General features: G+C 34.4%; 7 protein-coding genes across 12 annotated transcripts in view; 2 read left to right on the top strand and 5 right to left on the bottom strand.

Moving 5' to 3' along the window:
* LOC116020912 (ABC transporter B family member 19-like) overlaps positions 1 to 2,095 on the top strand; it is an 8,713-nt gene extending 6,618 nt beyond the window's left edge. The window contains exon 10 of the mRNA XM_031261478.1: positions 530 to 2,095. Within this exon, the coding sequence (XP_031117338.1) occupies positions 530 to 1,738 (1,209 nt within the window). The 3' untranslated portion in view covers positions 1,739 to 2,095. The remainder of the gene's footprint in view (positions 1 to 529) is intronic.
* Positions 2,096 to 3,469: 1,374 nt separating this feature from the next.
* Positions 3,470 to 6,123, bottom strand: LOC116019102 (RING-H2 finger protein ATL48-like). Its single transcript, XM_031259195.1, has 2 exons — positions 5,924 to 6,123; positions 3,470 to 4,051 (listed from the first exon to the last, which is right to left on the bottom strand). Exons 1-2 carry the CDS (start codon positions 5,997 to 5,999, stop codon positions 3,882 to 3,884), a joined length of 246 nt encoding a protein of 81 aa, XP_031115055.1. The 5' UTR covers positions 6,000 to 6,123; the 3' UTR covers positions 3,470 to 3,881.
* A 1,774-nt stretch (positions 6,124 to 7,897) lies between these two features.
* Positions 7,898 to 10,999, bottom strand: LOC116018951 (alpha-dioxygenase 1-like). The gene is made up of 8 exons (XM_031259005.1): positions 10,838 to 10,999; positions 10,437 to 10,700; positions 10,042 to 10,325; positions 9,748 to 9,961; positions 9,228 to 9,601; positions 8,907 to 9,109; positions 8,564 to 8,807; positions 7,898 to 8,249 (listed from the first exon to the last, which is right to left on the bottom strand). Exons 1-8 carry the CDS (start codon positions 10,955 to 10,957, stop codon positions 8,024 to 8,026), a joined length of 1,929 nt encoding a protein of 642 aa, XP_031114865.1. The 5' UTR covers positions 10,958 to 10,999; the 3' UTR covers positions 7,898 to 8,023.
* A 21,220-nt stretch (positions 11,000 to 32,219) lies between these two features.
* Positions 32,220 to 36,189, top strand: LOC116020026 (alpha-dioxygenase 1-like). The gene is made up of 8 exons (XM_031260468.1): positions 32,220 to 32,339; positions 33,362 to 33,625; positions 33,731 to 34,014; positions 34,114 to 34,327; positions 34,551 to 34,924; positions 35,045 to 35,247; positions 35,327 to 35,570; positions 35,835 to 36,189. Exons 1-8 carry the CDS (start codon positions 32,220 to 32,222, stop codon positions 36,058 to 36,060), a joined length of 1,929 nt encoding a protein of 642 aa, XP_031116328.1. The 3' UTR covers positions 36,061 to 36,189.
* Positions 36,190 to 37,735: 1,546 nt separating this feature from the next.
* On the bottom strand, positions 37,736 to 42,333 carry LOC116021180 (gamma carbonic anhydrase 1, mitochondrial-like). Its single transcript, XM_031261791.1, has 5 exons — positions 42,025 to 42,333; positions 41,097 to 41,240; positions 38,923 to 39,048; positions 38,685 to 38,836; positions 37,736 to 38,373 (listed from the first exon to the last, which is right to left on the bottom strand). The coding sequence occupies exons 1-5, from the start codon at positions 42,137 to 42,139 to the stop codon at positions 38,119 to 38,121; spliced, it is 792 nt and encodes a 263-aa protein (XP_031117651.1). The 5' UTR covers positions 42,140 to 42,333; the 3' UTR covers positions 37,736 to 38,118.
* Positions 42,334 to 43,712: 1,379 nt separating this feature from the next.
* Positions 43,713 to 47,141, bottom strand: LOC116018989 (soluble inorganic pyrophosphatase-like). Of its 2 annotated transcripts, none has more exons than XM_031259045.1 (9): positions 47,052 to 47,141; positions 46,374 to 46,509; positions 46,133 to 46,161; positions 45,698 to 45,763; positions 44,973 to 45,080; positions 44,755 to 44,820; positions 44,345 to 44,465; positions 44,052 to 44,133; positions 43,713 to 43,977 (listed from the first exon to the last, which is right to left on the bottom strand). In XM_031259045.1, the coding sequence occupies exons 2-9, from the start codon at positions 46,501 to 46,503 to the stop codon at positions 43,935 to 43,937; spliced, it is 645 nt and encodes a 214-aa protein (XP_031114905.1). In that variant the 5' UTR covers positions 46,504 to 46,509; positions 47,052 to 47,141; the 3' UTR covers positions 43,713 to 43,934. The 2 variants fall into 2 exon arrangements, with proteins under 2 accessions (XP_031114905.1, XP_031114904.1); XM_031259044.1 differs by lacking the exon at positions 47,052 to 47,141 and adding an exon at positions 46,962 to 46,991.
* A 1,184-nt stretch (positions 47,142 to 48,325) lies between these two features.
* On the bottom strand, positions 48,326 to 51,907 carry LOC116018884 (pheophytinase, chloroplastic). 5 transcript variants are annotated; one of them, XM_031258906.1, is made up of 7 exons: positions 51,605 to 51,904; positions 51,415 to 51,516; positions 51,139 to 51,280; positions 50,183 to 50,353; positions 49,804 to 50,044; positions 49,632 to 49,723; positions 48,326 to 48,806 (listed from the first exon to the last, which is right to left on the bottom strand). In XM_031258906.1, the coding sequence occupies exons 1-7, from the start codon at positions 51,699 to 51,701 to the stop codon at positions 48,521 to 48,523; spliced, it is 1,131 nt and encodes a 376-aa protein (XP_031114766.1). In that variant the 5' UTR covers positions 51,702 to 51,904; the 3' UTR covers positions 48,326 to 48,520. The 5 variants fall into 5 exon arrangements, with proteins under 5 accessions (XP_031114766.1, XP_031114767.1, XP_031114768.1 ...); XM_031258907.1 differs by having other exon boundaries at positions 51,139 to 51,277; positions 51,605 to 51,902; XM_031258908.1 differs by having other exon boundaries at positions 51,415 to 51,513; positions 51,605 to 51,902.
* Between the last annotated feature and the right edge of the window lie 520 nt (positions 51,908 to 52,427).

Genomic DNA, 52,427 nt, shown 5'->3' with positions numbered 1-52,427 from the left:
TTCCAAGTAAATCCCCCCCCCCCCCCCCCAAAACGTGGGGATATGGGTTAGTTTGGTTGCTTGCATGATTCACCATCTTCTCTGGATACCTATGCCAGAAATGGCAGAGATTCTTCACCCGTGATCATTTTGTATATGATGAACTGGAGGTGTCATCTTTTTACTGTTTTTTTTTTTTTTTTTCGAGTGACGGGGAAAACCGCAGTCACTATCTGAGTGTGTATCGGTAAACCCCACCTTGTGACTCTAGTCGTCAAAGGATCACACAGAGATAAACCAGCCTAAATTGTCCATAGTTTATCAGTTTAAACCAAGAAGACCAATAAACTGCTCCCGCTGGGGTTGAACTTGTAACATTGGCAAATCCAAACACTTGTTTGAATTCCTATTGACACCAAGAAGTAAAACTGTTTCAACTAAACATGATGAACAAGTTTCCCCAGAAATATAACTGTACTTCTGCAAGGTAATATAGCTGAAAACCAACAGAGTGCCCTGACAGTTTATTCTGTTATTTTGCATGGCACAGCAACTCTCCATGAAAGGGTTTGCAGGAGACACGGCGAAAGCGCATGCGAAGTCGAGCATGATTGCAGGGGAAGGAGTAAGCAACATTAGAACCGTGGCGGCCTTCAACGCCCAAGAGAAGATCCTTTCTTTGTTCGGGGTAGAGCTTAGAGTTCCGCTGAGGCAAAGCTGTCGCCGCTGCAATCTGTCTGGTTTCCTGTTTGGTCTCTCCCAGCTCGCCCTCTACTCTTCTGAAGCGCTAATCCTATGGTACGGTGTGCACCTCGTCAGCAAGGACCTGTCAACATTCTCGAAAGTTATTAAGGTTTTCGTGGTCCTGGTAGTAACGGCCAACTCAGTAGCGGAAACTGTCAGCTTGGCTCCGGAGATCATCAGGGGCGGTGAAGCAGTAGTCTCGGTTTTCTCCATCCTCGACCGCCCAACGAGGATCGACCCTGATGATCCTGATGCTGATCCTGTGGATTCAGTTCGCGGGGACATTGAGCTGCACCATGTCGATTTTGCATACCCATCGCGCCCGGACGTGGCTGTGTTCAAGGATCTTAGCCTCAGGATCCGGGCGGGTAAGAGCCAGGCTCTTGTTGGTGCCAGTGGTTCAGGAAAGAGCTCTGTCATTGCGTTGATCGAACGGTTCTATGATCCAATCTCTGGAAAAGTTATGATTGATGGGAAAGACATAAGGAGGCTCAACTTGAAGTCTCTGAGGCTTAAAATCGGGCTAGTTCAGCAGGAGCCAGCGCTGTTCGCCGCCACCATTTTCGACAACATAGCTTATGGTAAAGAGGACGCAACAGAAGCAGAAGTCATGGAAGCAGCTCGGGCAGCGAACGTGCATGGCTTCGTCAGTGCATTGCCCGAAGGGTACAGAACGCCGGTCGGGGAGAGAGGAGTCCAGCTCTCGGGCGGCCAGAAGCAACGAATCGCCATCGCCAGGGCGGTTCTCAAGAACCCCGCGATACTTCTACTAGATGAGGCCACGAGTGCACTGGACGCCGAATCAGAGTGCGTGCTGCAAGAAGCGCTCGAAAGGCTGATGAGAGGCAGAACCACCGTTCTGGTGGCGCACCGGTTGTCAACCGTTCGGAACGTGGACAGTATCGGAGTGGTGCAAGACGGGCGCATTGTAGAGCACGGCAGCCATTCCGAGCTCATCAGCCGCCCAGAAGGAGCATATTCAAGACTCTTGCAATTACAGCACCATCGCATATGATGCAGAAGGCCAATCTATCATTTCTTTCTGTCCCCCCTTCCTTGTATTAAAAGAAAAAGGCCATCCAATCTTCTTGGTAATGAGTGTGAGGCAACTATATATATATGTTCAGATGCCATTAACAGTTCTTTGTTGATGATAATGATTGCTGTAGATATGAAGTGCAACTCCATTTCCCAATGGAGAACATAAAATATTCGATGATGATGATGATGATGAGCCATATCTATGAAGCATCATAAATCTTTTCCCTATCTGTAAAAAGGCTGGTTGGGTGAAATGATTAACATGAATGTATTTGCTGATATGTAATTTTCAACCTTGGATGATAATATCAAGTCATCTTTTTCCTTTTGAGATAAGGGCCAACACATCAAAAATTGGAGACAGATGAATATTCATATGGTCCTATATGGGTTGCATTATTGCAATCAAGCATATGGATCAGAGTTGTAAAGGAGGCTGTTTTTCCCTTTCCTATCCTCTCACTAATACGACAAATCTAATCCTAATTAATCATATGTTTCATTTCATTTAAAATTTTGGATAACTGGCATTGGGTTGTCCTTGGTTTGGCTTTGCTTTTCACTTTAACAGTTGATTAGATATTTTTCAGAGAAAGAGGAACACCAAAGCTGAGAAGGATGCAGTGGAGTGGGAGTACTTTGATGGTTGTATGGAGGAGGGGGTAAAAATCAGTGCAATTATAGAGTTAGTGTGAGGTGATGGGATTTGGGTACAGATTTCAGAATCAGAATGTCTTGTACGGTATAAATCTTGGGACAGTGCACTTGCAAAATGAGGGCAAGTGTCGCTAGACATGGCATGATGCGTTGTACTCACAATGCACCACTTACTGTCCTCAGTATTGTACCTACCAGCGTCTTTAAAGCCATTGATGAGCATACACTAACAATTAATTTTTATATTTATTCTGTTTATATCAATTCGACCAAATGTGATTTGTCTATTTTTATTTATTTATTTATGCTGATAGTAGCGTAATCTTCAATTCAGAATTTCTTACCACTTTTAGTTTCTTTTGATAAATTTTTTAGCCAAATATCACCTAAAATCAGTTAATTCAGATGATGTTTAATCGAAAAACTTGTCAGAAAGACTAAACATAGTATGAAATTCCAAGTCGAGACATTAATAATATGAAAAAAAAAAAAAAAAGACAGAGAGAGAGATTGTCAAGGACTAAAAGTAGAAATTGTGATTTAAGAAATGGATGTTAGAACTTAGAAGACTTGAAAATAAAAGAGTTAATTCCATTTTTGGTCCTAGATTTATAAGTGACATTCCACTTTTAGTCCTCTTTTATCAAAACATCCACATTTGGTCCTAGTATTATTGTGACATGACCATTTTTTGTCCTCCGTCAACAAAATTGTTGAAATGTCGTTAAATACAAAGACATTTCGGTCTTTAATTACAGATTTTTTCAAAAAAAAAAACATAAAAATATAGCGTGGTCAACTTATTTTGTATAAAAATGATTGAAGAACCATTATATTTAACGACATTTCAACAATTTTGTTGACGGAGGACCAAAAATGGTTATGCCACAATAATACTAGGACTAAATGTGGATGTTTTGATAAAAGAGGACTAAAAGTGGAATGCCACCTATAAATCTAGGACCAAAAATGGAATTAACTCAAAGTAAAAGATAACTATAATTGACAAGGGTATGGCAAAAGAAGATGAAAAAGATATGAGATAGTCTTTATGAAGAAGAAAAAACCCATCAAATGGAATTATTGATCATAGTGTTAGCCCTATGGCTCAACCCTTCAGAAGAAAGAACATTAGAATTCACAATAATGAGTTCATGTATATCTTGATGATGAACATCAAGCAACTCAAGAATCAATCAAACATGAGTTGTATACATCTTTGTTATACAAAATGGCTACTGCTTGGCTTATTGAATGAAGCATCTAAACAGTTCAGGAAACAAAAAAATGAGTTTCTGACTTACAGCATTCATGGTGGAACTTGGAAGAGCTGAATGAGGTAAAGGTGCCTTTGTAGCAAGGTGTGTGATCAACTGATCATTTCTTGGTAGTAAAAAGCATTAAGTATTTAGAATGAAAATTGAGGCCGCAGAGATTGCTACTTTTGCAGTCATGCAGTGTTAAGCATGTTTGAGGTTGTCCCCATAGTAGTAAGCAGTCCCAACCATCAATGCCACCGTAGCACCCTGTGCAACTACACGAGCCCTCATTAGCTTCTGACCTAAATTAGAATTTCCTTGCCGGAAACTAATCAATCCAGCTGTGAGCACTCCTGCAGTGATAAGTGCACCTGAAATTCCAAGGGCAAAATAAACCAATGTTCATGAGGTTCAATCACATATTTTATGTACATAAGAAAACCCACCCGCATTTTTACTTGCCAAGATGTTGGTGAATGGTGATTGTACAAATTTTGAATTTGATTATTTTATTACAAGGGTGAATTCAAAATACTAGGTTAAACTCTTTTTGAAACAGGATGTAGAAACATCCTTGGACTTTCCATGCCAATGCACTAGAAGCTCCATTACATGAAACTATTTGCCTTAGAAAGCCACTCTAATCCTGATGCCAATGTAATGAAAACACACAGGAAACTTCTCATTCTCAGAGATTGAAGCTTCTGATGTTATTTATGGACTCACAGACCCAAGCCAACCCAAGCCAGAAAGAACAGAGAAATTAGTAAGTTCTCTTTGAGCGGAATGTCCTAAGCCACTCCTCAGTCCTCACCAATACTATATTCACCATGAGTATGCATATACCACAACAGGTAGCATACTTTCATACAACTATTCAATATGATCACCAACTCACCACCTGGAACACTGCCAAAACATCTACTTCTGCCACCATCAACTGAGTCATTCACCAGCACAGTAATTGTAGTGAAGATCAAGTAAATGATGCCATTAGATGGCCACTGTCCAAGCAATCTACTAGAAGTGAATTGAACCATTAACTTATTATAGAGATGGAAGCCATTCAAGTTAACTAACCAATGCATTCATATAACTATATAGACACCCTATACCGGTAAGATACATCTTTGTTTACCATTGTCATCTAAAGGACAAACTTCATTTGCATGACTTATGATAACCTCACCTACATTGAAAATAAAGTTTACTAAAGGCCATAAAGTATACTATGTCCAACATAGAACAAGTTTTGGTCACAGGTCAGTGGATCACAGATGTCTATGAATTGAGTTTTCATACATACCTATACACAAAGCTATCAGCAAAACAAATTCAAATACTGTCAAAATTGCAGATGGAAGCCCAACTTTCACCTAAATTTAGGCAAATAAAAAGGAAATAATAGCCCTTAGTTTTATGTTTAGTGTCACATTCTATCATATAGAGATTCTTCTGTAATTGAGCAAAGGTTTGCTTTTAGAATTAGAATTTGTTTTGTGCATAGCTTTTTATCATTGCTTTTATCCTATACAATAATTGTTTTCCTTTATCATTGTTTTATCCTATACAATAATTGTTTTCCTTTATCATTGTATTTATCCTATACAATAATTGCTTTCCTTTATCATTGCAATGAAAATTATATGAGAATCAAAGGATCACTGCCAGTATACAAATTCTTCTGTCATTGAGCTAAGTTCTCTTCTATGATTGGCTTGGTTGGGAAGACAATCAACGTCAATTCTCAAAGTAAGACATTTATCCTAGATAGAAAATGTTCTCATATCCACATAAAGACATTTATCCTAGATAGAGAATGCTCTCATATCCACATAAGCAGCATTCATCAAGACTACTAAAATTAGATTTAGAAAGACAGGAACTCTACCATCCTGATAGAAGAGAAACTGGAAATCTATACTCAAGCAAGCCACCAAATTATTCGGATGAAAAAGGAATTAAAAAGTACATAATTACAATCAAATAATCACAGAGTAGTGTAACTTCAAAGACTGAAATTAAAACAGCCGACTCCATCTATCCAATACTCCCTTTTTAGTTATTTTTGCTTTTCATCTCAAGTCTAATCTGCAATTAACAGCTATCAAACAGTTACGGAAGCTACATGTATGAAAAAATCACACTCAATCACCTATGATCAGTAATATTCAAATTACATGTACACTGAAGGATAGAAATGTGCGGACAGATAGCTAGGGTTTCGAAAAAGAGAAATGTACCGATGGGAACGAAAGGGTTTCTCACACGCTTCTTGTCCGCGAACAGTGCTTCCAATTCAGGATTAGTAGTCCCCATCTTTTCCGGCCAACCGCCACCGCGCAGATTTCCGATAACTGATTTAAACACCGCTCTCCAATGTTACGCGCCTCCCGCCTGTTGCTTATATATTCACCTCCTTTTCGACACTTGGAGCGCAAAGGCGATGACGCGCTTGATTCATTTGCACCTTTAAAGTTTTCGATATATTACATACATTACCCTCAATTTTAAAGTATTGATAGTTAAAGCCAAATTATCTAGAAGACTAGAACAATTTTGCAATTTGACCCCAAAAGGACAAACCAATGTTACATAAGCTGGCATTCAAGCATACAAGGCAACTATTATGAATTTATGATAATGATAACGCTTGAAGGTAAGTGATGGTATAAGCCCAAACGGCCCAATGATGCTGGAGATGACAATATGATTTATTAATTAGTTTAGTCAAAATAATAATTAAAATAGTAGTTACACATTAAAGAAGACAATGAATAGTGATCATGTCTGTGTAGGTAAGTCAGTTGGTCACATAGGTGAAGTTTGAGAAGAAAGACCATGGATTGAGTCTCACCAGTACTTTCAAAGACTTTAAGGATCATTTTCATATACATCAAAATCGTCTTCATCAATTGCCATAAGGAGTGATTATTGTATACAGTTATACACTACCTCAACTTCCTTATAAATGGCCATAGTCCTCAATCTCCATAAGGAGACGTGATTATTGTATACACTACTTCCTTATAAATGGTCATGATCAAAGACTTTAAGGATCATTTTCATCTACGGAGACGTGATTATTGTATACACTACTTCCTTATATATGATCATGGTCAAGGACTTTAAGGATCATTTTCATTTACATTAAAATCATCTTCATCAATTGTCATAAGGAGTGATTATTGTATACACTACCTCAACTTCCTTATAAATGGTCATGATCAAAGACTTTAAAGATCATTTTCATATGCATCAAAATCATATTCATCTTTAAACCTCGTGACATTTTTCAAAAGACCATAGAAATATTATAGACCATAGAGCTCTCTAAAAATGTGCATATATATACCGAAAATTCCTTGACTAACCCCTATAAACCAATAGTAAGCATTTTCATACTTTTGAAAGGATCATGCTAGTGGCCTTAACAATTACTCCGTACCATTTGTATTAATTCAAGGTGAGCTCACCTAATTCACCAGTAATTTGTAAAAATAAATATTTTTTTAATCTAAGAGTGATTAATAATGAGTGATAATTATAATGGTTCAAAGTATTATATAATTTATAATTATTAGTCTTTAAAAATTTGAAAATACTTAAACAAAATTTTAAAAAATAAAAAGTAAAATAAAAAAATACACGAACACCTAAGCGTGATTAATCCCCGCCTAAGACGCTAGACGTTCCCCGAACCTCCGAGGAGGACCTAGTGATTTTTTCAACCATGCCTATAACCGCATCATAAGTCCCCACTTCTTATAGTTATTGAATAATGAACTCTGAGAAGTATAATACATAGGCCCTGCCAAACTCCCCAAACTCTCAATAACCCCCTCCTCCAATTCAGCACCACCCCACTCAACTAGCTAGGCTCCCCTTTTCCTCCGTCTCGCTTCAAGTATGATCGCTTGTTCCCCCTACACTACGAGATGTCAGGCAAGTGGACTATGACCCATTTGACTCTCTAGGTGCTCGCCGGTGTTTCACTAATACTAGATTTATGTCCCTTTGGCCTTATAGGCCCCACTACATGGCATACGCGAGATGGTACCCGCCCTCAAACACTTTTGGGATCACATCTCGTGGGAAGCACTATACATGTAGGTGCATAAATGTTTAGGCCTTTATCTCAAAAAAGAAATGTTTAGGCCTATATAATACCATCAGAGTGTTGCACCATGACAACAATCACAGAGGAATTTTGCTCATTCAAGAAACCACACTTCATTATTATTATATGCATGCATGAACTTAATTAAAATACATACAATCAAGAAAATTAAAACAATAAAAATAACAACGCAAATTAAAGCCGATCGAGCTGCAATATAAATTTATTGAGGAAGACGAAGGTAGAGCGGAACGGGGTTGTGAGGTTCCGGCGGTGAATCCCAGACGGAGAAAGCACTGGTGGAGTTCATCCACTTCTCACTCATCTCTGGATAATGCCGATCCAACACATCTTTCAGGCTCTCCGTCGTGTTAACCCATTCCAGCCCTTTCTTCGTGTATGTTTCTTCGTTGTAATTCGTGGTGAAGAACCTGTCAGCCTCCAGCCTCCTGCACCATTAACAATAATATTCAATATCATAGATTAATCAACTAATCTACTGTATCACCTTGTGGCCTTAGCCAACAGAAAACGGAGATAATTAAAACAGTTTAGGTTAAACTCATCAGTTCAAATTAAGAAGATTAATACATCATTCCTACTGGAAGTTAAGCTAATAGTCTGACTAACTTGATTGAAGTTGCCAGTAAAAAGTCCAGATAAAATAGTCTAGGTTGAGTTATATATATATAGACCGATCTCACTGAGAGTCAGAACTTAAAGTCTTGTGATTACCAGACTAATAGTCTAATTTTTGGTTCACCTTGATGCCATGAGAAGAAATATGATGAAGGCAGTTTCGCTGATAGCGAAGCCCTTGATCTTTTTCTCAGCCATGAGCCCAACCAGAAGGTCCAATCCCTCCACATCGTCGCCGTAGACTTCCCGGAGAGTTCTGATGGCTTCCTCATCGTCGGTCAGGTCTTCCCATTTGGAGATGGGGATCAGAAGGATGGCCCTACGGAAGTCGTTGTATCTTGCTACACTCCTCTCTCTGTCCCTATACACTGCATCAAATCAAGTTAAAACATTAACGTTTATTTCAAACCTTAAATATCATTTTACAATCTCCTATAAAAATCTCCTATAAAAAGAATTATTGATACCTTCAAGAGCAATTAAATCAATGGGATCTGGCCTATCAGTCCCGTCGGGATTTTGAGGGACAAGGTTCCTCATCCACGAGGGATAATTCCAGAGTTCAAGTGCACCGCAGGCTTGGTGCCCCATTGACACCATTTGCCTTGCAAACCCTATTTCCGACAATTTCTGTTCTCCTTTCTGGCCAATCAAATCCATCATGTCAACCCTACAATAATGCAACATTAATTACTTAGTTTTGTACATGATATTGTTGTCCTGACTTTCTTTGTCTGGTACAAACATATAGGTAAATCGCGACATGTGTCATATTATTTTAGACGTACTCTTTAGACAGTGGAGGTGATTTGTTGGGTCCAGGGGCGGCGTTAATATTCCTAAGTTGGAGCTTTTCTGGAAGGAGTTGATGCATCCTGTAAACGCTGGTGAATTCTTCTGTCAAGGAATATGGGACGCCATGGTTTTCAGGCTTCTTCATACCCACTAAACCACTTAAGAGATACCATCCCAAATGCCCAAATGTATCCTTGAACTTCTTCCCCAGCAAACCGTACCAATTGGCGCGCATTCCTGCAAGTAATGTATCAGTTTTGAGCAGCTCCACGGTCCAGTCAATGGTGTGGACCTTCGCAATCACTGCAGACGTCACTAGCCTTGCATGCCTGTAAAGTTCCTCGTCCTTTAATTCTGGGTATTCCTTCTGATCACACAAAAAAGTTAATCAATTCAATTCCAAACTGTTAGTTTAATAGCTAAAAACAACATAAACTGGGGGCCAGTTCAACTGAAAATATAAGCTGATAGTTGAATTGCACATTTATGTTTATATATTATATGGGTAATCACCTTTAGGGCATTGCACACTGCATTATGCTCCATAACAAAGAGAGCTTGCAACGACAAGAGACCAGCCCAGGTATTACGAACATCTCCGGATACAATGTTCCCATCTTTGTCCTGGAGGAGAAGACCATCTTTCCCTATCTTCAGCTTCCCATCTTTGAATGTTCTCACTTTTTGCAATGCTCCGGCGTTGCTTCCATATATAGCACTTCCATCCCTTCACCCAAAAATTGAACCAAAATTGAGTATTTACTACTATGATCAAAGAAGGATTATTATTATCTTATATATACGTACCACCATGGTGTTCTGCGGTTTCTGTAGCCAGACTTGATGTCATAGAAGCCGGTAGGCTCCTCCTTTGATTTGTAGAACTTGAAGGATTTGAGAGGGCACTGATTTGCTACTTCTTTGGGTGCAACAAGCTCGATCTGTTGGGTATCTTCTAAGTGGTCGATCCAATCGTGTATCATGAACTGTATCCATGAAGCCGCAATCATGTTGAATTGCTTCCCAGTATCTATCAAATTTCTACGTGCCAATAGCTTCGTCGCAACCACCATCGGCTCTGGCTTCTTCAACTGCATATATTATATTTAAAAAAAATAAAAAATCAGCTTTTCAGTTTTCAGTTACCTAGTAGGCTAGTACATATACATAGTAGTATCTAGTAACATGCTATGTTGTTATACCTTGTTTGACTGATCAACTGGAAGGATGTTCCTGCCGAAGAAAGAAGATTCTTCTCCGACACCTTCGTTGAAGGGATCATTGTACTCTCCGTCGGCCGTCCGGTAAGGGTAATCCGCCGGATTATATCGGACGCCGGTGGGCGTTTCGCCGACGTTGAACAAGTTGTATTCCTGGTGAAGGTGCCGGCGAATGCTCAGATACACCAAACCTAAGAACACCGGCAACTTGTGCCACAATCCCAGCTTATCCACAAAATGAATACCCTACAAAAAAACAGTGCAAACCAAATATTGTACGTGTGCATTAAAACTTTGAACAAAACACCATGCCAAACAGTAAATATTATACTTGTTAATTATAAAATATCTATGGACACAAAATATTACTTAAGAAAACTTACTAGGAAGAGAAGCTTATCAAGTAGGGTCATTCGATCAACCACTTCATGGAAATCTTTGTGAATGAAATTGTAAAAAGGAGCGAGCAAGACAGACTTAAGAGATGCCATAACAATAGACATTTTTTATGGAACAGGAAAAGAAAGCGAAGATTCAATGTGTTGAAGTTATGAATCTAAATGAATCCTCACATCGTATATATAGAAGCCGTAGGGAGGGCACTCGAAAAAAGAACGTGGAATAGTACGTATTCTACAACTATGAGGCGGCTTTGACAACTATATTCTATTTCCTGGAATTTGTAATCATCGGTCTTAAACAAAATCAAATCCATACATACATTTCTTTATATTTATTGACTATTATAAATGGATGAGAATTACATCAAATAGTACAAATTGTTTTAAAAATAATAAAAATGAATGGATAGGCCGGAAATATATTTGAATTTTTTGCCCGACTATATTTCCTATTTACGAAAGAGTAACAACTTATTGTGTATACGAGTTCGATCTTGATGATACTCGGAGATCAGCATAGGTATAAATAAATAAATAAATAAATAAATAAATAAATAAATAAATATATATATATATATATATATATATATGTGTGTGTGTGTGTGTGTGTGTGTGTGTGTGTGTGTATATATATATCATATTATACTTAGGTACGTAAATACTTGTATATGTGTTGTACGTTCGGATGTGTATTCTGTGCGTACGCATGTAATTATAATATGGGTCACACTTGTGTAAGACCGTCTCACGGNCCGTTCACGGTGAGACGGTCTTACACAAGTTTTTGCCTTATAATATTGGTTATATGTTATAATAATATGTATTGGTATATTGTGTTTTGAAAGTAGATTATTGTGGTATGGTATGTTTGTGTAGATTCAGGTACATTAGTTTAGAATATAAAATTTAGAGTATCGTATAAGGAATGCTTGTTTGTATAAAATAATATTTGAGTACAAAGGCATGAAATTCATATGTGATATGCTGTGAATTTATGTTCTTGAGAAATATTGATTACATGATCGAAATCATCTCCTATACTTTGCAGAATATGAATGCATAGTTTAAGTGTAGCACTATATGATTATGGTTGTCAAGTTCGAATTAAATATTGTGGATTTAGTATTATATGGTTTGGCCATGGTGCCAATTTTATATTGAAAAAAAAAATGATTTTTGGAAAATTATTTTGGAAAGTATCGAGAGCCCGCAAAACTCTCAATTTGGTGGATTTTGGAAAATGTGTGTCCATGTATATGATTATTCGAGTTTAAAATATTTATTTTGGTATAAGGATATAATTGTATATTTATTTTGTTCTTGGAGGATGATACTTGATTGGATGCTTTTATTATTTTGAGGAGTGAGTAGTTGAAATAATTACTGACTTACTAGGAAGTTGGAAAATTCTGTGTTTATTTGGAACAGTAAACAATTGAAATAATTACTGACTCATTAGGGAGTTAGAAAATTATTTGTTTATTTTTGAAGAGTGGGTAGTAGAAACATATCCTGACTCACTAGGGCAATAAGTCTTGTTGATTTGAGTAGTAATTCGAGAAACTTACCATTTGGGTGATTATCCTTTTTAAGTACTACGTAGTAGTTAGTGGAAACATATGACTACTTGGGCTTGTTACTACCCATTGGCCGCGGGCTAATCCACCTAGCTTGTAACCGGAAAAGTGGTTGGTCTTGCGGGGTAAGTTATGCCAGTGACTACTGATGAGTAAAATGTGATAGTAAAAATGAGGGTGTAAATGTCGTTCCGCTCAAGATTAGGACTATGACATGTATTTGTATGAATTGTAAAATTCTAGGCACTAAAGTATTGGAATTCACTAGAATCCAAGTAAATTATGATTTAGAAATTAAAATAACAGATGCAAATTAAATGAGGAATAAACTATATGATAAAAGAATGTGTCAGATTAGGAGTATTGCAATCTTGATGCTCTAACAATCTCAAAATTAGGGGAAAACAATTAGCCAAGGGATTATTGGCAATGCACTAAAGAATTAAGGTTCAAGCTACTTTTGTAATCAATAAACAAGAATTAGGATAAGATTGCCCCACTTTCGTGATGCATCAATCATACCCTTAAAACACAAAAGCATAATAAGTTCCCAAAATACTCCTTATTCTCATAGTATGAAAATTGGGTTTGATATTGGTTAGACTTGACTCTTTCACCCAACTTTCGTTGTGATGAAATCATCTCCAAAACAAGCAAACAATTGTTGGTCATCAATCAATAACAAGAAGAATTCAATAGCCAAATCAAACATAAACCCTAAATTATTCCCCTTTATGCAATAATCACAAACCTAGCATCGAGAATAGCAATAGGACCCTAATCCAAACCCAAAAGCTAACTACTCACACATAATATAACTAAACAAAGCAAAGCAATAATAAATCATCATAAATATTGCAAGAAATCTGAAAAGAAAGTAAATAAATGGAAGAAGATAACTTTACTAATAATGAAGAACAAATCGAACTCCAATATGAAGTTCCAAGCTTGAAATAAATAATCTAATGTAAAACTAATCTAAACTATGCTAGGGAAATCTAAAGAGAAAAGGAAAAATAGACTAAAACCAAGTAAAATAGCAGAAAATCGCAGCATAAATATGAGACAGATGGCCCTCACGGCCCACCTCACGACCGTGAGGCAGCTTCCAATTATGATTCTTGTTTCCTTTCCTTCCTTAGGTAATTTCCTTTGCTTCCAAAATTGATCCAAAACATTCCAAAATCCTTCCTTTGCTACTCTAGGCAGTTGCACATGTGGACACCAAATATATAAAAGAGTATCAATTTCCTATTAAGAATTAGGCAATTATTATAAGAAAAAAAAAAACAACTAAAATAGAGAGTGAATAATAGTTCAGAATCAAAGACATCAACTACTCAATATTGTGACCATTATAGTCACAAGGCGAGTGCCTACTACTCTGGCTTGGGGAACAAATAGTCACAAAGGTCTGCCTTCTGACCGAAAGTTTAGTTCTTGTAACCTTTCGGGTACCTTTTATAGGTATTGTTCTATTTGGATTACTATTCCTGGTCTATCTATCCAGAAGGTCTTTGGCTTTGTCTATATGAGAATGTCTAAGATGTGGTTAGATTAAATCATTATTCTAATTGATTTTTTAGTATTTCAATCAAGTTTCACAAGCAACATATTTTGCATAAAAAGTAAAATAAACAAAAGAATAGACATATTACATAAGTGTTATTTTATTCTTTTAGCTATTCTGTGAACCAAATTTTCCTAATTGATTTTGTATATTATGTTAATCGGTTTCACACTATATATTTGTATTAAATAATGGGCTTATAATTTGTTGTGAATTGACTTGAGTTAATACTTTGTCTCATATTACATGTCTTATTTAATATTTATTGGTTAATTAATTCTTTTTATTAAATTTTAAATATTTTTTTATTATTTTTAATTTTTTATATTTAATAATATTTTTAATATGATTTATAAATATATAAATTGATTTAAAAAATAAATATAAATTAATTAAATCAGATTAATAAAATATGATGGAGTAATACACATCAAAGATTGCACTTTCAACGTGGCAAATGGTCAACATACGCACACTTTCGCCGTGGCAAATTGTCATAATACGTACAAGGAGGTTGCAAGTAAAATTCAAATAGAACTACTACTAGATTGTACTGAGTAAATAAATTAAAAAGGAAAGGGGTTTTCCATGAAAATAAAAAATAAAAAATTTCCACTATCGTATATTGGGACCACACGCAATTACATGAATGAGTTCCATGTGGGCTGCTTAAAGATGATTCTGCCTCGGCTACGTCTTATTCATAGAAATACTTAATTGGGGTTTTTCCCTTCCGTTTGAATAGAAAATTTTGCTCAATTTTTTGAGGAAGAAAAAATTATGCTTACATAAATGAGAAGGCTGATTTTTAGATTTTTTTTTGCTGCAAATTTAGATTTTTTGTGGGGCCAAGTGAAAAGGGAAAAGGAGAAAAAGAAGCTGAGATATGTGCGTGTGACGCAATTCGCGTCCAGTAGGCCCGTAACTAGACAATTCTTATATCGTGGACCGTGGTCCCAAAACGACGTCATTTCAATAAGTGGGAGATGGAGCCCGTAATTGACATTACAGTTCATTTCAAAAGATACTGCCTTACATTTGTTTTGATATTATCGAATGAAACTGTAGTTATATTGAAATGTAATTGTAGTTGTGTTGAAATGTAACTGCAGTGTATATGAACTGATACTGAATAACAGTTTCATATTTGTGTTTTATATTATTGAATGAAACTGTAGTTATATCGAAATGTAACTGTAGTTGTGTTGAAATGTAACTGCAGTGTATATGAACTGATACTGAATAACAGTTTCACATTTGTGTTTTTATATTATCGAATGAAATTGTAGTTATATCAAAATGTAACTGCAGTTGTGTTGAAATGTAACTGCAGTGTATATGAACTGAAAGTGAGTGGCACGAATTCATCCGTCTGTTTTCATTAATCAAAACGACGTCGTTTTGATGCGCGGTCCACGATATAATTTGCGGTAACTAGATGCTTTTAGTTTTTTTTTTTTAAAGAAAAAAATTGTTGTCAGATTTCTTTTTTTCTCCCTCCCCTCTCCCTTCGTTGGCACCTAAAAAAAAACAAAAAAAAAAAATACAACTATTGAGGTTGCTTTTAGGAAAATGCTTCTTATCCCTTAATTTTTCCTTCCATATTTTTCCTCCTGATATAGCTCCCAATAATTGAGTGACCATTAATATGCTAATCAACCACTAATTAAAAAAAATTAACTAATCAAATGATATCAAATCAAAAGGAAAAAATATAGGAAAACAAATTAAGGGTGCATGTATAGCATTAATCTTAAAATTATACTTTTTTTTAATAAAAAATCTTTTTGATGTCACAAGCATGAGTACAGTATTTTTATTATATGAATCCCAAGAAATGTTATTTACATCAAATATTTGAGAACAAGAAGTAAAAGATTGAATAAGTTAAGAAGTACATGCAGTTTTATAGTCCCATTAAAGTAGATCGATGTTTTATTTTCTCTCCTAATTTTATTTTGTAATATTCATATTTTTATGTGATATATTTAAATGGTTACTACGTAGATTTTTTTAAATGCTTGTTGCGATTGATTAATTTGCAAACAACTAATGAATATAAATGATTTTATTTCCTTTCCTCGAAGTGGCTTGGACACTAAGATGTAAAATCATGAAGAAAAATATCATTCTTTTTTAAGTATTGGTGTGTTTAAATTTGAACTGTATACAATCAAGATTAAGAGTCTAAACGAGCCAAGCTACTTGAGCTCGATTCAACGAATATTAGATTTCGATTCAATTACCATTTTGTCAAGCTCAAGTTCGAGTAGCTGGAGTAACGAGTCAAGTTGAATTCAAGTCTCTTAATATTTTGCTCGAACACATCACAAATCTAATTGAATTTTTTATTTTCTAATATACTTTGTGCTTAGATATAATCATATAATATTACAAATTTAATTAATATATTTATATAATAATGTTTAAATATTATAAAATGGCTATATCTATACATGCATGCCAAATTGATATATTTTTTGAAACAACATACCAAATTGATATAAAACAATTCAATCGGAGTAATATATGTGAATGGATCGGATATACATGTATATCAAATTGTCGTGTTTAAATCTTCAACTTTTTTTTTTTTTAATTACGAGAAAATCAATTTTTTTTCAACTCTTCATTCCCCTTTTGGGATCATGGGATGTGTGCAACTATGCATACTTTATGCTGCATTATTAAAATATCATGACTTATTATGCTTTGGAAACTAATATGAATATTTTAATGATTTGAAAACTAATATGGAATTTTGTTATTTTCACAATTACACTTATGTATTGTGATGCACGTAATATAATTGACATATGATATTATTAAAGCTCATGGGTGATGAAATTCAAACTTTGAATTTTGTGCGATATACGTAATTTGTGATATTATTATAAGATTTACTGGTGATGTAATTTAGACTTTTGGTCATTGTCATAACGACACTAAACATTTTAAAATTTAATGTCAAATATTTGTGTATTATTGTCAATTATATATATATAATTCATTTTTTTTAACCCGGCCTAAGTTTACCTAACTTGTTGAATTGTTTATTAGTTGATGTAAGAATGAAGTGAAACAGCTGCACAATCAACATCATCAACTAACTAATATATAGAATAAGAGATATCAAACCTTTATATTTTGTGATATTATTGTACTTGATAACTTGATCACTAATTTTTTTAATTATTTTATTTGAAAATGAAAATCATTATATTTTTATTTGTTAGCGTAATATACAAAATAGACAAAAATTTGTGTGAGACGGATCATTATCCGTGAGATGGGTTGGTTCAAAATGAAATGTAATACTTATACTAAAAATTTAATATTCCGTACTAATCAGTAATAAAATGTTTAATTTGTTACTTATTAGGGAAAGTGTAATACTGTTTAAAGAAAATGTAATACTTTTACATTTTGATTTAAGGGTATATTTGGAAACTCGAAAAATAATTTCTAGAAATTATTTTTCAGATTTTTTTTGTGTTTGGGTATTCAAGGAAAATAAAGTTAAAGAAAAATATTCATTATGGTCAATAGAAAAAAACTCAATTTATCAAAAAAAAAAAAAGTCTTCTTATATTTAGGTGGAAGACATTTTCCAAATTCTTTATTTTCAGGTATTTATCTTCTCTCTTATCTCTTTTTATAAGCTAATTTATGAATTACTATTACCATCGGTCCATCACCACCTCTACCACCACCACTACCACACCACTTATTATTATTACTAATTTTCTACACGCATTGCGCAAATGTGATAATGTCCAATGGACGCTTGCAACATCAAAAGTTCATAGTACAACTAACATCCCAATTATATACACAAACACAACGAGACAAATCCACAACTTACTACACTAGCTCTAATCTCATTGCATGACGATGTCTACTAAACTAACACGAATAACTCAATTGCACATGACACATTATTGGTCGTAGCGTTTTTAGGTACAAGCAAATACCCGGAGTATTCCGGGGTTATCGATCCACAGGGAAGCGGGGTATTAAGCACTAGTTACTAATTAATTCTCGAGAAGCTATTCCTACGTTAACAATAGGTATTTATCTAAAATTATGAAAATAAAATAAATGAAGCAAGGCAAACGGACTTTTATATACAAGAGATTAAGAGCGGGATTTTTGGGTGTCAAAGTGTTTAATCACCTAGTGCCAATCTAAAGTGAAATAATCATTCGGGTTCAACAAGTGTGGATGATTGCAATCTAAAAGGGAAAGATTACTCTCGTAATTCAATCCCAAAACATGGTAATTGGAATACTCACTCTCGTGAGCTATTCACAACATATAATCAAGAACAAGCAATAAATGGAATACCCACTCTCGTGGGCTATTCACAATTGGAATACTCACTCTCGTGAGCTATTCACAATAAATCCCTTAATCAACATGTCCTCTCTCGAGGTACAAGAATCAAGTGCAATTGTGGGTGCTCTAATTCATAGACAAATTTAGCAATGAAACAAGTAATTAGGATCCTTAACTACAAGCATCAAGAAATTAAGCCACAATTACAACACAAGTAATAAACCCAAATAGATATTTCATTCAAGCAATTCAAGAACTAGGCACATAGGNTTTGTTATTTTCACAATTACACTTATGTATTGTGATGCACGTAATATAATTGACATATGATATTATTAAAGCTCATGGGTGATGAAATTCAAACTTTGAATTTTGTGCGATATACGTAATTTGTGATATTATTATAAGATTTACTGGTGATGTAATTTAGACTTTTGGTCATTGTCATAACGACACTAAACATTTTAAAATTTAATGTCAAATATTTGTGTATTATTGTCAATTATATATATATAATTCATTTTTTTTAACCCGGCCTAAGTTTACCTAACTTGTTGAATTGTTTATTAGTTGATGTAAGAATGAAGTGAAACAGCTGCACAATCAACATCATCAACTAACTAATATATAGAATAAGAGATATCAAACCTTTATATTTTGTGATATTATTGTACTTGATAACTTGATCACTAATTTTTTTAATTATTTTATTTGAAAATGAAAATCATTATATTTTTATTTGTTAGCGTAATATACAAAATAGACAAAAATTTGTGTGAGACGGATCATTATCCGTGAGATGGGTTGGTTCAAAATGAAATGTAATACTTATACTAAAAATTTAATATTCCGTACTAATCAGTAATAAAATGTTTAATTTGTTACTTATTAGGGAAAGTGTAATACTGTTTAAAGAAAATGTAATACTTTTACATTTTGATTTAAGGGTATATTTGGAAACTCGAAAAATAATTTCTAGAAATTATTTTTCAGATTTTTTTTGTGTTTGGGTATTCAAGGAAAATAAAGTTAAAGAAAAATATTCATTATGGTCAATAGAAAAAAACTCAATTTATCAAAAAAAAAAAAAGTCTTCTTATATTTAGGTGGAAGACATTTTCCAAATTCTTTATTTTCAGGTATTTATCTTCTCTCTTATCTCTTTTTATAAGCTAATTTATGAATTACTATTACCATCGGTCCATCACCACCTCTACCACCACCACTACCACACCACTTATTATTATTACTAATTTTCTACACGCATTGCGCAAATGTGATAATGTCCAATGGACGCTTGCAACATCAAAAGTTCATAGTACAACTAACATCCCAATTATATACACAAACACAACGAGACAAATCCACAACTTACTACACTAGCTCTAATCTCATTGCATGACGATGTCTACTAAACTAACACGAATAACTCAATTGCACATGACACATTATTGGTCGTAGCGTTTTTAGGTACAAGCAAATACCCGGAGTATTCCGGGGTTATCGATCCACAGGGAAGCGGGGTATTAAGCACTAGTTACTAATTAATTCTCGAGAAGCTATTCCTACGTTAACAATAGGTATTTATCTAAAATTATGAAAATAAAATAAATGAAGCAAGGCAAACGGACTTTTATATACAAGAGATTAAGAGCGGGATTTTTGGGTGTCAAAGTGTTTAATCACCTAGTGCCAATCTAAAGTGAAATAATCATTCGGGTTCAACAAGTGTGGATGATTGCAATCTAAAAGGGAAAGATTACTCTCGTAATTCAATCCCAAAACATGGTAATTGGAATACTCACTCTCGTGAGCTATTCACAACATATAATCAAGAACAAGCAATAAATGGAATACCCACTCTCGTGGGCTATTCACAATTGGAATACTCACTCTCGTGAGCTATTCACAATAAATCCCTTAATCAACATGTCCTCTCTCGAGGTACAAGAATCAAGTGCAATTGTGGGTGCTCTAATTCATAGACAAATTTAGCAATGAAACAAGTAATTAGGATCCTTAACTACAAGCATCAAGAAATTAAGCCACAATTACAACACAAGTAATAAACCCAAATAGATATTTCATTCAAGCAATTCAAGAACTAGGCACATANCAAAATCCGCAGCCAAGCTTAGGGTTTGAAGAGAAAATGATGCTTTTATAGTGGGTGGAGAATGGAGGGCAAAAATGACAATTTTTAGAAGTTTAGAATCGCAGATCTGCGACATTCGACGCGTCGAATCCAACATTCGACGCGTCGAATCTTTACAGCGCCGAAACGAGGCTATTCTGCCTCATTTTTGGGATTTTCGACGCGTCGAAAGTTGAGTTCGACGCGTCGAAAATTCCTGTGACGTAGTTCCGACTTGCATCCTGATTTTGACCCTTTTCCCCTTCGAATTACACTTTGATCTCTTCATAAGAGTTGTAGCCCTTGAAGTCTTCTTTCCAATGGTTTAAGAATCACCTCATTTGGATATTTCTAGGCTGAGATATGGTCCAATTACCGAGGTGTCGCCATATTTAGCAGAAATTACAACTCTTTGATCTTTTGACCATTTTCCCTTTCAATCTACACTTTGATGTCTTCAAAAGAGTTGTAGCCCTTGAAGTGTTCTTTCCAATGGTTCAAGAATCACCTCATTTGGATACTCCTAGACTGAGATATGGTCCAATTACCGAGGTGTNCGCAGCCAAGCTTAGGGTTTGAAGAGAAAATGATGCTTTTATAGTGGGTGGAGAATGGAGGGCAAAAATGACAATTTTTAGAAGTTTAGAATCGCAGATCTGCGACATTCGACGCGTCGAATCCAACATTCGACGCGTCGAATCTTTACAGCGCCGAAACGAGGCTATTCTGCCTCATTTTTGGGATTTTCGACGCGTCGAAAGTTGAGTTCGACGCGTCGAAAATTCCTGTGACGTAGTTCCGACTTGCATCCTGATTTTGACCCTTTTCCCCTTCGAATTACACTTTGATCTCTTCATAAGAGTTGTAGCCCTTGAAGTCTTCTTTCCAATGGTTTAAGAATCACCTCATTTGGATATTTCTAGGCTGAGATATGGTCCAATTACCGAGGTGTCGCCATATTTAGCAGAAATTACAACTCTTTGATCTTTTGACCATTTTCCCTTTCAATCTACACTTTGATGTCTTCAAAAGAGTTGTAGCCCTTGAAGTGTTCTTTCCAATGGTTCAAGAATCACCTCATTTGGATACTCCTAGGAAGAGATATGGTCCGATTACCAAGATGTCGCCATGGTAGCGGGAATTACAACTCTTTGGCTCCTTTGGATTGGCTTTTGTTCACAAATGGTTCTAATGCACTTCTAAACACATCAAAAACATTTAAACCAAGCATTATACCATTTTAAATATGAAAACATGGAAATAAGCATTGGACACAACATNAGGTGTCGCCATATTTAGCAGGAATTACAACTCTTTGATCTTTTGACCAGTTTTCCTTTTGATCTACACTTTGATGTCTTCATAAGAGTTGTAGCCCTTGAAGTCTTCTTTCCAATGGCTCAAGAATCATCTCATTTGGATATTCATAGGAAGAGATATGGTCCGATTACCAAGATGTCGCCATGGTAGCGGGAATTACAACTCTTTGGCTCATTTGAATTGGCTTTTGCTCCCAAATAGTTCTAATGCACTTCTAAACACATCAAAAACATCTAAACCAAGCATTATACCATTTAAAATATGAAAACAAGGAAATAAGCATTGGACACAACATTTTATCACACAATTAACTATAAAACCTACATAAAAACACAAGTAAAATAAGTACAAATGAGAGTGTATCAATTATAAATAGGGAAAATGGCATCTTTAGTCCCTAAGTTATAGGGGTAGTGTAGACTCAGTCCCTAAGTTATGGGTGTATGCGAGTTTAGTCCCTCAGTTATTCACAAAGTGGCGAGTTTAGTCCCTGAACATTANAGGGAAAATGGCATCTTTAGTCCCTAAGTTATAGGGGTAGTGTAGACTCAGTCCCTAAGTTATGGGTGTATGCGAGTTTAGTCCCTCAGTTATTCACAAAGTGGCGAGTTTAGTCCCTGAACATTAAATTTGACGAAAAAATTAAAAAATATTCAAAATTTGAAGGGTAAAATAGGAAATTCACATTTTATTATTCTTCTTATATCAAAACCACTTTTACAACATTATTTTTCACTTCTTAGCCTAATTATTTTCAANAACTTTTGAGATAGGATAGTGTGTAAAAAAATCTCAAAAGTTTTAATTTTATTACATTTGTTGCTTAGTAAAAAAATAAAAACTTGTTAGGATAGTGTGTTTCATACACCTAAATACAATGATAATGCATTTCTTTATTTGTGCTAAGTTTTAAGTGTGTTATACGAGAGTCAGGTTCCTAACAAGTCATTTGAAAGTTATTAAAATGCTTTTAAAAATGAAAAATATTAAAAATAGTTAGGCTAAAAAGTGAAAAAATAATGTTGTAAAAGTGATTTTGATATAAGAAGAATAATAAAATGTGAATTTCCTATTTTACCCCTCAAATTTTGAATATTTTTTAATTTTTTCGTCAAATTTAATGTCCAGGGACTAAACTCGCCACTTTGTGAATAACTGAGGGACTAAACTCGCATACAGCCATAACTTAGGGACTGAGTCTACACTACCCTTATAACTCAGGGACTAAAGATGCCATTTTCCCTTATAAATAAATAAATAAAAGAAAACAAGTACTGAAGATGAAGACAATGACAATGCTACTCGAAAGTGAATTTAAAAGACTTAGATCATGTTTGGTAAATGTCTGTTAGCTGATGTTGTTAGTTGATTGGGTTAGAAGGTATAATTAATTGATAATATTAGTTGATTATAGAAAAGTGTTTGGTAAATTAATTAGCTGTTAGCTGATAGCTGTTTGGTATAATTTCTTTTCTCAAAAGGCTAATTGAAAAGATTATTTTGAGTAGCTTTTTGAAATTTAGTATTTTGGAGTTACAAAAAGCTTATTAACCAAACACTTATATTGATTTTTTAAACAAGTCAAACAACTAATAATGGTCAAATAGGCCAAATTGGTTGATAGACTAATTATTTACCAAACAGGGCCTTAGAGAAATTCAAATAAAAAATAGTATTTATTTATACTATCATTTTTAGACTAAGTATTTAGTCTATCATTTTTACAAAATTACAAACATTTATTTTAATGACAATTATAGTCAACCTCTCATATATTATCTTGTATTCATATACGTTGAATTACCAATTTAAATAAATAAATTCAACATTCAATTACAAATGCATGAACATCTCATATATAATCTTGCATATACTTTAAATGACTTATTTAAAAAAAACATTGGACATCATCATATTCGCACAATGCGCATGAAAAACTAATATACAAATAAAAGTAATTAAGTACATATTTGAAAATATTTGTTCTCTAAATAATATTAATTAACTGTTTATTAATTTATTTTTAGGATATATATTTTTATTTTAATTTGGGAAACAATCACGAATCATTTTGGGGAAATGCAATAATTAAGCCCCTGATTACTTTTAATTGCATTTTCAAATAAAGTTTAAGAGTGTATACTCATTATTAGTCACTCTAAGATTAAAACGAAAAATACTTTGCACCATTATAATTATCACACATTATTAGTGACTCTTAGATCAAAAAAAAAAAAGAGAGAAAACAATTATTTATTTTTACAAATTAGTGGTGAATTAACTGAGCGCACCTTGAATTAATAAGAAATGGTACGGAGTAATTGTTAAGGTCACTAGCATGATCCTTTCAAAAGTATGAAAATGCTTACTATTGGTTTTATAGGGGTTAGTCCAACATAAGTCCGAAAATAATATATAAATAAATTGCTGCGAAAATAAGTAGACAATATATATAAAACCAAATCTCTCCCATTCATTCAAGTTATCCAATGGTCACGATTATGTCTTATTTCCCATCTGCATNAACTTTTGAGATAGGATAGTGTGTAAAAAAATCTCAAAAGTTTTAATTTTATTACATTTGTTGCTTAGTAAAAAAATAAAAACTTGTTAGGATAGTGTGTTTCATACACCTAAATACAATGATAATGCATTTCTTTATTTGTGCTAAGTTTTAAGTGTGTTATACGAGAGTCAGGTTCCTAACAAGTCATTTGAAAGTTATTAAAATGCTTTTAAAAATGAAAAATATTAAAAATAGTTAGGCTAAAAAGTGAAAAAATAATGTTGTAAAAGTGATTTTGATATAAGAAGAATAATAAAATGTGAATTTCCTATTTTACCCCTCAAATTTTGAATATTTTTTAATTTTTTCGTCAAATTTAATGTCCAGGGACTAAACTCGCCACTTTGTGAATAACTGAGGGACTAAACTCGCATACAGCCATAACTTAGGGACTGAGTCTACACTACCCTTATAACTCAGGGACTAAAGATGCCATTTTCCCTTATAAATAAATAAATAAAAGAAAACAAGTACTGAAGATGAAGACAATGACAATGCTACTCGAAAGTGAATTTAAAAGACTTAGATCATGTTTGGTAAATGTCTGTTAGCTGATGTTGTTAGTTGATTGGGTTAGAAGGTATAATTAATTGATAATATTAGTTGATTATAGAAAAGTGTTTGGTAAATTAATTAGCTGTTAGCTGATAGCTGTTTGGTATAATTTCTTTTCTCAAAAGGCTAATTGAAAAGATTATTTTGAGTAGCTTTTTGAAATTTAGTATTTTGGAGTTACAAAAAGCTTATTAACCAAACACTTATATTGATTTTTTAAACAAGTCAAACAACTAATAATGGTCAAATAGGCCAAATTGGTTGATAGACTAATTATTTACCAAACAGGGCCTTAGAGAAATTCAAATAAAAAATAGTATTTATTTATACTATCATTTTTAGACTAAGTATTTAGTCTATCATTTTTACAAAATTACAAACATTTATTTTAATGACAATTATAGTCAACCTCTCATATATTATCTTGTATTCATATACGTTGAATTACCAATTTAAATAAATAAATTCAACATTCAATTACAAATGCATGAACATCTCATATATAATCTTGCATATACTTTAAATGACTTATTTAAAAAAAACATTGGACATCATCATATTCGCACAATGCGCATGAAAAACTAATATACAAATAAAAGTAATTAAGTACATATTTGAAAATATTTGTTCTCTAAATAATATTAATTAACTGTTTATTAATTTATTTTTAGGATATATATTTTTATTTTAATTTGGGAAACAATCACGAATCATTTTGGGGAAATGCAATAATTAAGCCCCTGATTACTTTTAATTGCATTTTCAAATAAAGTTTAAGAGTGTATACTCATTATTAGTCACTCTAAGATTAAAACGAAAAATACTTTGCACCATTATAATTATCACACATTATTAGTGACTCTTAGATCAAAAAAAAAAAAGAGAGAAAACAATTATTTATTTTTACAAATTAGTGGTGAATTAACTGAGCGCACCTTGAATTAATAAGAAATGGTACGGAGTAATTGTTAAGGTCACTAGCATGATCCTTTCAAAAGTATGAAAATGCTTACTATTGGTTTTATAGGGGTTAGTCCAACATAAGTCCGAAAATAATATATAAATAAATTGCTGCGAAAATAAGTAGACAATATATATAAAACCAAATCTCTCCCATTCATTCAAGTTATCCAATGGTCACGATTATGTCTTATTTCCCATCTGCATTGGTTGTCTCATTGTTGTCATGGTGCAACACTCTCATGGTATAGGCCGGCCTAAACATTTATTCCAATGACCGTGTACACTTAAATAAAATAGGGAAAATGACACTTTTTCCCCTATGTTATATGTTTATAGTACTTTTTCCCCCTGTGTTATTAAAGTGTCAGTTTTCCCCCTCAGTTATTTTAAAAGTGGTAGTTTTCTCCCTTGTAATGTTAAATTGACATTTTTGTCCTTAAAATAACTATTTCATTTATTTTTATTCTCCAATCAATTGTTACTAATATGTATGGAAGATTACGGTTCGATACGAACCTAATCGAACACTGTAGCAATTGAACTTAAACAGTGTAGACGGTTACAGTTACGATTCAAAACCGAAAAATAAAATAAAATAATTGTTAAATTTAGACTATTTTTAAATAAGAAATAAAATTATAAAAATAAATACGTAGTAAATAAATACATAAGTTTTGATTGGCGGTTTAAAATCTAAATTTGAACCGAACCGTACCGATTTATCAAAATAAGCGTTTGATTATTTCCACTATATATGACTGTGGTTAAGTTCCGGTTCACGATTCAATAATTATTTAATTTTAAATTTTTCGGTTCTGAATCGTAACTAGAACCGTCCATACTATTTCGATATGATTGCTACAGTGTTTGGTTAGGTTTGAACCGAATCGTGATCGTCCATACATATAAATAATAATTTGTTGGAGAAGAAAAATAAATGAAATAATTATTTTTAAGGGTAACAATGACAATTTAACATTTCAGGGGGGAAAAGTGCCACTTTAATAACACATGGGAGAAAAGTGCTATATGCACATAACATAGGGGGAAAAAATGCCATTTTCCCAATAAAATAATATATATAGAGAATCTATCCATTAAAAAAAAAAACTTGATCCCAACAAAATTTTAGAAAATTTAAACTTTTTTTGTTAAACCAAATTATTAAATGAAAACATATCTCATCCTTTTATATTAGAAAAATAATAAATGGGTAACCCTAGCCAAGTTGATCAGATGTTGACTTTGACTTTAGTAATCACAAGATTTTAGGTTCAACATTCATTGGGAACTACTAAGGTCACAAGGTGAATTTATTCAATGCATAACATCGGATAATTGTTACAAATTAATTTCCCCCGTAACCCTAAGAAAGCAATAAAAATACAAACATGGAGTACTTATGAACATACTTGTGCAAATTAAACATGTACTACTTAATGAACATAATTGTGCAAGTTATTAGTTGGCACGGGAGGGCCAAGTGAACCATGGCATGCATAATATTTATTTATTTCTCTGTTTTAGAAAATTCAGAGTATTTATTTACTTTTCAATGAGAAGAGTGCCAAAGCTGATGTTTTCAAGAGAAAAATTAAACGTTTATTATTATTATTATTTTTAACAGAGACAAAAACAATCTCCCTTGCACATTTCGGTCTCTTTCAAAGAAAACTCAACTTTGAATAAAATATTCCCTAGTTCATAATAGCACATTTATTTCTTCTTTTTGTTTTGATCAAGCTGGGAGGGGGGACCCAGGGAGAGCCAAACCCATTTATTTCTTACTTAACCACTTTAAATTTGTATATTGACATTTGATATATAGGGGACCACATATATATATATATATATATATATATATATATATATATATATATATATATATATATATATATGTGAATGCATTCAAATGAGAACGGTGCGCCCATGAGTAACTGAGAACGCTTTGCAGCGCGCACGTGTCTAGATGTAGTTGCACCTAAGATTATAACTAGGTGCACTTAGGTGCATGAATGTTAACAAGGTAAATTAATTGCACTTGTAAGTGAAAATAGGTGCACAAGTGCATGTAAAATGTATTACATGTGCAAGTAAAATGCACATTTAGCATCAATACTAAGGGCACCTAACGTTATAACTAGTTGCACCTAATGGTATAATTAGTTGCACCTAGGTGCACGAATGTTAATAAGGTAAATTACTTGCACTTGTAAGTGATTTTAGTTGCACTTTTTACTTACAAATGTGCACCAACTACTTGCACTTATAACACATTTACTTGCACCAAAGTTTGAGTTATTTACGAAAATGTCACCGCGTTGTTTTTTTAAATTACATTTGATTCGTTGATCTGGACACGTGGATCGTTCTTATTTCTCTCCTAGGCACCTGTTCTCATTAGAGCTATATATATATATATATATATATATATATATATATATATATATATATATATATATATATATATATATATATATATATATGGCCTCACTTGCGGGATGCGGGTATAATCTTAGCGGGCTAGGCCCGTTAGGCCGGCTATTTCGCGAGTTTTTTTTTTTTTTTTTTTTTTGTGTGGTCCTAACCTACGAAATTTATAATATATTATACGCTCAAATCGGATAATGGGTGAATGAAAAATTCAATATCAAAATAAACTGCCATTTGAGTTGAAAAATGAAGTATACAATTCTGCTCATTTTCCGGAAAATGAACCAAACACAAAAAGACAGTTTTTCGTTGTGCAGCCAAACGTCGGTAAGCAAAATATTTTTTGGAAAATTACTCATTTTTCAGAAAACATTTTCCAAAAGTCATTTTCTGGGTTTCCAAACACACCCTTAATGACAAACTAAAATAGTTTGTCTCTTTGTGATCCTTTGTCTGTTAGAGTAATAAGGCTTACACCCTCACATAATAGTTGTGGTTTCGAGTGCTTATAAGATAAACTTAGAGGGGAAAAAGTAATACTCTCATGTCCTATTTACTATTTATTGGTCAAACTAACTCTTTCTTTTTTGTTTATTTTTTTTTTAGTAATATTTTATTATTTTTAAATTTAATTTTTTGTGTTTAATAATATTTTTAATGTAGTTTCTAAATATATAAATTTTATATATTAATACTAAGCTTAATATTATGAAAAATTGAATTAAAAATAATTTCAGTCACGATTCATTAAACGAACTAGACAATCAAAATAAAGACAATCAAAATAGGACGGAGTATTATTCAACTTCGTACAAGCAAGATCGAACAAAATAAATTACGAACTCGTTATAATATTTGGGTATTGTAAATTTTTTTTTTATTTTGTCGTGTACTGTCAATGTCGTTATAATAGTTGTTGAATACGTACTATTCCACGTTCTTTTTTTGGGTGCCCTCTCTACGTCTTCTATATATCCGAGGGGAGGATTCATTTAGATTCACAAGTTCAACACATTATATCTTTCTTTTCCTGTTCCATAAGAATGTCCATTGTTATGGCATTTAAATCTGTCTTGCTCGCTCCTTTTCACAATTTCATCCACAAAGACTTTCATGAAGTCGTCGACCGAATGACCCTTCTTGATAAGCTTCTCTTTTTTGTAAGTTTTTTTAAGTAATATTTTTTGTCCGTAAAATAAATTGTTGATATTTTTAAATTAACAACTATAATACATGTGTGGTGACAATAATTATTATATATCATGGTGTTTCGTTCAAAGTTGTAATGCACACAGTTTTCTCGACGCTCGGGTCCATAGTATAACTATTGCCAATTGTCTAGGATTCATTTTGCATTATCAACCTTGATATAAAGGTTAGTTGTAGATACATAATATGTTACCGACATATTAACGTTAAACACCTAATATGTTAATTGAGATCCAACCTACTGAAGCACAAAAAGTATACAGTTGCCTCCACTAAGGCTCAAACGAACTCCCATCATCTATGTGGGAGTGTAAATCGGGACACCAAGTATCACTAGACCACAAGGTCTTTGGCTTTAAGTAATATTTATCGACCGTAAAATTGAGGATTGAAGTCCACATAATCTAACTCATTCATTTAATTGCATGTGGTCCCAATATAGGATAGTGGGAAATTTTTATTTTTATTTTTTTCAGAAAATGGAAAAATCCCTTCCCTTTTTAATTTATTTCGTCAGTACTATCTAGGAATAGTTCTATTTGAATTTTACTTGCAACCTGCCAACCTACTTGTGCGTATGATGATAATTTGGCACGGCGAAAGTGTGCGTATGTTGACAGTTTGTGTGTATGATTTAATTAATTTATATATATTTAAAAATTATAACGCTACACTTAAACTACATATTCATATTCTCTAAAGTATAGGAGATGATTTTAATCATGTAACCAATATTCCTCAAGAACATAAATTCACAGCATATCACATGTGAATTTCTTTACTTAATAAATATATATCATTAGTGCCTCTGTATTTAAATATTATTTTATACAAACAAGCATTCCTTATACAATAATACTCTAAATTTTATATTCTAAACTAATGTACCTGAATCTACACAAACATACCATACCACAATGATTTACTTTCAAGACACAATATATGAATACATATTATATCATTATAATATAAAACTAATATTATACGGAGTAATTACATACGTATGCATAGAATACACATCCGCACGTACAACACATATACAAGTATTTACGTACCTAAATATTACATGATAACAGTGCGATGTACTATATATATATATNTATATATATATATATATATATATATATATATATATATATATATATATATATATATATATATATATACACACACACACATATGTTTAGGCACAGAAGGCAAACATACTAATATAGTAATATCATATCAATATGGTATACGCACCGACTACATTATTTTAAACAAGCATTCCTTGTACAGTAATTTAAATTTTATATTCTAAATTAATGTATCCGAATCTTCACAAACATATCATACCGCAATAATTTGATTTCAACACACAATATACGAATACATATTATTATAATATATAACCAATATTATAATTACATACGTACGCATAGAATACGCATTCGAACTTACAACACATATACAAGTATTTACATACCTGTATTATATGATATCAGATCAGTGGTGTACTAATTATATATATATATATATATATATATATATNTATATATATATATATATATATATATATATATATATATATATATATATATATATATATATATATATATATATATATATATATATATATATATATATATATATATATATATATATATATATATATATATGTACATATGTTTGTTTTCAAAAAAAAAAAAAAAAGTACATATGTTTAGGTACAGAAGGCAAACATACTAATAATATCATACCAACACAACTTCGTACACATAAAATATGACCTTATTGGTTTGAGTCACTTAAAAACAAATTATACTAGTTTATCTACTTGTCGCTCTTTATCTTTTGGAGTCATAAGGCTTACACAATCGCATAGTAGTTGTAATTTCGTCGCGATGCTTATAAGATAAACTTAGAGGGAAAAAAGTACTATTATTCAACTTCGTACACGCAAGATCGAACAAAAATAAATTACGTACTCCTTATAATATTTATAACTTCCATAAAAGTCTGTATGCCTATGTTGATCTCCGAGCTGAGTATCATCAAGATCGAACTCGTGTACGCAATAAGTCGTACGCCACTCTCTCCTATTCATTCATTTTTATTATTTTTAAAAACAATTTGTACTACTTGATGTAATTCTCATCCATATATAATAGTCAACACTATAAAGAAATGTATGTATTTAATTTTGTTTTAGGCAGTTTACATGTTGGGTGAAGGTTTGGAGAATCGAGTCTAACATTTGTCATCAAAATGTGATATTATTGACAGTTACACAAGTATAAAATAATAATAATAATAATAATAATAATAATAATAATAAAGTTCTATTTTTGTTACAAATTATAACTTTTGACGTAGTGGTAACTGATAATTGCTTAATTTGTCAATTAATATCAAAGCTGTCATCGAAACTTTATAGCCGATTTACCATCTTTATCAGTCTATCAGGTAATAGGAGCGATGATGAATTTTTAAGTTTGGATATTGTATTTTTTTTTTTTTTTGTCGTGTCGTGTAACGTTGCAGACCAATTATTATTCTATGAAATAGAATTGTCAAAGCCGCCTCATAGTTGTAGGATACGTACTATTCCACGTTCCTTTTTTGGGTGCTCTCTCTACGTCTTCTATATATACGAGGTGAGGATTCCTTTAGAATCACAAGTTCAACACATTGAATCTTTCTTTTCCTGTTCCATAAAAATGTCCATTCTTATGGCATCTCTTAAGTCTGTCTTGCTCGCTCCTTTTTACAATTTCATCCACAAAGACTTCCATGAAGTCGTCGACCGAATGACCCTTCTTGATAAGCTTCTCTTCCTTGTAAGTTTCTTTAAGTATTATTTTTTGCTCATAAAATAAATTGTTGATATTTTAAAATTAACAACTATAATAATACATGTGTGGGGTGACAGTAATATAATTATTATTTTTTAGTACTATTGACTCTGTTACGTTGCAATAGCACAAAGAGTCAATGGTCCCACATTGGGGTTCAAACTTGAAATTTTTCATTTAAGAAGTCACAGTTATGTCGTTCTACCACAAGGCTTTTGGTGGACAATAATTATTATATATCATGGTATTTTGTTCAAAGAAGTAATGCACATAGTTTTTGTTTGGTTAATACATTTAATACAAGGTAGTTCAAAGACTTAAATTCCCTTAGCTTGCACATCTCTCTTTCAAACACAACTCAACTTTGAATAAAAATATGTCCAATTGTCAAGCAAATTATTCTATGAACTCGAGTCCACCTTACAAGCTAAGATAGAACGAATCTAAAATACACAATTTATATACGGAATGTTCAAAACTAAATATGTTCACAATTTGAATTGTGAACATTCAGTATGAAAATTGTGATTGAGGTGGACTCGAGTCCATGATATAACTATTGCCAATTGTCTAGGATTCATTTTGCATTATTAACCATGGTATAAAAATTAACTGTAGATATATAATATGTTAACGACATATTATGTGACTGCAATTAACATGTTACGTGTATTATGTATGTGCCGATTTATTTACAGACACACTTTGTTAACGGTAAATACATAATATGTCAATTGAGATAGATTTATTTTACTTGTTTCTTTTCACAAATTCATCCACAAACACTTCCATGAAGTCGTCAATCGAATCACCCTACTCGATAATCTTTTCTTCATAGTAAGTTCTTTTAAGTTAATATTTATTGACCATAAAGTTGAGGATTGATATTTTATAATTAACAACTATACTACATGTGTGGTGATAATAATTACTGTTTGGCATGGTGTTTTGTTCAAAGTTTTAATGGACACGTATAATATTTGGTTTAATTTGCACTGTTTTTGTAGGGTATTCATTTTGTGGATAAGCTGGGATTGTGGCACAAGTTGCCTGTGTTCTTAGGTTTGGCGTATCTGGCCATTCGCCGGCACCTTCACCAGGAATACAACTTGTTCAACGTCGGCGGAACGCCGACCGGCGTCCGATATAATCCGGCGGATTACCCTTACCGGACGGCTGACGGAGAGTACAATGATCCCTTCAACGAAGGTGTCGGAGAAGAATTTTCTTTCTTCGGCCGGAACATCCTTCCAGTTGATCAGTCAAACAAGGTATAGCAACAACAACAACATGTTACCAAATACAATAATGTATATGGACTAGGTAACTGAAAACTAAAAAGCATGATTTTAAAAAAATATGTATAATATGTGCAGTTGAAGAAGCCAGAGCCGATGGTGGTTGCGACGAAGCTATTGGCACGTAGAAATTTGATAGACACTGGGAAACAATTCAACATGATTGCGGCTTCATGGATACAGTTCATGATACACGATTGGATCGACCACTTAGAAGATACCCAACAGATCGAGCTTGTTGCACCCAAAGAAGTAGCAAATCAGTGCCCTTTGAAATCCTTCAAGTTCTACAAATCAAAGGAAGAGCCTACCGGCTTCTATGACATCAAGTCCGGCTACAGAAACCGCAGAACACCTTGGTGGTACGTATAAGATAATAATAATCATATCCTTCTTTGATCATATATAGTAGTAAATGCTCAATTTTTTTATTCCCTTATTGTTTTATTTTTTGGGTGAAGGGATGGGAGTGCTATATATGGAAGCAACGCCGGAGCATTGCAAAAGGTGAGAACATTCAAAGACGGGAAGCTGAAGATAGGAAAAGATGGTCTTCTCCTCCGGGACAAAGATGGGAACATTATATCCGGAGATGTTCGTAATACCTGGGCTGGTCTCTTGTCGTTGCAAGCTCTGTTTGTCATGGAGCATAATGCAGTGTGCGATGCCCTAAAGGTGATTACCCATATAATATATAAACATAAATGTGCAATTCGACTATCAACTTAATTATATTTTCATTGAATTGAGGGGGGATGGGAGGGTGTGACGTTATTGTTACCTATTAAACTACCAGTTTGAATTGGCTAACTCTTTGTGTGAATCGGAAGGAATTGTTTACGTTATTGTTACCCATTAAACTAAAAGTTTGAATTGGCTACCTCTTTGTGTGAATCAGAAGGAATATCCAGAATTAAAGGACGAGGAACTTTACAGGCATGCAAGGCTAGTGACGTCAGCAGTGATTGCGAAGGTCCACACCATTGACTGGACGGTGGAGCTGCTGAAAACCGATACGTTACTTGCAGCAATGCGAACCAATTGGTACGGTTTGCTGGGGAAGAAGTTCAAGGATACATTTGGGCATTTGGGATGGTATCTCTTGAGTGGTTTAGTGGGTATGAAGAAGCCTGAAAACCATGGCGTCCCATATTCCTTAACAGAAGAATTCACCAGCGTTTACAGGATGCATCAACTCCTCCCAGAAAAGCTCCAACTTAGGAATATTAACGCAGCCCCTGGACCCAACAAATCACCCCCACTATCTAGAGAGTACGTCTAATATGGCACATATCGCGATTTACCTATGTGTCTGTCCCAGACAAAGAATGTCAGGACAACAATATCATATCCAAGATTAAGTAATTATGGGTTAATGTTGCATTATTGTAGGGTTGACATGGTAGATTTGATTGACCAGAAAGGAGAACAGAAATTGTCGGAAATAGGGTTTGCAAGGCAAATGGTGTCAATGGGGCACCAAGCCTGCGGTGCACTTGAACTATGGAATTATCCCTCGTGGATGAGGAACCTTGTGCCCCAAAATCCTGACGGGACCGATAGACCAGATCCCGTTGATTTAATTGCTCTTGAAGGTATCAATAAATATTTTTTTTGTAAAATGATATTTAAGGTTTGACATAAACGTTAATGTTTTAAGTTGATTTGATGCAGTGTATAGGGACAGAGAGAGGAGTGTAGCAAGATACAACGACTTCCGTAGGGCCATCCTTCTGATCCCCATCTCCAAGTGGGAAGACCTGACCGACGATGAGGAAGCCATCAAAACTCTCCGGGAAGTCTACGGCGACGACGTGGAGGAATTGGACCTTCTGGTTGGGCTCATGGCTGAGAAAAAGATCAAGGGCTTTGCCATCAGCGAAACTGCCTTCATTATATTTGTTCTCATGGCATCAAGGTGAACCAAAAATTACACTACAGTTGACCCCAATGAGACTGATCAATTGGTTTAAGCAGATCAGCTCAAACTAGACTATTTTAACTCCATTCTTTATTGGCAACATCAATCAACTTAGTCAATTATTAACTTAACTCCTTGTAGGAATGACCTATTTACTTTTTTTATTTGAACTGATTAGCTCAACTTAAACTGTTTTAATTACTTCAATTCTTTGCTGGTTAGGGCTGATATTTAATCTATTGAATATTGTTAATGGTGCAGGAGGCTGGAGGCTGACAGGTTCTTCACCAGCAATTACAACGAAGAAACATACACGAAGAAAGGGCTGAAATGGGTTAACACGACGGAGAGCCTGAAAGATGTGTTAGATCGGCATTATCCAGAGATGAGTGAGAAGTGGATGACCTCAACCAGTGCTTTCTCCGTCTGGGATTCACCGCCGGAACCTCACAACCCCGTTCCGCTCTACCTTCGTCTTCCTCACTAAATTGAAGCTCGATCGCCTTTAATTTGCGTTGTTATTTTTATTTGTTTTAATTTTCTTCATTCTATGTATTTTAATTAAGTTCATGCATATAATAATAATAATGAAGTGTGGTTTCTTGAATGAGCAAAATTCCACTGTACTTTGATTGTTGCCATGGTGCAACACTATGATGGTATAGGCCTAAACATTTATTCCAATGATCCTGAACTCAAAAATAATATATATAGAGAACCGATCCATAAAATTAGTCTGCATCAACCCAATAAGAGCATCTCCATCTGCGGAGAATGAGGAGTTAATGTCAGTAAATAAACTTCAGAATGATTCAAAAAAAAAAAAAAAAAAACCCCAAAATTTGCATATGCTCCCCACTCCATCTCTCTCTTCCCTTTTCTCTTGTCACCTAAAATGCTTCTCTGACATAAACCACCCATTAAGCCATCCACACTAATGAATAATACACAGTTCTTGAGGAAATTATTGCCATGTTGGCAAGAGAGAAGTGAAGAAAGAGAATGAAGAAGTGAATCCGGCAAATCAAAGGATCATAGCAATAAGTGGGCTCCACCATTTTTTTTTTGCCGACCCAAGCAACGCACGCGTGGCTGTCACTATGCGCCCAGAATGCGCCCAACATTAGCATTAAATGTTTTTTTTTTAAAATTCAGTTTTGTTTTATTTTTTTATTCACTAATTCCCATTTTCTCTTTCCTAATCACATTTACAAAAACTCCTCAATTACCGCGAAATATTCCCACGGATAAGGATGCTCTTACGCATCAATGTGAATGCTCCTACAAATGTAGAGTTTTTTCATAACCATGTGTGACCCACTTTGGAGGGAAAGCGTTAGGCACAACTCTCGCACCCGCCTAGGCACGTGGCACGTCAATATATTTTTTTTTTTAGTTTTTTGTTTTGTTTTTTTTATTCGCTCTCATTTTCTGTTTCGTAATCACACCTGCAAAATCTTCTTAAAAATCGGTCACTATTGAGAAAGGCCTATAATTATTGGACCAAAATTAAAATTTTAGCTTTTACAGTGTCTCAAATTTCCAACGTCTTTTCCCGCTACCCTGACCCTTCGTATCATCGTACCAGACTTGGGTACATTTCTCTGGCTCGCTTGCCACCTTTTCCTGCATGCATTGCAATTTTATCTATCCTTTTTTTTGAAAGACAATTTTGTCTCTATCTGGGAAAGAGAATCTGAAATCAGCTATTAGTTTGCCTGGGTGGCCGACGGTCGACGTCTTGTAACTCTCAGCCAACCATCGTATGGTATGTCTGTTGTATCATCAGCACCTTTCAAGAGATTGTGGCAAAATCGCTCTGTGCGACCAATCACACCACAAAGAACACACAAGTTCGATAGTCGTTTGTACTTAAACTCAATCCAAAACCACTCTCCTCCTTCCCTTTTCATCTTCATCTTCCTTCGTAGGGGTCTTGGTCACGTGACTCACGTCCAGCAACACACCAACTCTTAAAAAAGATTTCCACACTCCCTCAAAATTTTTACTGTCCCCCAAGAAGGAGCCTATTTGACCTGCATCTCAAATTCATTTAGCTCTTTCTCAAGGAGATTGAGATTTTTAAGGGATGCCTATATTCATATAGTGTAGCTGGCCAAACAAATACTTGTATGTTCAAATTATCAGCACGGAAACGGTGATGGTACAAGAAAACAAAATCCTCATCAACAATATTTATAATCCCATCGGATAAAACCCGGTGAGGAAAACTCAGTCCAGTTGCAAATGAAGACATGACCTCAACGATCTGAGGGAAGGAATGGGGCAATGAGCATTATTGACATACAAATGAAGAAACTGCGAAGAAAATTTTCACTCATGTCCTACACTCCCTAGAGTGTTGCTAAAACACACTAATTTTGTTTCTCCATTCTCCAGTAAATATCCATATTTGATATGTAAGCCTGGGGCCAAAATTATTAGAGACATGAACCATGGGCATTTCCTTCTTGTCAATCTGCCCATTACAACAAAAATGTCAGTTAACATCAAATTCAGCAAATACTCAACCTCTAACTTGCGCTTAAGAAGCCTTTGGCGCATTATCGGTTAGGATGAGCTCAGGGGGTGTTTCACGAACAACACCCAGTATTGAATCGTAGTCTTCATCCTTCTTCTTGCGAAGAACCTTCTCAAACTCATTCTCATCCAAGCTCTTTGCATTTTCAGCTGCATGACCCTGTGCTAAATTTGAGTAGTTGAGGGCTGACTGGGAGATGAAGGATATTTCTTCTTCTGTGAGTTTCCTTAAGAACTTGGCAGGATTTCCGCCCCAGACCTGTAAGACCCACGGGTATCACTGATTAGTGACTGAATTACACCTATAATAAGAAAAGGCAAAGAATATTGTATTTCCTATAACAAGATATTGGACCAATCAACTTCACTTCATAAATATGCAGTTATCCCACCACGTTAACCAGAATGACTGGTATATTATAAAGTCACTTCTTTTTTGAACAAATGAAGGGTTCATCAGCTGGAAAATGTAACGAGTAATTTTAACATGTTTGAGCTACTCACAAAATAAAGCCAAAAATTGATCCTAGTACAAGAATAAAATTTTAAATCAAATAAGAGCTTACAAACCTCTCCACAAGGAATCCTTGTATTCTGTCTCACAAGAGCACCAGCAGCAATCATGGCATTTTTCTCTACAACCACCCCATCAAGCAAGGTTGCACCCATACCAACAAATGCCTCATCTTCAACAGTACATCCATGTAAGACAGCACTATGACCTTCACAGTTCAAATTGTCAAAAGTTATCCCACAAGATCAGCAAAATAATAGATGGCAGCACATTAAATTCAGTGCCATTGCTCACCAACAGTAACATTGTTGCCAATAATTGTTGGTAACACTTTTCCAGTTAGATTGGATTTGGCTACATGAACAAGAGAGTTGTCTTGGATATTGGTTCCAGTTCCGATGCTTACGCTATTCACATCACCTGCAAGAAGCAGATATATGAAACAAATAGCCACAGTTTATGAAGACAAAACTCATGAAAGTACAAGGGTGAATTTATTTATGACTTTATGTGCAGATGAATTTTTGTAAGCTTGATTGGTTCCTCCATATTTGAAGGGCTTGCCATTAAGGCCCTGTTTGGTAAATAATCAGCCAATCAGCCAATTTTGGCTTATTTGACCACTATTAGTTGTTTGGTTAATAAGCTTTTTGTAACTCCAAAATGCTAAAATTCAAAAAGCTACTCAAAGCAGCCTTTTCAATTAGCTTTTTGAGAAAAGAAATTATACTAAACAGCTATCAGCAAACAGCCAATTTATCAAACAACTTTCTACAATCAGCTAATATTATCAACAAATCATACCTTCCAACCCAAACAGCCAACCCAATCAGCCAACAGCCATTTACCAAACAGGGCCTAAGAAATTATAAGTTGAAATGATTTGTAAAACATTTGCACTAAAATTATTATGCACTTTTATCATCACCCCTATTTTTCTCATCCTCTTGCAAGCCCTAACAAGTCCCTTGGCATATTATCCCCAAGACTTCATTCTCAAAAAGGTAGATGACTCATTAAGAATTAACATCTAAATCCATGAGATCAGCACTATTTCTACTTCAAAGGGCACAAGTATCTTTTCACTGCATTATTTACCAATTACCATTATAATGGTACAAGTTAGAGCTTTTTAGTAAACCTTTTGTTCTCTTCTTGCCACCAAACTCTTTCTATTTTCTACCAACAGTTCCTCAAACCCTACAGGCCTACTTCCCAAGAAAATAAAAATCAAGTTTTATTCTTCACCCTCAAAAGGACGCAAACCCATCTGTTTTTTTTTTTTTTGTACTAATATCTTTTTTTTTTTCTGTTTACCAGTAGCCCCTTATGTTGTTTTCTATTGATATGGTCCGAAGTCAATTTGGAATTTGTCCTATCAGAAAGGAGAAGATAGAAGAACAGAAAACAAAAAGTGGCAAGAAACAAGAAAACCAAGCACCATGAGTTGACAGAACACTGCCAGAGATGCGAGACAAATGATAGCCCAATTAGCAATTATTTTTCAGCACCATATCGCAAAGCCACTAATTTGTCAACCTAATCATTCATGAACCTAACCTCTGCTCACTTTATGAGTAGGATCAACTGCAAAAAGGCACATCTAGATGCCTTGAGACATGGTTGAAAATGTTATTACTTATTTTATTTTATGAAAAGAAGTTGTTATGAGATGGCCATTTAAAGGAAAATAAGTTCTCTCATCCATGTTGAATCTTACAATTTGAATAAAACCCTTGAGGGGAACAACTGCATGTTATTTTGATTTTGATTAAAAATGATACATTGGAATCCTAAATAGCCCAGCTTAAAGAAGTTGTTCATTGAAACAAAAATTCCTGTTGGTGTGCATCAGAAGGGGGTGAAAAGAAGGATTCAAACTCAAGCCTATTGTCTGGAAAGGGATTTATTTTGGGAACGTTTAGTATGGAAAATATTTCCAATTTTCCATTCTCAAAATGGAGAACATTTATCCAAAAAAAAAAAAAAAGGTGAACTGTACTTGCAGTTACTGTTCACCTGTATTTTCCAATTGGTAAACTCTCCTCCATTTTTACAACTTGAACACAAACTCCATTTTTACATTTTTGTTTTCCATTTTTCTTATATTTTCCATTTACTGAATAGCCCCCACTAAGCCAAATTCCAAACCCATGAATGAAGTTAATCAACAAAGCAGTGTGTAAAATGTTGAAAGGATAAGAACAGATAAGGCTCCAAGTACAAGAGGATCCCAATAATCTTAATACAGTGGACTTCTTAAAGACTACCCTATGCTAGGTGTCAACAATAACAATGAGATGGCAAGTTTACAACAGTTGTAAGTTTTTAGTATTTATCACAACAATTGAAACCCCACACTTAAGATCAGGCATTTCTGGAAGAAGACATAATTTTGGAATCATCATTAACACACTAACAGCAGAAGACTGTTGTTTCTCAATCTTCTGATACTTTGTACAGCTTACCTCGTAGAACACATCCATACCAGATAGAGGAATGCCTTCCAACTTTAACATCCCCAATGATAGAAGCACTTGGTGCAACAAATGCTTCTCTATGAACTGAAGGAACTTTATCAAACAAGTTCATAAGGACTCTATGCCTAGACACTGAAATGGATAAAAAAGTAAAAGATGTTAGTCAGAAATTCAACCTTACACACATTTATGCTGGTTAAACGGTAAGGAGAAAAAAAATCTGAAGTTGAAGAACACAAATTCATCAAACAGAGAACACTGCAGGGAGATACACTTAAGTGGTAAGCTTCCAGTACAATGCTAGAGAGAAAATCCATAATGAAATGAAGATATATTGATCAGGAACTTTAACCAGCTTAAAGCGAGCATATTGCAATTATACAAAGTAATACAAACACGCACATTATTAATTTCAATTATTCTTCAGCAATAACAAGGCATCTGCAAAAAGCCTATGAATTAAAACTTTTCACTTTCTAATCAATTATTGGGAATCAATAATCCTGTTAGAGTGTTGGATGGCATTGCTTTGTTATTAACCCAACCAAAAAAAAAACTTTAAGCAGAGTCCAAAATCTGACATCTTTTCATTGTAGAATGAGTAGCCTTCCATCACCTAAGCTTTAGCATATATCTTTTCATAGTAATTCAAGAGACTAAGTGCTCATTATTTTTCCAAGCTAATTATTTCACTTTCAACATTCAATCAGTAGCAACAAAAATTGACAAAATATTAAAATAACATACACGGAAAATGAAGAAAAAATGTACACATAAGTAACCAGCAAATCGATGAATGCTTGAAAGGAATCCAAAATTTTCTCTGCGTCAGAAGATTGGATACACAACATTCTCATGATAAAATTTGACACATTTACACATCAAATTATTGAGGCGAAGATGGAGAGAGACATACGTTGTTCTTGGAAGTAGTATTTGCCTTGGAGGCGGCAGCCCAGGCGATCGAGTGCTTGACCCGTTTCGCGGATCCAGAATCCGACAGTGTAAAATGCTCTCCCAAGGGAACCCATCTCCTTCAATTCCTTCGCCTACTCCTTCAATTCCAGAACGGATTCAAAGATTGGCGATTAAAGATGATATAGATATGGCTTCTGAAAGTGTACGATGAGCCTTCAGCTCGCTACCGGCGCAGAATAGAGTGTGGAGACCATAACGAAGAAGCGAAAATGAAGGGAGCTGAAACGAGTTACTACTCGTGTAGCGGTCGGTACTGGACTAGTGAGTCAACTCGCTCGTAATGGCCCAGTTTTTTACAGTTTTGACCCTACTAGGGGCGTAAACCGTCAGCTTAGCCCAAATTGTAAAAGTTTAAAATTTAGCTTGATTTAAAAATTAAAATTTCTAAGCACTTTGTGCTCTGATGGCGTATAATGACTTTCTTATATTTTTTTTGAAAATAAAGGAAATATCATATATCAAAATCAATGTGAAATACATTAGGTGGGGTAGACTCCCACACCCTAAGGACAGAGGAAGAATCAGTTGTTCGTGGCACATGAGCCACTTGATTCGCTGACCTATTGACATGGCGAACCAAAACGTTCCCAATGTCATATGCAATCAAACGACATTTCTTAGAAACTAGACCAACAATAGAAAAGTCTTGTCTAACAGAATTAAAACTTGAACAAAAATTAAGATAATTTAACTCAACAAATACTCATCCAAGAAAGCGCCTCCTTCACAGCCAAAGCTTCTGCTAGATAAGGATCCTGAGAACAATGCAATTTTCCACTAAGCGCAGCGACAAAAAGCCCCTCATTGTTACGAAGAACAGCACCAAAGGAGTGAAGGACGCACCAGTGGAATGGACAGCATCGACATTGCATTTTAAAAAATCAAGGGGAGATGATTCCCATTCTCTATTTTGAACAATTTGCCGCTGAAGCGAGTTTGGGCCTGTCGACCACGTTTCCTGCCATGTGGAGAGAAGAGATTCCACGTAGCGCCTCATATCAGTTACTTTCTTATATGAGAGGTCATAAAATCAAACTTAAATTGGGGCGGTATTGCTTCAATTGATTGAGAAAGTATGTAATAGGTGGAAGCGGTTCGATCAAGCTTTATATTTTTTTATCATTTGACTCAATTGTTATTATTATTATAATATAACCAATAATATATTAATTTTCAACAAAAATAAAACAAAAGAAAAAATATATATATTTTCTTAACTAAACTGGAAAAATTGCCAAAGACTTTGTGGTCTAGTGACACCCGGTGTCTCGATTTACACTTCCACATGGATAATAAGAGTGGATTCGAACCTCAGTGGAGTCAACTCTTGACTCTTTGTGCAAGAGAAAATTAATTTTCTCAATTTCGCCAAACACCAAAAAATTAAAATATTTTTAAAGTTTCCTTTGACTTTGAGTTAGAAGTTTTCATGAAACCTAAATCTTTTATTTTATTTCAGTTTAACGCCCAAACTAAACATTCAAGCCTGACCATAAACTGGTCTAATTAAGAGAAAATGTTGATATAAACAACATTTTTTTTTGCCAAACATATTGTTCTTAAACGGCTTGTACCATTAGAACAATTATATTACTAAATCTACTCACCATCTTTAAAGCCTGCAAATTCACTTGTAACTGCCAGCAGCACTGCTTGATTAAAATAAGCTTTTGTAGCAAAAAGCACTTAAAATATTACACTTCATAAACATCATGAGGATAAAAATGTTAAAATGTAAGATTATAAGTTCAGACAAGATTGCCATAGAAGCAAAGAGCCCTAAGCTTTGAAGGTCCAGAATTATTTGTTTAGTGAACATGCACTGAAGCTTGATAATGGTGGAGTGATTCACTGCCTCAAGCTCTCCACAATATAAGAAGCGTAAAGATCCCTGAGATCACAAAATGGAATAAAAAGTCACTACTGAATTTTCCTGGGGACGGGGATTAGGGGGATTCTACTTACATGGAGTACTTGATAGCATCAACAGCCGATTCTGCAGGCAAGAAATCTTCCACCGCCACTGATTTGTTTTCATTCTTTTTGTCTATTCATTGATAGTAAAGGATTTCCAAGAATGAATGGGGATTGAAGAAAGCAGATAAGTGGATAACTATGTAGATATGCTGTGTGGTTTTCACTCACTCCCTTAATCATCAGTAAAATGCATACTAAAATTCATCCATTTGCATAGATGGGGATGAAATACTCAGCTGAGGTGCAAATAAAAATATCAAGGATTAGCACATTGTGGATACAGTCCTCAAAAAAGCGGCGGATCTCAGCCAGGCGGTGTGGAGGAAGATCCTTGATGTCATTGTAATGGCGAAACTCAGGATCATCAGCACACACAGCTATTATCTTGTCATCCCTTTCACCCTGTAACAGGATCCTCTTTCACAATTAGCAATGAATCAAAGATACGGAGTATTATAAAATGTCCAACTTTCATATTGAGCAGAAACAATATAATAGAATAAACAACAACTAACTTACAGAGCAAAAGAAAACAGCTTGTTACAAATCAACATTAAAGATGAGTGCAAATTAAAGCATTTTAGATCATTCATTAGTATGCTTGTAGTATTGCCTAGTGGCATTTTCCATTATAAATATTGTTCAATGAGATAATGATGTCCTTTTGTAGAGCACAATGAAATGCGCTTACTTGATCAATCATAGGCATCAATCCAATTGCACGAGCACGAAGAAATGTACCAGGCAGCACAGGCTCCTAGTAGAGAGAAAGGGCCAGATTAGAAGGTGATTTATTGATCATTTCAAATAGAGCCAGTTAGAAGTATGTAGATTGATTGATCGTTTCAAAAGCCAAATTGTTTGTGTGTTTGTCTAGTTAAAATAAAATAAAAAAAAAAATAAGGTAACCTGCATTAGTATTAGGACATCCATAGGGTCACTATCTTCACAGATGGTCCTTGGAATGAAACCATAGTTATGTGGATAAACAACAGATGAGTAGAGAATTCGATCAACCTAATCATATAAAATTCATACAAATTTAGTCACTCACTGGAGACAATACTAATAAACAGGCTGAATAACTACTGAAACACAATCTAATGTTACCAAATGAAACAAGCAAACTGGTGAATCACAATTCACAAATCACAAATCACAAATTAGTTTCCCATCAGTGATCAGAAAAATCTTTAAATGAACATCTAATTAAGAATATGAGCATGCTAATGTAAATTTAATTCATCTTGATTTTGTCATCATCCTACATCTGTACACTGTGTTGTATATCTATAATCTGGGTATTGTTCTTTGCACCCTACACATTTAATGATTTCTAATAAAATAGATTACAGCAGTGGCATCTAGAATTATTTCATAATCATTTTGAGCTTACTCAACTAAGCAACAGTATGCAAATGGTTTCTAGCTTGTACTATATTAAAGACAGAATATATGTACATACATTTATCACAATTAAACAACTCCTACACTAGGGACATTTATTGAACCCATACAAGTGAAAAGCATAAAGTAAACCTTTACCAAATAGAACAACTCTCAGGTTATAGAAGAGAGACATTGAAGATCTAAAGAAAAATAAAATAAAGAAAACTTATAGGCAAAATTCGCACTTTTATAAGGCCACTTGCTTTGTCAAGCTCATACTTCACTTTGCTGCCTTTTCCAATCTCAACCACCTGCCACAGAAAATAAATTAGTTAAGGTCATTTATTAACAACACTATAATGACCTTCTACATCTGAGAAAGGCAGCAAAAAACCTAAATCCCTGAGTGAAACAAGCACAAATAGAACAGGCAAATACATGTAGGAGTAAGCAGACCCCTGTAAGTTGTATACCATTTCTTTGCCATGTGCAACTACCAGAAAATTGAATAAACCTTGACAAGTACTTCAAAAGAGATTTTTTGAATTGCAAGTATATATACACTGAACATAAAAAAATCCAGATTATATAATCATGTATAACCACAATAACAGGTTCAACATCTTATTAAGTACAAAGTATACAAAAACTAGAAGGGTACATTTTGCATCAACACTTACACAGTTGAATACTGCTGGCGCACCTGGCCCTGCATGCATCATGTAATAGAGCACATAAGTACAACCAACAATTAGACAAATTAGTTCTGAAATTTTATACACAAAAACACTGAGATGATATACACCAGACTATCACAAAAAATGCATTTCTAGAATAATCAGACAGCTAAAGAGTTTATCATGTAATTGTACACTAGTCAAAAGAACCTGACACTTGAAAGAAATCCATTGCAACTATTACCTATCTCTAAGTCATGCCATGGGTGAGCAGCAACAGCTCTTCGCGACATAGAGGAGAGAATCCTCTGATTGAGGACAGCACGGGAGTTTAACGAGTTTCTTCCTCCCCCTTGGGTGTGGCCTTCAGCCATTGTTATCTTAATATAAGGAATTAGAGGGATCAGCAGAATCAGTATACAAACAAGCAAGAATGGCCATATGATCAACACTTAAGGATGGCAGTATCATCATTGCATGCTAGCATTTCACATTTTCACTAAACTAACAGCAAACATATACGCATCATACTATTTACTTTGCCAGGCTTGTCTTCCACAAATCACTATTCATGATTCTATTGATAATTATATACAGAAACAACAGAAGATCAATTTTCTCCAATTAAGAACAAAAAAATTTCAGACTGATTCAAGTACAAAACTCCGAAATCTGGAATCAGAAAAAATAAATAAAATAAAAGGCAAGAATCAACACATCCAAGTAGCAACCGCCAATCTAAAGTCTTAAAAAAACATAAATCAATAGAAACACAAAAAACAAAAATCTAAAAAGGGCTTTCTAAAATAATGACTACAAAACACTACATAACAGTATGAGCAGCCATGAAGTCGCGATTCTGCAAAGACAGTTGAATAAACCTAAGAGAGATAGGATATTGGAGAAGGAGAAGAAGGTTTACTGTTGCGATTGGCGTTATGAGGTGGTGGTGAGAGCTCTCTCTTCCCAATCCCGGCTGCAAACGATGACGAACTAAACATTGTCGCGTTTCTGGAATATATACTCCGCATTTCAGGACTAGTGGTCCACTCGTCAGACTGAAGTCAGTGAGAGTCGTTGGATTGAGTTGCTTTCATCAATCATCATTGGTCAATGTGGCTTCACACTTTGTCGCAATACAATTTTTCGAATTTAGTTGGCCCACGGACCACGGTAGGACGTTATTACATGCAAATTTAAAAAGCAAATTTCAATTGTTTTTATTCAACCATCGTGACATTGTTAGAGTTAATTATATTATTTCACTTTCAAAAGTAAGTCTACTTAACATGTTGCAATTATGAGATTTTTAGATCCCAAAATTCATTTCTCTTCAGAATTATGAACTGGTATATTATTATTTCACATATTTCGCTATTATTATTTCACAGAATTATAGAGTAGCTTTGATGTTGTAGCACTTCTTGATAAACTTTTTGTTATAGAACTTTTCGTTATAGCTGACTAAAACTAACATAACACTAATTAAACTATGATGATTATTCTAAATTCTGTGTCAAAAAATAATGCCAATACATAAATTCAGAAAGACACATTAACAATTATATTTGCAATTTTATTACTACTTTTTTCACATTTCTAATATAATAATAAGAATAACATTTAATTTTATTTTTTAAATAATAATTAATAATTGGCTGCACCTTGCCAAATGGCAAGGTGAAAGCTCTGTTAGGACATTGACGAAACAAGTTGAAAGCCTTGCAAATTTTGCAAGACTTTCACTTATAAATGATGCTTTGGATTAATAACTAGAAAAACAAATTATGTGACAATGTCACATAAATTAAATTGCAATCTCAATCTTTTCAAGGATAAGGATGGTGGGTGCTAAAGCACCTTAAAATATTGAAACTCAAATATCTGAGTGGCAATAATAGACCCATGGTGCAATGTTATTACTACTACTATTATTATTAGTAATGACCACTACTAAGTGCAAAGGATGTTACCTCTACTTTAAGAATGATGGGTAGTGAGTGATTTAAGGTAGTTATTCATGTATGTATAAATATCCAGACATGCACATGGGCCATGGCTATGCAGTAAAGAATATATTGAATTTGTATGGAGACTTTCTCATCTGTTTTTTATCTCTCTTTTTTAGAGTTGGACTGTCACTTAAAACACAAATATATTTTTTCTCTCACACTTTATGGAGTTTAGCTCTTGACCTGGAGAAGTGAACAACTTAACATTAGCCCAGATTACGCAAGAGATTCTGATTTAGGGGATGACAAGAGGAAACAAATACAAATAACCTCGTCTCGCATGCATGCATGTCATCAAAATTTTCCCATGTCTAAAGAATATATACAATTCAATTACAGCGAACCTCATGAACGTACATCTAAGCAATGAAAGCAGTGGCTATATAGAACCTACTTCTTGTAGAGAAGGAGCAGAAGGATTGAGAGTTGACAACCAATCCAGCAGTGCTTTATTCACCAGTTCTGGAACTTCATCGTGTGGACAGTGCCCCGCCTGCAGGTTAACCAGCGAAGTATTTGGGTAAAACTCCTTGATTCGGTTGGCCTTCGCAGGACCCACCCAAGGGTCCAAATCGCCCCACAGCAACAGCAGCGGGCAAGACAGCTCACTCAGGACTGCATCCAGAGTGTACTTTCTCTGGTTCGACATGAATCGTGTCATTAGCCTGCATTTACACAACAACATTATACACTTTTATGCATAAATATGAAGACACAAACTGATATTACTAACAATATCGGTGCCTAATGCAACTGATAGTAGATTAGTAGATATCACCAAGATACAGCTATAAAAGGGAGGAGTGGGGTAAAATATATAAACTATGAAATGAAAGATGTTCTCATGTTTGCAAAGTGCAGACTACATGTCTTTTCTCATGTATGCAGTATGCTATTTAATTTGTATTGTATCAAGTGGCCTGGTATCAATATTGGTCGCAGCCAAACATAGCATGCATGATTGCAACTGATACAAAAGGCACTGGTGTTGATCGACACTTTAGACAAAACCATAAAAATATTAATGATTGAATTATAAAAATTTCAAATATATTGCAATCCATATAAAAAAAAAAATTGAGACTCTATGTATAAAGTTGTTTATACATATTGGGCAGAGGCCGGTGAAGGGTCAAGTCCAGCAATTGGTGGGTAGGGGAGTGTTGGGCTGAACTGCAGAAGCCTGAAGTCCCAAGTCCAGCACCCTGTTTCTCGAAAATGTGGCAGTATAAGGAAATAAAGTTGCATCTTCGCGAGCTATAACTTTTGGCGTAGTAGTTAATGATTATCCTAACAAGTGGTATTTGAGTCTAGTAGTGCCTTCGCTATGAACTAAAACTTTTAGCGTAGTGATAAGCACTTAATCTGGCAAGTTGTATTAGAGCTAGGTCATGGGTTAAGCAATTCTATCATAAAAATTTTTTTACACATAGCTGTCATCTACTCATCTGCTTATATTGCTGTGAATCCCATGGGGTTTATTATGGTACCTGTAATACACCTCTCCTGCATTAGGGTCAGCTGCAGGCCTAGTTATTGAATCGATAAGATAATTGTCTACATTTGAAGAATTTATGTAGACCTGCAATTATAACAAACATGTAAGTAAATGTAGCGTTTTGGTAGGAATGATGCATTAAACAATTGGAAAGGGATCCATACACTCTTCAGAACAGATTCGATTCGAGCTGGCTGTTTGGCTTGCCAAAACAAAAATCCAAGAACAATACGTTGAAAGATTTCCTTCAATGGCTTTAGGATGAGCTTCTGTAAGGCTGTGTCTTCTTGCTCAGTTGTTGCAGAACTTGCGTCCCCAAATTGTCCCGCACTATTTAACAAGACAACTCCTTTCACTTGCTCTGGCAATGTTGTTGCTGCTACCAAAGTTGTAAATCCTCCGAGGCTGTCAAAGCATACAGGCGAAATTAGTCATTTATTTCAATCTCATCCCTTATATAACAAACAACCGCTGGCCATCACAAACCAAAAAGAATGAAGAGAACTCGTTTACGGGGCATCTCAGTTATTAGCACAAAGTTACCTGTTTCCAACTAAAACTGCTGGTTCTTTGACTATCTCCTTTAAAAAATCCACAACCTGATCTCTCCAGATCAAGGCATCATACTCAACGAGTGCCTTCTCACTCCATCCAAAGCCAAGCAAATCCAGAGCATAAACCTTGTATTTTTTAGCTAATTCTGGTATATTATACCTGAATGATAGAAAGAAAAATGTTTCTGAAAATTTTCAATAAATGCAGTCTTACACAGAGAATAATATAAGCCCAAAGCTGCTGGAATTGGGAATTAAAATGATTGTGAAATACAAGCTGAATGACTTATAAGCAACCATATTATGAACACAGTGCAGAATCTGGATTGCTATGAACCTCATATTGGCTGGACAGATAACCATGTATGCATTTATATTCTCCCAAATCACAACCCATATGAAGAACAATTTTGTTTTTTAAAAACAAGGCTTAATGGCCTAATAGTAGGATCGCAATGGATGGAATGATTGTCTTGAAGAATGCAAGCACAAAGATAAATCAATTGGATACTATTAAGACTGCAAAATACAAGATCCCAAGAACCACTATTCAAGGTACAGGCAATCATAATGAAGACACATATTTGGGTTACTATTATGCAACCCCAACCAAATTGGTCAGGCTTTTGGCCTTGTAACCATAAGGTTATAAGTCCAACTCACTGGGTAAGAAGCCTATTGGCCTTCTTGGTTTGAGCCAGTCAGCTATGGGTAACCTAATCCAATGCACACTCTCGGGGGCAACCTAACCCAATGCACACTCTCGACTAGTGGCAGTGGTTTCCACTACTTTCCCTTTCCCTTCTTTCCCTTGTCACTCAAAAAAAGAGTATCAAAACCAGCTAAGAGAGGCCTAAGTGTAGGAATACAATGCATTTGTCTGAAAGGTGAACTAGAATCTTAATTCATAAGCACCAATAACATGTGTTGAAACCAACAAAATACCTCCAGTGAAAAGCGGAAGCGCCAAACCCATGAACTAGAACAATTGGAGCCCCCTCTCCTTCCACCACATAATGAATTCTGTGGCCTTTCCATGTCCAGAAGTTGTACCCCTCTGGCTTAAATGGCAACCTTTCCAACCCTACTAAAGCAATTTCAAGTTAAAATTCTCAAACTCACTGACAAAAGCCCTAGCAGTTGGCAATACAATCTTGAAACCACAACATTCCACTCAGAGAGGCATTAAAATCAAAATGAGTACTTGATTACTAGACTGACCTTGAGAGGGCTGTGCAGCTTCAGAAGGGGCTATAACTGAAGCTCCAGCAGCAAAAACCCCTTTAAAAACAAAACCCCTTCTACTCAATCCGCACTTGCCTGCTTCAAACATTCAACAGATACCAAGAAAACGAATTTAATTAAGACTAGAGATTTTCAAGATTGAAACAAAATGGGGTTGAAAGCTTACTCTGGTTGATTCTCGCAGGAGCAATTAGCCTGTTCCTATTTGGGTTGAACCATTCTGTTCTAAGCGTGCCTGGCACTGTGGCGCACGAAGGCGACATGGATTCTAACTCCACTGCAAATGCTCTGGAAGTCGAATACTGGGGTTTCTTGATTTCGGTAAGACCTGATGGTAGAATTTATATGTAGCTGAGAGGAGGAAATGGAGATTTTTTTCGTTGATTGGCATTATGGACATGGATTTGTTTCGTGTTAGTGTTTCTGTGGTTGATAATGGTTTTGAGATGGTGGCAATTGTGAAGCCAAGTAACGATTAAGTTACCAGGAAGATTTCGAGTGTGGAAATATTGGTGAAGATGGAATGTATAAAGTAATAAAAACAGCCCTTAAATGAAATAGTTTTTTTTTTTCCACCTAAGAGTCGGTTTGCAAATTTGAAAAATATTTTTTGAAAAATATTTAAATTTTTTTGTGTTTGACTGAATGTAAAAACAAAAGAAAAAGATAAAAATAAAATTAATATTTAGTTGAAAATTAAGAAATTATATTTATCAATTTGGTTCATTTTTCTATTTAAAAATAAACATATTATTTGTTTTATATATATATAACAGAAGTAATTGTGAAATCTTCCCGTCCAAATTTAGAGACAATTTAGTAATATTAACATCATTGAACAAAAATGTCATTTAGAATTATTATTATTATTATTATTTGAAAACAAACAACAAGCTTAGATTAAATTATGGGAAAGAGCATTACAAACGAAAGAAGGAGGGGAAGAAGACCACTCCTTACGTTCAGACAAAGAAACGGACTCCCTAGCA

The sequence above is a fragment of the Ipomoea triloba genome, chromosome 5 (assembly GCF_003576645.1).
Source record: "Ipomoea triloba cultivar NCNSP0323 chromosome 5, ASM357664v1".
Lineage (NCBI taxonomy): Eukaryota > Viridiplantae > Streptophyta > Magnoliopsida > Solanales > Convolvulaceae > Ipomoea > Ipomoea triloba.
The sequence above is the reverse complement of the archived record's forward strand: the minus strand, read 5'-3'. Positions and strand labels throughout refer to the sequence as shown.

What these genes read in the sequence shown, in the direction of transcription:
- LOC116020026 (XM_031260468.1), top strand. Translation starts at nt 32,220, where the DNA reads ATGTCCATTCTTATGGCATCTCTTAAGTCTGTCTTGCTCGCTCCTTTT. An exon ending in AACCGCAGAACACCTTGGTG is followed by an intron (nt 34,015 to 34,113) that starts GTACGTATAAGA and finishes TTTTGGGTGAAG; the next exon opens with GGATGGGAGTGCTATATATG. An exon ending in TCACCCCCACTATCTAGAGA is followed by an intron (nt 34,925 to 35,044) that starts GTACGTCTAATA and finishes GCATTATTGTAG; the next exon opens with GGTTGACATGGTAGATTTGA.
- LOC116019102 (XM_031259195.1), bottom strand. Translation starts at nt 5,999, where the DNA reads ATGGGGACTACTAATCCTGAATTGGAAGCACTGTTCGCGGACAAGAAG. An exon ending in AAACCCTTTCGTTCCCATCG is followed by an intron (nt 4,052 to 5,923) that starts GTACATTTCTCT and finishes TTGGAATTTCAG; the next exon opens with GTGCACTTATCACTGCAGGA.
- LOC116021180 (XM_031261791.1), bottom strand. Translation starts at nt 42,139, where the DNA reads ATGGGTTCCCTTGGGAGAGCATTTTACACTGTCGGATTCTGGATCCGC. An exon ending in GTATGGATGTGTTCTACGAG is followed by an intron (nt 39,049 to 41,096) that starts GTAAGCTGTACA and finishes TGCTTCTTGCAG; the next exon opens with GTGATGTGAATAGCGTAAGC. An exon ending in TGGCAACAATGTTACTGTTG is followed by an intron (nt 38,837 to 38,922) that starts GTGAGCAATGGC and finishes TGAACTGTGAAG; the next exon opens with GTCATAGTGCTGTCTTACAT.
- LOC116018884 (XM_031258906.1), bottom strand. Translation starts at nt 51,701, where the DNA reads ATGTCGCCTTCGTGCGCCACAGTGCCAGGCACGCTTAGAACAGAATGG. An exon ending in GCAGTTTTAGTTGGAAACAG is followed by an intron (nt 50,045 to 50,182) that starts GTAACTTTGTGC and finishes ATGCTTTGACAG; the next exon opens with CCTCGGAGGATTTACAACTT. An exon ending in TCGAATCTGTTCTGAAGAGT is followed by an intron (nt 49,724 to 49,803) that starts GTATGGATCCCT and finishes TTATAATTGCAG; the next exon opens with GTCTACATAAATTCTTCAAA.
- LOC116018951 (XM_031259005.1), bottom strand. Translation starts at nt 10,957, where the DNA reads ATGTCTATTGTTATGGCATCTCTTAAGTCTGTCTTGCTCGCTCCTTTT. An exon ending in AACCGCAGAACACCATGGTG is followed by an intron (nt 9,962 to 10,041) that starts GTACGTATATAT and finishes TTTTGGGTGAAG; the next exon opens with GGATGGAAGTGCTATATATG. An exon ending in TCACCTCCACTGTCTAAAGA is followed by an intron (nt 9,110 to 9,227) that starts GTACGTCTAAAA and finishes GCATTATTGTAG; the next exon opens with GGTTGACATGATGGATTTGA.
- LOC116018989 (XM_031259044.1), bottom strand. An exon ending in ATGTCCTAATACTAATGCAG is followed by an intron (nt 44,821 to 44,972) that starts GTTACCTTATTT and finishes TCTCTCTACTAG; the next exon opens with GAGCCTGTGCTGCCTGGTAC. An exon ending in GATGCTATCAAGTACTCCAT is followed by an intron (nt 43,978 to 44,051) that starts GTAAGTAGAATC and finishes TTGTGATCTCAG; the next exon opens with GGATCTTTACGCTTCTTATA.